Below are 70,224 nucleotides of genomic sequence, written 5' to 3' on the forward strand. Positions count from 1 at the left end.
AGGTTATGGTTGACCAGATGTTGGTTTAGGGGACTTTGGACTTGTTTTTGGGCAAAAACAAGAAGCTGGATCGATCAGCCGATCGATTGGCACATGCCCAATCGATCGGTCGATCGATTGTGTGAGCCCCCGCGACAAGCTTTCTCCCAATCGATCAGTGGATCGATTGGGGAGAAGTGTCGCGCAAACAGAAGAGCTCTGAATCGATCAGCCAATCGATCCAGAGCTCCCAATCGATCGGGCGATCGATTGGGAGGCGCGATTTCGCACGATGGGACCTGGATCGATTGGTCGATTGATCCAGGCAACTCTAGGAGCACAGAGGCGCTCTGGATCGATCAGCCGATCGATCCAAAGCCTCCCCGATCGATTGAGAGCAATCCAATCGATCGGGATCCGACCGTTGGCGCTCGATAAAGTCGTTGGCGTGTTATTCCTTCGACAGAACTTGCACTGTTCATCTCCGATCTTCACAGCAGCTTCTCCACAGCGTTTTCCACTCTCACCGCCAGTTCTTGAAGGATCTTGGAGAGACATCCAAGTCAAGAGGCGTGACTACAACAAGAGGAAGAAGCTAGAGTTAGGGTTTTCACTGCATATCTTGTAAGATATTTCTTGTATTTGTCTTCCCTTGCTTTCTTGTTGTATTGAGAGTATTGTAGGGCTTCTCCGCCTTTGGTAGTTACCGTAAAGGAGTGTTTTATTAGTGGAGGGTGCGTGAGTGTGTGGATCCTTGGACTAGTCACCTCTTCTTGAGGTGGATACCAAGTAAATCCTTTAGTTAGCGTTGTGTGGTTGTTTCTTTGTATTTTCCGCTGCATTTCATCACAAGAAGCAAGCAACGACGAACACGAGATCGCGCCGAGCTATTCACCCCCCTCTAGCTACATTTCGGTCTCAACAGTATGTGCAATAATATAAACTAACTAATTAGTCATAAAACTCCCAATATGAGACTAAAATTCCATGGAGTCTCTTCTTTCCATCTAGCTCTTTTCCATGTATTTCCAATGTGAGACTTTGATTGTATTTTTAACAATCCTCCCCTCAAATGAAGGACCATCATTACTCTCATGGTTTAGGTCTCCCCTCAAGTATCTAGTCACTCTTGACCTATTTTGAGTCTCTCTCAAGTATTTGATCATTCTTGACCTACTTCGGTCCTTCTCACAAGCATCTAGTCACTATTGATCTACTCCGAGTCTCCCCATAAACATCCGATTACTCTTGACTTACTCCAAACCTCCTCTCAAGCATCCAGTCTAGACCATGACTCTGATACTATTTGTTATATCAAAAGATAAGAGATAGAGAGGGGAAATATTATTGGAAATATAAACTCCCAATTATTGGAAATTTGAAAGGGAAATAGGTGGATAGAAGGGAGAGATTCCATAGGATTTTAGTCTTATATTAGGAGTTTTATGATTAGTTGATTGGTTTATATTGTTGCACATGCATGAATGATATAAACAAATGCATGGGGAGAGACTCTCTCTCAAGCATGAGTTCAAATCTAGGGCTTAGATTTACACTGAGGCAAGTTGACTCATGTGTGAGTATGACCTACAAGTGTCGAATGTCAGATAAGTTAGGGCAAAATTTGCCCAAGTGAATGAACCAATGTTTTATCACTCAAATCCAATTTTGTTTGCTGCTCAAGAGTGTAATGGAAGCATTAACTATTGTTAATGGTGATTTTGTAAACTCTCGAATAGTAATGGCCGACTATTGATGGTCGACGACTATCATTATGCCTTGAGCATTGAATGACCTTTGCTCGACATTCAATGCAGATGAGGGATGATGCTCCTATATAAGAAGACCATGGTCTTGAGCAAAATGGAGTGAGACACTCGAGCAAAGAAACTTCATCCATTTCGTTTCTTCATTCTTCCTCTGTCATGCACCCACTCAGTAGAATTACCCATGATAACAATCAGGTACATTCTTAGTTTACTGTAATCCACCAGTGCTTGATGGTGATCATTGTCTGCCACTGTATCCTAGGAAACAAACGATCCATATAATCTCGAAACACAACTAAAGGTGGGGCAAATTTATTTTAAGCAAATTGTTTGAAACTAGACTTCTACATCTTCTTTTCCCAACTCAACTTCCACTCAGGATCAGTTAGGGATGTTTCTTTTCCACTCGGGAGCACTCAGCTTCCACTTGGCTTTCACTCAGCATCCATTCGGGAGCACTTGGCTTCCACTCGACATCCACTCGGGAGCACTCGATTTCCACTCGTCTTTCACTCAGCATCCATTCGGAAGCACTCGGCTTCCACTCGAGAATACTCGGCATCTACTTGGGAGCACTCAGCTTCCAGTCGGGAGCACTTTGCATTCACTCTACCTCTCGGTGTACTCGGCAGGCTTGGCACTCCACAGACTCAGACTCGGTCGCACCAACCCATTGACAGTTTGAAATTATCCGCTTAGACTACTCAATAGATAAGATTGAATTTAATTTTGTAAATTTAGAATATTTCCCCTTTCTATCTCTAACAAGATTATGCTCACTACGTTGGATTTTATAGTAGTATCGAAAAATAACTTTCTATCTGAATTCTTATTGTCTTCTTTGATGCGAAGTCTAATAACGAGTTCTTCTACATTCATCTCCTTCTACTTGTGCTTCAAGTAGTTTTTAAAGTCCTTCTAGCCATGAGACAACATCTCAATGATTGTTGTCACTTGGAAGGTTTCACTCAGCATCATGCCTTCTGTGTAAATCTCGCGTAGAATCACCTGAAACTCCTGGAGTTGGCTGATCATTGTCTTAGAGCCAACCATCTTATAGTCAAGAAATTAACCATTGTGTATAGGAATATTCAACTATGATTGAAGAGTGTTTAGGATAACTCTCTGTTGCAGCATATATTTCTGGTGGCACCAGTATCGATCCACCATTATCGTAAGTGCCAAGGTCATTCATTTCTTATCCCTCATTCAGATTGGCCTCCTATTTCTTCTTCAACTTTCTACACTTTGAAGATTTGTGACTGACTAAGTCATAATTGAAGCACTTCACAAAGAATTTCTTTTTGCTTATGCCTTCTTTAGGTCCTATCTTAGAAGACTTGGGATTCTTCTATTTCAAGTTTTGACCGTGTTTGATCATGTTGACTTTCACAGTAGCCTAAGAGAACAATTTTCTGTCAGAACTCTTGTTGTCTTCCTCAATTTGAAGTTTAACAACGAGTTCTTCCACGTTCATATCCTTTTGCTTATGGTTCAAATAGTTCTTGAAATCCTTCAAACTAGAAGGCAACTTATCAATAATAGCAGTCACCTTGAAGATTTCACTCAGCATCATGTCTTCTAAGTGAATCTCATGCATAATCACCTGAAGCTCCTGAATTTGGCCTATCACTATCTTGAAGTCAGCTGTCTTGTAGTCCAAGAATTGATTCACAATGAATTTCTTGACCCCCACATTCTCCATCTTATACTTATTGTCTGAGAATTCTCATCGCTCCTTAGTTATTATCTTTATGTTGTACACAACATACAGCGAGTCGGTAAGACAATTAGGGATATTGTTTTGGCATAAGAACTTAGAATGAATCCATGTCTCTATTAGTACCCCAAGGTAGTTTTGATGCTATAAAATACCGAAAATAGGTGAATATTAATAAGGGAATTTTTTGAAATTTTTGGAAATTTTTCGGAGCTCGTACGGACGAGTTAACGAGGATAAAAATAGGTCCCGGGAAAGCCTGTTTAGGCTATCCCATTTAAGTGAGGAAATGTTTATATTTACATTTCCTTTTTCTTTTATTTTCTTTATTTTCTTTATTTGTTTTTTATTCTTCTCTACCTCGCCGAAACCCCCCGTGCCCGAGCCCCTCGCCGCGACCTTCTTCCTCCGAGCCCTAACCGCCGCACGCGACGGTTTCTCGCTGTTAAAGCCGAGTCTCGACGTTGGCCAAGCTCCTGTTTTTCCGTCTCCTTCTCTGAGCCGCCAGCGCAGTCAACGCCGCCGAGCCCTCTCCGATTCTCTGTGCCGATGAGCCAACGCCGACTTTTCTTCTCAGCCTTAGCACCGTCGGTCACCAGATCTGACTCAGCGCTGCCGCCACTGTGCTCGACCCGAGCCATCCTCTGCCGATTTTTCTCCCTGTGGTCACGACCGCCGCACCTCAGCACAGTGCCGACGTCGCTGGCCTAGTGCCCTCTGCCCTTGATCAAATCCACGGTGAGGTTTAGTTTGGTTGGAAATTCCGTAGGTTCAAGGATTTTGATTAATTGTTGATCTGGTTTGTTTGTGGTGTTGACCTTTTGATTTCCTTTCGATCCGATGATTGCAGTAGGTTGTGCTATTTTGGTGGATCTGGAAATTTGGGGTGTTGTGGGCTGCTCTTTGGTCCAGCAGCCACTCCTTTTGGCAATAGATCAGTGACCACGACTAGGAAATTGAGGTAAGGTTTAGGGTTTTGAGCTTCATGTAGATTGATTATGTTTATGTTGGGAATAGGTAGATTGGATTAGCTTTAGACTTTTAATCTAATGTTATGATTAGGGTTAAAGGAAATTAACCCTAGTTAATTGTTGGATTTAATTTAGGAAGGTCGAGATTATGGTTTAGGGTTTTTCCCTAAATTGTTCTTAAGGATTTTTATTTAGTTATTCGTTTAATTTGTAGCTAAATAAAAATGTATGATTGATATCACAGGACTTTGACGCGAGACGAGTATCTCGATGTCGGATTTGGACATTCCTATTGGAGGCGGGTACTTTTGACTTATGTCATTTGATATACATAGTAGTGAATTTAACAAGTTGCATTAATTATGTTCTTGTTTGTTTCGGTTAATCACTACCTAAAACTAGTTACATGCTTGATTGTTGCTTGGTTTGCATCTCATGTATACTTTACCTATTTATACATGCTTGTAGGGGTAGTGATATACCATGATTCACCATGTTCAGGACATAAATTGTATACCTTATCTGATCTGTGTACCGTTGTTTTGATTCGTTGACTTATGGTGCACTTTCTATATATATGTACATGGTTTAGCTCAGGATATTTTGTGGTTAGTGCCATGCACCATTTGCATGATTGCATGCTGTGCGATAGTCCGCTCCATTATTGTTGAGCACATCGCCAGTTACATGGATCTGCACACACCACCACTCATGGGTTAGTGGTCGATGTTGCAGCAGGGACTTTGTTTGGCTCCGTTGGTCCGCTCATGGGTAGTGTGATGCAACGTGTTAGCCGGCAGGGATTCCTCCCCGTCATCGTGTACCGGGAGTTGAGAGCATTGCGCTCCCCCATTTATGATTTGGGGTAGGAGGATAGGTGTACTCCAACAGCATTCCGTCCACTTGGTCACTCATCATGAGCAGTGACGAGTCACAGCTCTACCCACTCGGCCTCACTATTGTGTGTGAGATGGTTGGAGTCAGGGGTACCAGGGCGTATCATTAGCATCATATGCATGATGCATTTATTGCTGTGTTTGTGTCATTTATATCGTATTGTTCGGATATCTATGTTTGACATGGATTTCCATATCACTCTTTTGGCCTTATACTGTGTCTGGTTAGTATGCTCTCCTGCTTACTCAGGATGCATTTTATCTTTCTTATATCAGGAGATTGTACGCATGATTAGTGCTAGGTGTTATTTCCCTACTTTGTATATCAGTTGTACCTGCTGAGTGTTGGACTCACCCCGCCTCCATTGTTGTTATTTTCCAGGTTGATGCTGTCAGGAGAGAGTTCCAGTTGCTAGTCCCTGCAGACCTAGAGGATGTTATTGGTCTTTTGGTTTTTCTTATATAGACTATGCTGAATTTGTTTTGTTTGATGTTATGGATATGTATGTATTTTGTGATGTCGGTAGATTTGGTTTGGGTTTGTTTTTACTACATGCCTGCCTAGACGGCAGAAGAGGTAAATTGATCTTATCGTCGGATTTGTGTTTTATGGGTGTAGTGGAGTAGGGTTGATTTCGAGTCAGAGTATTATTCTTTCGTTTACTTGTTATATAAACTGCGTGGAATGTCTGTGTATTGTATTTTATTTCTGCTATTATTCCAGTCGCATGTGGCTGAGGTATGTAGATATGTAGAAAGTTTCAGATTGTCCGCCGTACAGGGGAGATGCTGCCGAAATTTCTTCGGACAGGGACTCCTCCAGGGCGTGACAGATGTGATCAACCAACTTAGGTTAAGTCCTATAGTGGTTTAACCTTTATGTCTAAGTATGCAGGAACTTAGGAGCATAGGAAGTTGAACGAAAGACACAAATAGCGAGATGGACGACATGGGAGAGAGCCGACGGGCTCGGTGCATTCGAGGGACGAGGTGCTGTGGAAGAGTACGCGAGCGGACAAGAAGGAGGCGTGCGACATTTCCGAGGGATGAGAAGTCGAAACGGAAGGTTGCTCGAGAAGGCCGAAAAATATGTTCGGATAAGCCCTATTCCGGATGATCAAAATCACCCAAGTGAGTGGAACTGGAGCGGAAGACCCGGACTCAAGCGAGCAGAACCAGAGCGGAAGACTCAGACCCAAGCAAGCGGAACCGGAGCGGAAGATCCAGACCAAAAAGTCAATTGAAAGTTGACTTTACTGGTCTGGGCGTCCGGATTAGCAATTTTATCCAAACACGATGTGGCGCGTTTCGTTGCGACGGGGATAAAAATTTATCCCCTCCAGGTGCTTGGAACACTTCTAAGCGCCCCAACTAGAGCTACAAATACAGCCTTGGTCATAGAAGGTCAGAATACCACTTGTAATTAATTCCTCTTTAGTTTTGTTCTGTAATTGAGTGCTTCAACTATTGTAAAATGCTTCTTCGCCTGAAGGAGATTGTTTAGAGAGCTTCAACTTCCTTGGATTAGCAATCTCCTGATTTCAAACCAAGTAACTCTTTTATGTCTTTTTTTTCTCAGTCTCTTTTTTTTTTTTAATGCAAGTGTTAGATAAATAAAGTTATAAAGTTCGAGAAAGGATTTTGTTTATTTTTATTATGCAGGCTATTCACCCCCTCTAGCTGGTTGCCAAGGGACCAATAAATGGTATCAGAGCCCAACAGCTTAAGGAGGACTAACCATTAAATGAAGCACAAGAGATGACTGGACCAAACATCAATCCATCGAAGTTCGAGGGAGAATTCGCAAGCTGGAAAAAAAAGATGGAGGTATTCTTTAAGATAGATTTTGATTACTTTTAATAATAAAATTTAGTTTTGTAGCACCTGAGGGCAAAGAAGAATACCAATGGACGAAGGAGCAAGCCGACTTCATGGCAAACGATAAAGTAGAGTTCTATTTGTTGAACGTCTTATCGTCACAAGAAATCAACCGGATTGGAGTCTATGAGTCTCCCAAGGAGCTTTGGGATAAATTGCTAGAACTACACGAAGGAAGCTCTGTAGCAAAACTCGTAAGACGAAATCTGCTCAGAAACCAGATTAGCAACATCAAATTAAAAGAAGGAGAAACCATTGCACACTTTCACTCAAGAATAAAGGAATTTATCATCGGACTCACGAATCTCTGAGAAAAGGTAAGCAACCGAGATTCGCTAAAGTACGCGCTTAATGCATTTCCTAAGACTACTGAATGAGCATCATTAGTAGATGCTTATTATATATCTAAGGATCTAAAATTAAGTACTTTAGAAGAATTATTTTCAACATTTGAAGTCTATAAAACAAAATGTGCAGATTTGAAGAAGAAACCAAAGCACAACATTGTCTTAAAAATAAAAATGAACGAACAAGATTCTGAATCTTCTCTTTATGACGACAAAATTACACTCATGATAGGAAAATTGAAAAAGTTATTCAAAACTAAAAAATTTAATCAAGTGCAATGTACAAGAAGAAAAAGAAAAGTAAGATGTTACCACTACAATGAAGAAGAGCATGTGAAAGATAACTGTTCAAAATTGAAGAGCAAGGACAAGGACAAGGAAAAGAACAAGAAGCCGGCTCAAACCTTTAGAAATATATCGTCTTGAAATTTAGTCTCATGGATTTAGGATACAAAAATTAAAAATTTTCGCCCAGTCCATGAGGTGGACCATATAAACCAGGTAGAAGAAACAGACGAATTGCTTGTATTGCTCCCTTGGAATTGATGATTTTCCTGTGGAATCGGCATCAGCTCCAGGAGCTGGACCAGCACCAGCCCGCACCTGGTTGGTTCTACCCTGAGTTACTTCGTTTGCAACTGATCTTTGAGATCCTCCAATTTGGCTTCAACCTTCTCCTTGACTGCAGCAGGAACCTTATCTCCAAGCTCCTGAGTTGCTTCTCTGTCTAGTAAATCACATACTCAGACCGGTTCTTTGGGCCAATGGCATTACTTTTCTCCATGTCCTCTTTGGCAAATTTCTCGGCTTCATTAACCATTCTTATTAACTGGAAATGCACAGTTAACTGGAAATGCACAGTTGAAACCAAGTACGCAAACATTAATAGAAAAATACGAGAGGGTTGAAAGCTCACTAACCTTCCGAGGAGAACACAGCATTGCCGACATCCGAAGCAGTAGTCGTCTCTACATCAGCAGACAAGTGTTGAGAAAAATAAGTGTTCTTCAGGGAGAAAGAGAGTTCGTGCTAGATAACAAATCGCTCGGCAGGATGCCAATGGAAACACTGGAAATAACCGAGATATCGGGCTAGTGACGAGGTGGGATAAGATTTTTTTCTTACATTTAACTTTTTCTTATCATGCTGCGTATATATTATGTAGATTCTTTCTCTGATCAAGAGGAATGATCTAAATCTTTGGACAAGAAGAGGAATGCCATCGACACATAGAGCCAGTCTGAGTCTGTGATTTAGCAGACAGAAAAGCAACTCAAGGAGCTTGGAGATAAGGTGCCTGATACGGTGAGGGAGAAGGCTGAAGCAAAGGTCAAAGATGCAAACGAATCGACTCAAGCTAGGAAGGAAGCAATGGCTGCGCTTAACCAGGAGGTGATGCAGCTCCTGGAGGCTGGAGCTGAAGCCGATTCCGCAGGAACATCTTCGAAGGGAGCTAATAGTGAACATCTTCGAAAGGAGGTAATAATGATTCTGCAGGAACATCTTCCAAGAAAAGTGACATTGATGATGTGATCAACTTCCAAGGAGCTGATAAAGATGATGACTTCACAGATTGTCTCCCAAGGGAACTGATGCTGATGCCGATGATGTGACGATAATTTGATCATCTTCTAAGGAAGCTGATAAATGTGATCGATGTTGACTTCACATATAGTCAAGGGAGCAGATGCTGACTTCACTGATAGTCTTACCATTGCCGCAGTAGCCATCTAATTTCATGGCAAGATATTGGAACAAGATTTTCTGAATATTTGTTCCTTTATAAGTCACTGACACTTATTAATCATAAAAAGCTGTGAACAGCAGGAAAGGAAAGCTGAAATTGATGTTCAATTTAAGGATGTTCCTGGGGATATCTTCAAATGTGTGCCATTTTAATTTTAGTTTTCCTCTGTATCCTCAATGATCTTTTTATAAGCTCCTGTTAATTAGTCTCTGGTTAAAGCACCTCAATTATTCGATGACACTTAGATTTAGACTGTATCTGTAGAAGTCTATATTGAGTAGTGTTGTATAGTTGATACTTTTACCATATCTCAGTTTCTTGCTCAATTGTTGTCTTAGTTAACTTTCATTATTTTATTTAGTTTCTACAAATTAACTTAGAATAGTATATTTTATCTGAATTTATCATTGTTAATGTGCAAGGTCAAAAGAAAGCGAGAAATGAATTCCTCATTTGCTTGCAACCATCAGAGGCCCTGTATATGAAACTAACAGTAATTTCAATATGATTCTTAGGCATATATAAAGTCATTTGCAGGGCCTTGCATTGCGATAACTATTTCATAGATTGTACCACTTATGTCACGTTCAAACTTTTGATTTCATGTTGAGGAATCATTATTTAAGAATAAATCTGTTATTTTAATATATATGTTTCTATTCAAACTCTTCCTTCTGTACGCCAAAAAATCAAAAGAATACCATATAATAGAGACTAATACCTCGTCTCTAGGCGGTGTTCCTATGAATAAACATCATCTAGAACTGCAAGATCAGTGTATTTGTAGGTGTGCCATATCTTGAAAGTAATTTCAGCAAACTGTTCTATGTAATACTTGGGAGTATTTTGCTTGCTCCTGCTTTTGGAGATTCTAGATTGTTTTGTATGATACATTTCTCGGCCTTTTAGCCCAGATTAAGTGTAGATTGTTTTGTATGGTGTCATGTTCTTCCTATCCCAATTTTCTTTGCTCTTTCTACTGCAGCTCAAGAAACCTGGATTGGAAATGTCAACCATACTAAGTGAATTGGATTTATCCTATGGGCTAAGGTATCTAGAGCTCAACTATACAGACGGTCTAATTTTACTTGCTGAAATGAGGAAACAAATATCTAAAAATAATTAACTATAAATTTATTACTATGTCAAAATATTTTTACATTCTTAAAGTTTGGTGGAGGCTTATGATTCCTAATCTATACAAGAGCCACGGATAGGGCTGTAAATGAACCAAGCATTCGTGAACAAGCTTGGTGTTCGGCTTGGTAAGAACTTGTTTATGTTCGTTCAATATACATAAGATTAATTAAACAAACAAGCTTGAACACATATGTGTTCAGCTCGTTAACGTTCGTGAATAACGTTCGTGAACATTGTTCACGAACTATATTTATTAATAAAACTCTTTTCAATATCCTAAATAAATAATTAAATAAAATAAAATAAATAAATAAATTTAAATTATCAATCTTAATAACCAATCAAACAATTAAAAGTTTCAAACAATCAAACAAGCTTGAATTGAGAGCTTGATAACATCTAAACGAACCAAACTCAAACCAAGCTCAAGCCAAGCTCGAATTGAGAGTTTGATAACATCTAAACGAACCAAGCTCAAGCCAAGCTTCAAACAAGCTCAAGCTTATAAAAAATAAACCAAGCCAAACTTGAACACTCATTTCAAAAGCTTGATTCATTTTAAGCTCGGCTCGGCTCGACTCGATTATCTTATCAAACAAGCTTGAACACCTCAAAGTTCGGCTCGGCTTGTTTACAGCCCTAGCCACAGAAATCATGCCTTGGAAACCGAAATGGCGAACACATATATTGATGGTTAATGAAGTCAGACGTAAATAAATACAAATGCATTGCCATTCACAATGCAGTTATATTTAACATTTTAGCCTCGTCTTTGCATTCTTATACTTGTGGATGCTAAAGAAGTTTGTAGTTTCTAGGCCAAGTTTAATTTATCCTATATGATCAGGATCAAATAGCTAATTCGAGTTTGAACTTTCGATTTCTCTTTATTGACAGCATCAAGGAAGAAACTATATTCTGACAACTGCCTAGTTCGATACCATGTTTGACAGAAAAGGTCGTTCGATCCATTAAAGAAAATTAAACCTCAATGCATTAGATGGTGAGAGAAATGAACACGCAAAAATGTGGTAAAATTTTCCTTACCTTATTTTGTTTCTTTCCTGCTATTCATCCATTAAAGAAAATTAAACCTCAACGGAAGGAATTTGATTTCGATACATTACTAAATATCAAATTTGAAACAAATTAAAAGTACGTCAAGAGTAGTATGCAACATTTCCTATCAAAAGAAGAATAATTTCAATCAATGCGATGTATCAAGTGCATATGATTTGCTCAACCCCCACAGATTCTGTTGCCAAATAACCCAAGTGTTTCCTAAAGATGCTCTTCCGAATTAAATAATTTGCAGGGAATGCACCAGCAGGAAATTTGCTGGAGCATAGTCAACCTTTTTAATGCACGTATATGTACCTCATGGACGGTAAAAATTTGAATTATAGTAACCAAAATCCATTGATCCATTGAGCTTCTGATATATCTGGATCAACCTTTACTTGCTATCTGTGAAGTCGGCATCGATCACATCATCATTATCAGCTCCATTGGACGATGTTCCTGCGGAATCAGCATCAGCTCCAGGAGCTGGACCAGCACCAGCCGCACCTGGTTGGTTGTATAGTGACTGACCAAGCTGCATCACCTCCTGGTTCAGAGCAGCCATTGCATCCTTCATACCCTGTGTTGATTCGTTTGCAACTGCATCTTTGAGATCCTTGAGCTTTGCATCAACCTTCTCCTTGACCGCAGCAGGCACCTTCTCTTCAAGATCCTTGAGTTGTTTCTCAGTCTGGTAAATAACAGACTCAGACTGGTTCTTTGTGTCAATGGCATCCCTCTTCTCCTTGTCTTCTTTGGCAAACTTCTCAGCTTCATTAACCATTCTTTCCACCTGTATACATTCACATAGTTGAGATTGAAGAATTAAGTTCGAGAATCAAGTCAACTGGAAATAAACACTAGAAAATAAGTATGGAAACAGATTTAGATCATTCCTCTTGATCAAAATAAATCTCCATAATATACAAAGCATGATAAGAAAAGGTTAAAACGTAAGAGAAAAGCTTATCCCACCTCGTCACTAGGTAAAGTACTAGCCCCAGTAATGGTGATATCTTGTTTCTTTCCAGTGCCCTTGTCCACAGCAGTGACAGACAGGATTCCATTGGCATCGATGTCAAACTTGACTTCGATTTGTGGAACCCCTCGTGGTGCTGGAGGAATCCCATCAAGACGGAAACTGCCGAGCGACTTGTTGTCTCGCACAAACTCTCTTTCTCCCTGAAGAACATTTATCTCAACGCTTGTCTGACCATCTGCTGCTGTAGAGAAGACTTCTGATTTGGATGTTGGCAATGTTGTGTTCCTAGGAATAATCTTTGTCATGACCCCACCCAATGTCTCCAAACCAATGGACAACGGTGTGACATCAAGAAGCACAATATCACTGACATCCCCAGACAATACTCCTGCCTGCAAAATACACGTGCAAAAAACAATGAGTGAAGTCTTATTTTATGCCACCAAGTCATCAATCTTCATTAGTATATATATTTATCGTTTCTGTTCATGAGATGTTAATCAATCTTTTATGTCCTCTTTTTATTTTCAAACAATCACGCTTAATTAAAAAAACAATTATTGCTAAAAGTAGATATGATACAAATTTGCATGGTCAAATATAATGGTTTTCTAATCCAGACCTGCACTGCAGCACCAAGAGCAACAACCTCATCAGGATTGACAGTGACATTAGGATCCTTCCCAGTCATCTTTTTCACAAGTTCCTGAACTGCTGGGATACGAGTTGACCCACCAACAAGGATTACCTCATCTAAATCCTTAAATGAGAGTTTTGCATCTTTCAATGCATTATTAACAGGGGTTCTTAGCCTATAAGACACGAATGCAAGTATAAGAGAAGATATTAAGTATCAAACTATCAATTGAAAACAGAAATGAAACATGCAAATATGTTACCAAACACAGAACTACCAGATATCTTAAGTATAATAATTTGTCCTCTTCTATCATAAGAATCTGAAAGAAGCTTTAGTGTATTTAAATTGCCTTGCTATATATTGACATCGAGTAATAAAGATTTGACAAACCTGTCAAGAAGATCTGAACAAAGTTCCTCAAATTTGGCTCTTGTAATTGTTGTCTCTATATGTTTGGGACCATCAGCAGTCGCCGTGATAAAAGGTAAACTAGCAAAAGATCAAGATCACATTCAGATTGGAAGGGTGTATCTAGACAGTAATAATAAAGTAGAAGCAACAGAAACTCACCTAATGTTTGTTTGAGTCAAGGAGGACAACTCCATCTTAGCCTTTTCAGCAGTTTCAGTTAATCTCTGAAGGGCTTGTTTGTCTTTCAAAAGATCAATTCCTTCATCTCTCTTGAAGTCAGCAGCAAGCCAGTCAACAATTCTCTGATCAACACAACTTTTACTTTAGTACTAAGAAACATTGAAAATGACCATCAAAATCAATGAATTGTCATGAATCATGCTTCAGAGAAACCTTCGAAATTAAAGGTTTGGAGATGTAATCTTAGCAACAGGAAAAGAATTAATGGAATAGTTAAAGATGAATTGACAAATCCTAAGAGCTTTAGATATCATGAATTTATTTTTCCACAAAAAGGAGATATCAATATGATAAACAATGAGAGATGAGGTCAGGCTTTTGGAGTCTTGTCATGCCCCCTCCCTCACTCACTCACTCACTCCAAATCACCACACCACATAAAAAAAGAAGGGAAAAAAAGGCTATAAGGACCATATCTCACGGACTAAAGTGTTTTGTTGTTAGAATGTAGAACATAATATATTAATGTAGTAGAAATGAGAAAGCTAAGATGAGTGTATACTTAATAGAATGGATTAAAAAAACTTACCAATAATCAAGAGCAATTAAATGTAGCTTCAATTAGACAATTAAAGGAGAGAAAATATGTTAGGATGGTATTAATATGTCCAAAAATTACTAAAAATTCTATAGTTATAAGAGTTGAATTTCTTAAAGTGAAAGTTTTAGGCAATAGAGAGAGGACAGAGAAATTATTAGTCAATATAAAGATATAATTTGATTAATTTACAAACTAGTAGAATAGTGATATGATCATGTATAGAACTCATTAGAGGAATAAAATTCTTATAGTCAATCTCAAATAATCAAGACAAATATGGTCAGTTAATGATAATTCATAAATCCCTATTGGCAAACATATTTATCTCAAGATGCATCTATGGTTCACAAATTCAAAATAAAAGTTGGCAAGTGCCAACTGCTATGTGGAAGATTCTGATCCAATGTTGCCTATGCCATTCTATAAAAATACATGACATCAAAACTTTATGCGCCAAAACACAAACGCATATTCCCAAAGCAGTACAGTGAACGACTAAAAAATAGTTAAATTAAATTTAACAAGAACAGGCTACTAGAATGTGCCAGTTCAGTACTAATAAAAGAAGAGCAGAGACGTATAATTACAAGAACCAGAAGAGTCTGAATATGCTTGACTGTGACTATAATAGAGCATTTGGTCATCAACGACGCCAACTTTTCCAAGGGATAACTAGTAGTGTTATACAAAGGAAGTAATAAAAGTTAAACAGTTTAAAGATTTGTGCAATTAGATGCAGACAAAGTTCCATAGGAAACAAGATATCCTTCCTCAAGGACTTGAAAGTCGAGACTAAAGGACAAAAGAGTCAATTGTGATATCCTATCCTAAAACATTGTACGATATACATGGCCTAATGTAGAAAAGCTGGTCACCTTCCATTTCTTGTTTATGATGTGGAGCATTATATACTTGTATAAAGTCATATGTGTAACAATAAAACAGGCATGCAACTAAATGGTCTCATTTGCCTAGATAGGATTGAGAATTATTGTTAATGTTTACATTATAAAATGAGCATGTCCACTGGCTTCCACAAGGATTAGAGGGTAAAGTTCCCACAAGAAGCATCCAGATGACCTAATGCCATCAACTAGACTAAGTTTCCTTTGCATTATGAAAAAAGAAAAGAAACGAGATTTGCTTACTTTTTAACTTCGCCAATTTCTCATTATCTCATTTTTGTCTGTTTTTCTAAATGATGTTTACCAAATTCAAATCCCTCCCAAGTGCATCCGCATGGGAAAAGGATATTATCATTAGTAGTAGTATTTGGAGTAAATAAAAACAAGTTTCAAATTTTTGCTCTTGGGATAATGCCATATTTTTTTATTATGTTCAAAACAAATATATACACTTTGATACATTTCATTATTAGGAACCATGTGGGTAGTACTAATGCAGTATAAACACTTTTGAAGATAGAATTTCTAAGCATCAAATAGGATAGCGATGTTCCTAGCATAGAAGGTAGCAAAAAACTACTGGATGAAATATTTATAACTGGGCACATCTCAAACGATGGTCTGAAAAAATATATATATTAGCAGATATCAAATGAATAGAGGTAAAGCAACCACATCATATTATAACTTTATAAGTAGGCAAATGGCAAGAAGTATGAGATTCGTTTTGAAATATATGTAAAAAAAACAAGGTCATTCATGAATGTGTGAAGAACAAATGCAAAGTTTTTCGTGTTGGAAAACCAACCTTGTCAAAATCGTCACCACCAAGATGTGTGTCCCCAGATGTTGAAAGCACCTCAAAAACACCATCTCCAACCTCTAGAACTGCAATGGATTGGGGTAAACTGATGTTAGGATAAACTGAGAAGTGGGAAAAGATGCATGAATCACATAGACAGCAAGAAACATGATCACCATTGGGGAAGAATGAAATGATAACCAAACTATTTTACATGAAAAGAACAATAATGTAAGCACAGTAGTGGATGTTGGTGATATTAGGTCCACAACCAATTTGCATGACTGCAGATACAATTTTGGTGATAAAAAAAAGCATCTCATTTTTCCAAAACTTGGAATGATTGGTTCATGAATTACACTGAATAGGAAATGTGTCAGAAAGGACCCTATCAATTTCACATTTTTGTCAATTTGATTGATATGAATCACATTCCTAGGATTTTTTTTTCTGTTTCCATTTGTGTCATAGGAAATTAATAACACAATCCACCCTACACAGGATTTTAAATATCATCAAATGTCTCAAATAGGCAACACATGTAGCATCAATGAAAATGTGTGGAGTTATTACAAAAACACAATAATAATGCTAATATACAAGAGCAGTTATTTATAGCTCTAAAAGGTGATAAAATGGCATAACATAAATTTCAATGCTTTGAACATGTTCAAGACAACCAAATGATTTTGTTGTAAAAAGACTTATCCAAATGGAGTGGAGATATCAGAGGTAAAGAAAAAACAAATAAAATGCAATCAGTCAATATACTAAAAATGAATTAACTGATTTGATATTTAGGATATAGCTTGGCATATAGCTCAATAAAGGGGTAAAATTCATCCAATCAGGTTGAGAGAAATGCAACTTGGTGATGATGATAATCCCTCAAATCACATGAACCACGAATGTCAAATCGTGGATTTGATATACCTCTTATCAAACTCCATAGTATGGAAAACAGAAACTCCAATACCAAATGAGACAAAGATTCAGTATCTTCTCACAACAAGCATGCTTGTAACACATTCAACCGCCATTGAACTCATGTATTCTTTCTTCAATACCTTTGTAATCACCCAACAGGTGCTATGCCTATGCTATTGTTTAGCCAAATTATCACATACACAACTTTAAAGAAGTTATCCTTTTCATTTGTAGGTTACCATAATCAACTTTCACAAAAAAAAAAAGTAACAGCGAAATCCTACACTTCCATACAATAGTTACTGAATAATACATTTCAGATTTGGACTAACTAAAATAAACTAGTATAGTAAGTTGAGGACAATGACATCGCACTGGCAAGGTGAAACTGGACGGATGAACAAGCTTCAATAACTTGTTAATTGATTCATATCATGAGAAATAATAAACATACAGATATTAATGAGTAGAGTCTGAAATTCTAATAGTTTTTTTTCATCTTTATCATGAAAAGTGAGGTTTTCAAGAGGTTCTCAGAATCGCTTTAAGTAGTCAAAATATGTGCACGCCACTAATAAGCCAATACTGAAGTACAAGACTAAAATGCCATGAGAAAAATATAAACGAATTCCTGAAGATGAAATTAGACAAACAACAGAGAATAAGATAGACTTGAATAAGCCAAGTTACCTGAAACATCGAAAGTGCCACCACCCAAATCAAATACCAGGATAGTTTCATTGTTCTTCTTTTCAAATCCATAAGCCAATGATGCAGCTGTTGGCTCATTAATGATACGAAGGACCTCTAAACCAGCAATACGCCCAGCATCCTTTGTAGCTGTCCTTTGAGAGTCATTGAAGTAAGCGGGAACAGTAACCACGGCTTTTGTAACCTTATCATTCAAAAACTTGGATGCATCATCCACGAGCTTTCTTAAAACCTGAGAAAGGGTAAAAAAAAAGGAGAGACTTCAATAATAAAGGCCAAAATAACAAATGAAAGCCTAATCTAAGCTAGCACCATCAGCAATTATGTAGCCATTATTTTAATCGCTAATACTTGCAAAGATGGTGAGATTCATTCAATGATCAACATTTTGATAATTTGACGTGTATGATCCTTTCAAAGGATCCCTACATTACAAACGAGTTACAACCTTTTTTTTTTTTAACTAATAGTTCACATGAAAGACAACATTCAAATAATTCTTCAAAACAGGGCATAATAAATCACCTGAGCTGAGATCTCTTCAGCAGCAAACTGTTTTCCGATGGCAGGGCAATCAAGCTTGACATTTCCATTCTCATCTCTCAAGACCCGATAAGAGACTTGCTTCGACTCTTCGTCCACTTCCGACATCTTCCGTCCAATGAACCTCTTCACTGAAAAAAATGTGTTTTCGGGGTTGACAACTGCCTGGCGCTTGGCAATCTGCCCCACCAACCTATCTCCGTTCCTCGAGTAGGCCACCACTGAGGGAGTCGTTCGCTGACCCTCAGAGTTGGTCACTATAGTCGGCTTACCTCCCTCCATGGCGGCGACGGCCGAGTTAGTGGTGCCGAGATCGATCCCAACCACCTTCTCGCATACCACCTGCAAAGGCCTATATCCAGTCCCATGAGCCGGACGCCCTGAAGCGAGTCGAACTCCAGTCGGTCGGCGGAGGCCGAAGAAGAGGGAATTGGAAGAAGCAGGAAAGCGGGAGAACGGCAACTTAGAAGAGGGGAAGGCGCCGGAGGAGGAGCCTAGTACATGGATCTGCACCGACGAGGTCGCCATGGATGGTGAGATAACTGATGAGCCCTATGTCGGCGAGGCGCAAACCCTAATCAAAAATACGAGAGGGTTGGCACGAGATCAGAAGAGATGAGGCGAGTTCTTATGGAAGCCGAGGCGAAGAGAGTTGACGTCGACGCGTGGAAGATTATGGAAGGAATTCGAAGACGCATAGCGTACGTAGGCGATTCAAGTGGACGATCGAAATTGGAGGAGCACCAGATCGAACGGTCATATTTATCCGATGTAACAGGGATCCGATTTCCATAGAAACATGTTTAGATTAGATCCCCTTTTATAAAAATAAACAACTCTACTTCATGAAGCTGACGGATCGTGTGGATCGGCATAAACCTTATCGCCGGCCTTCTTTCTCCGACGAGGCGCTGCCCCAATCTCTCTAGAACCCGACGCATTCGGATTTTCGATAAAACTTCGGCGATCTAGGATCTACAATCCACTCTGCAGTAAATCCATAGGCGACAACGGTGACGGCGGTGAGTCCCGAGACGGTGAGATCCAGTTTCAGCCATCACCGGACCACCATTGTCTCGAAGACTCCAAACGACCTCAACCTTCTCCATCACAATTCTCATTGTCCATCAACCGCTGTTGGCGACGGGGGACAGATGCACCCATTCTACCCATCTCCCTAAGTTCTAATCCTAGTCCTCAGGAAGGTACGCTTTCCTTTATTTTCTAGATGAATTCTGAATAGATGTCTCTGTTATGAACACGTAGCAGATCATTTTTATTTTATCTTATTTTTGTCCTGGTAGATAATCATTCAAAATATCGTCTTGAAATTCAATTTAATCCAGCTATCATTTCCATTTCTTGTATTGCGATTTAGCTTTTCCATGGCTACTTGATTTTCTCGTTGGAAGAATTTCACTAACAAAGATTGTATTTCCTTGCTTCCATAGTATTGCAAATTAGGAACAAATGTTTCCTCACGGGAACGTATGCTGATGGTAGATTATATAAATTGGATATGCCTTCCTAGATTTACCTGTATGGAGAATGATTTGCCTTTTCCCTAGATATGTTATCCTGTGGATTGTACGGGGAAGAGGATGATACATACTACAACACTCCCTTTAAATAACATGACTTGCCATCTGCCACAGCCCACAGCAATGCCAACTAGATTCTTGAGGTATCTAATTATTGAATTCATATTTTATTTCAATCACAAATTTCTGGCTGACATTTTTTGTATTCTTTTTATCCTCCCATGAGTTGAAGTTTACAACATTAACAATGGATATGTTTCATACATGTTGCTTGCAGGACTTGTGTTGGTCAAGGAAACCATATCTTTTACCTACCAATAGTATGAAATAGATACCATGTGACTTTACCTGGTTTAGAGTGAATTTTATCACGCCATTAAAATATTTGTCTATGGAGATGTGAACTTTTGTATATAGGTGATAGAAGGGTTCGAGTTCTTTCACATATTATACCATTTACATTCCATCATGTTCTCCTTATATGATGCATACCACTTTATAGATTCTAGAGCAATAATGATATGATCGGATGGTTATTTTCTTGTAGAACTTTCAAGTTGCAGGACATCTACAACGACTTGAGATCTTTTATTATTGTCCAATATTGAGTTCATTCAGGCAAATTAAGATGATTAGATGAAATAGTATAATTCAAGAGGTTCTCTCATTAAATAAAAAGAATTAGGTGGCAGTGGGAAAACTTCACAGGCTAATAGACTGGTCTCATACTTGAAACGCAATGGATTATTAATTGAATCATGGAGACTTCTTGATAGGAGTACTTCTATTGGAGTATTGGTCAACTGGTATCTGCCTATCTTGCAAATGTATGGGGGCAAATGTATGGGAACTGGATGACAGAGTAATACACTTGCTTTTTACTGCAAATTGCTGGAAGAAAAGATGTCACATGCTTATTTTATGAGCACTTGTCTTTGATTTTTACATGTATCACTTGTCTTTTGTAGCACAACTAGACACTCAATTGGCTTTGCTAGCAAGTTTGACGTATGTGTATATCTAAAACTAATTTGCCATTAAAAAAAGGCAGTCCGATGCATGAAGCTCCCTCTATGCGGGGTCCCAGGGAAGGATCCATTGTACGCAGCCTTACCCTGCTTTTTTGCAAGAGGTTGTTTCCAGGATTCGAACCCGTGATCTTTTTGGTCATAAAGTAACAACTTTATCTTTGCGCCAAGGCTCCCCTTCTAATTTGCCATTAATATTGACAATCTATGATTGACAGTCATTCCATTGATATTATGAGTAAGATTGATTTTTTGTATTACTTTGTGCGCCTCATTTTTCTCAATTGATTTCACATTTGTTGTTGTTTTGTAATATTATTTTATTTTTACATTATAACTTATAAATCAAGGTATTAATTGATGGGAAGATATTTTTGCTGCACCCAGATAATTTTGGCTTAAGGCATCTTCTCCATTGTTCTTTGAGGCAGTAACGTTTCTACAATTGGTGTTATATATCATAGCCCATTGGTGTGACAGGAAAATATTTCAGATGATAATGACAATAATAACCAAGTTTTATCCCACTAGCTTAATTTACGAGATAAATATTTTGCAGTAAAATGATATCATTTATTGCCTTGAGATTTTTATCCTTCACTGGTCTTTGAGGCAGCAAAATTAGATTAAGGATTTTTTTTTTTTGGATGCAATCTAAGTTAATTTTGTCAGCGAGAGCAATAATTCCTCTTGTTCTTTGCTTGGTTTTAGTTTATGGAAACTGCTATACAACCTTTGATGCCAGTTGAAGTGCTCTCCAAATGGAACCTCTTTTTATTAATTTTATTTTTACTTGAGTTATTTCAGATCCAATTCAAATAGAATTTATTCTTCTGGCTAGTAGACTGCATCTTTGTCTTTAAAATGAATTATGCATTCAACATTTCTTGTTCACAATTGTTTTTTGAGAATATGCTGAAGTTGCTTTGATATGTTCACTTTGCAGACAGTTGATGGCTGCCATCCAGTCTTCCCCTGAGAAAAGTAAATCAAATTTCAATTCCAAACATCATAATTCTGTTTAGCATTTCATCCATGTAGGCAGGGGTGAGAGCATACGAAACCGGATCCTCTATCTCCCAAATTGCCTATCCCCGTGTCCCACTCGTCATCCCAGCCCATCGCTGGTGGCTTCCGGTCACTGTCCCGATCAGCACTATAATCCTTGAGAAAGGTGAACCCGAGGGGGGTCGTCATTGGCACGATCGGCGTTGGAATCCGACCGGATCTGAGAGGGGCTCAGATCGACAGTGAAGGAAAATTTGCTCAAATCCGGTAGGATTCCGGCGCCGATTGTGACGATAATGATCCCCTTGGGTTCACCTTCCCTAAGGGTTATAGTGTTGATCGGAACGGAGGCCGGATGTCGGAGGCCGCTGACGATGGTCTATGGCGACGAGTGGGACACGGGGGACAGAGAGCATACATAATCCAAAACCTAAACTATATGGAACTAAATAGAAAAATATATAAATTGTATACATGAGTAAATTAGTATGTTCTCATGTTTTATTGATTCGTTGTGTTAATTATTTAGCAAATAAGCCAAACTAGGTCTGATCCCACTATTACATTTTTGCGATTGCATTGACATCCTGATTGTTCTCATAGATAACTGAAATTCGTCATCGAATATTTTTCTGTCCAATCTATACCCCATTCTTTATTCCCCGATTGTGCTCTTCTTGACCACCAGTGATTGAGTTGGTCTTTTTTATTTGTTTATTTCTATTTTCGATGACAAATCTATTGGATCGTTCGAATCGAGGATTATTATGGTGTATCCGTAACAATTTTATTGGGGTGCGTATGACCTTTTGCCAAATTATGATGTATCCGTGTTTTGCTGCAGCCATATTCTAGAATTTTATTTGATCCTTTTTGGGCATTTAAACTTTAGTTATTGTGAGAGTATACATATGATTGCAACGATAGTGTAGATAGTTACCATCGTTCTCATCTCTTCCAATTTGTACATTATGTTCGTATACGTTTTTTTGAAGTTTGTCCTTTCTAACAATATATCATTACAACCTTTGATTTTTTTTTTCATTGATTTAATCGTGCATCGATCATCGTTTGATTATTCGTATCAGTTCTATGTTGACTTGTGAAGCTCCAAGGGACTGCGTGGGCGTCCAAAGCACAAACGTCCATAATGTTGTGTGGGTCTGTAGATTAAACCATCCCAGAGACTCTTCATGATAGTATTATTTAGAAAGACGGAAAAGAATAAAGAAAGGGAATAAAGAAAAAGAATAAAGACTTGAGACCAAAGCAAAAAGGGAATTAGGACAAAGTCGGGAACAAAGGGGAAATTGTTTCTTTGAAAAAATGCCACATTCTTCTTCTTAGGTTTTAGAACTTAATGTTCTTATAATCGTCTAAATGAGAAGTGTCGAATTTGTGCCTGAGGATATTTTTTCCTGCTCTTTTATTTTTTTTTCAAAAAAAAGTAAGCAAAAACAGTATGGGAGCGGGATAATCTAAACAAGCACAAGAGAAAGCTTGGCAGCAATCTTCTACAGCACACATAAGAATAAGAAAGACAATCCGTGTATTTACTTGCACATTTTATATTTACAGGCCGACGGTGTGGCGCCTTCTTAATTCCTGCTTGCTAGAGGCTGAGGCTTAACGCCGCCTTCAAGTCCAGCCTCCAAGCGCTCCCGCCGTCGGCCAGCCTCCAGACGTCGCATGGCGCCGCCGGCGATGACGAACAGCTGGCCCCCTTCCCCCTCCCCGGGCGCCTCGAGTAGTGCACCCTTACCCTGCAAGTGAACGCCCGGGACGCCTCCGCCGGCACCGCACCCTTAGTCATCAGCCCGACCCACACGTCTTCCTCTGTCCCCCGGCCTTCCAGAGGCATGCCGGCCACCATCCTCCGGTATGCCTCGTTCGTCCAAGTGACTCTGTCCCACACGTCGGACACGAACCCAGGGCAGTCGTCCGCTGTCAGCGCTGCCCACACCGCCTCGTCGCTCCGCCACGAGACCTCCTCCTCCTTCCACATGTCCACCACGCACTCCACCGTCACCCAAGAGTAAGACCCCACTGCCGTCGCCGGCCAAGCGAACCCCGCCGTCTCGTCCGCCCGCACTCGGTCCATCCACGCCGGCGTCGATGCGGTGGCGAGCGGTTGTCCAGATCCAAGACACCGCCGTTCCGCCGCCCTGTCGTCCTTTCTCTCCGGTATCTCTGGCATCAGCGGCAGCGTCACGATCGTCGACGGCGAGGTCCTCGCCGCTGGCGAAGACAAGGCTGGATCATCCTTCGACGACGAGGATCGCAACGTCTCCACCTTCCTCGCCTTCCTCCCTCGGTAACCGCCAGAGCCCTTCCGCCTCGTCGTCTTCCTTCCGACGGAGGACGCCGCCGCGGTGGCGGCCGAGGCGGCCCAAGACGAATCAACGACCGGCTTGGGGGCGATCGGGCGGAACCTGAGCATGATCCGCCCCATCCTCCACGCCGCCGCGGCGTCTCCTCTGCCGTACACGTCGATGCAGCAACCGCCCCTTCGCTCCATCTCCGCCCTCCGATCGGCCGAATCGATTTCCGCTGCTCGTGAATAACTCCGCTGCAGCCTGTTCTGACTCGTTGTCGGAGTCGGTGAGCGAGGGGTTTAAATACTGCCCAGGGAATCGGACGCGCGTCCGCTTCCGCACGTATCGCGGAGTCCGTCTCGGGCTGCCATTGGCGAGGGCAGGTGGCGGTGGGAGGGGGCGACGGAGCACGTGGGAAAGCTGAGAACAATGGCAAACGTGGAGGAAGGAGACTGGCCGAGGGGGAGCGAACCGGAATCCTGGGGGGTGGGGGGTCCGTGGCACTGTGGATTATCTGTTGCTATTTGGGTCCGGGATAAGGATGGACGGGTAGCCTTTTATGGTAAAAGAATCGTGTGAGAGTAACAGACAGGGGACGCGTGGCCGGCAAAAGGCGACGTGGGCATCGGAGGACGCAAATGATAGACGTTTTACCAGAATCTTTAAGGGTGCTTCCTTGTTGAATGTCTAGGGAATGATCGTCTACCCACATTCTACTCGCCTGGCAGTTGGATGAACTGGCGGAAACGTGGAAGCTACCTCCTATATGATTGGTGAGTTGATGAGATTTGTCAGATAGTTTAGTGAGGCAAGTGAAAAAGTGATATATATATATATATCCTTATTTTATCATATTAATATTATTGAATCATAATAATTCCTTTACAAATCAATTAAAAAGAGAGATTTTTTTCGCTACTGAAGAGTGATCTAAAAACTATTGGTCATTTAGATGGGTGTTTTATGAGTTTTTTTAAATTTATCTTCGTACTAAAAAAATATAATCTATATAATATTATTTCATTTTAAAATTTAAAATTAGAATTGTTTTTAATAATCTTTTTAAAAGTTCAAACGACATTCTAAGGATTAATTTAAATACATTTAATTCCTTTAATAATATTTTTACAGTGAAATAAACAAGGTACAAATCATAAGCATCACCATCATCATTTTTAACTTCTTTAACATTACTTTTGAAAAACACAATAATTTTTTTAAAAAAATCAAAATAATAATAATAATAATAATATCAGGGCATCATTATACCCATAACCCTCACGTAAATCCACTCATGTCATTAATTTCCTAATTTTCACCATAAAATTCTTTTTAAAAAACCATTAGAATATTTCAGTGGTAAATAATGATTTTATGATTGGCTTTCACATTCACATGCTCTTATAAATTTATTCATCAAACTATTTTTAAAAACTTCAACAAACTATTCACCAATTTCACACTTTTAATAAAAGGTGATCAAGGTTTCTAATGGATAGTGATCAGAAAACTAATTTGGGTGGAAAGTTCGAGCTGGTGAATGGGGACTGGTTGAGTAGTTGATCATGCACGAAGAGTTGTCGTCAATTTGGGTTCAACCAAACCTATCAAATTAGGTGTAGGTGAAGCATTTAAAATGAAATTTAAGGTTTAGTGTTGCCGGCAAGTGGAGCCCAAACAAGATTGTGATGAGATATATCAAGAATGTCATTCCATACCAATTGATTCATCATTGCATAGATTTGATTTATGCAAAGGAAATATCCTTTAAAGTAGCGTATAGAAATATTTATTTAATAGTTCGATTCGCTCTAAATAAGTTATATTTTTTGAATTTGTGTATGCTTAGTCTATACAAATCTTAGAATGCCGTTTAAAGGGGGGAAATCAAATCAGCCGCGCGTCTACCAGTCGTTTTTATTCTTTTATATAAAATAAATATTTATAAATATACGAACTGTCAAAGATAAAAAGATAATAGCTATTTATAGCACGAAAGGTATCAACGCTCATGTCCAATCAATTAAACCTCGCGCCATCGAACACGTGGTCCCTGCTGACAAAGATTAGATCTGCTATCTCACTTCCGCCAATTGCAGCCCGACAGGTTGCTCCTGCCGATTGATTGGATTCTCATCTAACAGGAAGGTCAGTGGACCGTTCGAGCCCACTTTAACTCGCCTTTCTTCTTCCATGCGTGACGTGACCTATTTTCGTAACCGTTTTTTTCTTTCGTTTTCAAAAGGTTAAATAAATAAAAAAAAATTGTAGATATCAAACTCAAACCATCGCACTAATCAAGGTGACCGGTTCAATTCGTATAAATTTTCATTGGTAACACCCTACCATCAATAATTCGATTATCACGGAACTAAAGCTATTTGAATCGATCTTCATTAGCAATTTTTTTTTATTTAGGTTAGTGACCGATAAATTTTTTATATAATTAGATAGATAATTATCAAAATTAAAAGTAATCGATTTAAAAAGTTAGATTACTGCCTCATGCAATCTGAAAAAAATAAATCATGAAAAATTTCCCACATCCAAAAAATTTATTGGAGCAAAAAATAAAACCATCCATCTGACCCAAATAACTTATGAAAAGAGAGAGAATGATAATTGTTTAGTTGGAAGGGGAAAATGAGGAGAAAAATTGAAGAATTTTCTTAAATAAATAATTAAATAGTGATCCTATCCGAAAGTCGAGGAAGTGGATGCTGGGGACGTGACGCTCCTGCTGACCTCCGAGGGACTTTGTTTCGCCTGCAACACAAAAAGCGTCAGTGTCGAGCCATGGAAGGGATCCCGGCGATGACCCTCCGATGCTCAAGTCTACCTCCGACGAAGTAAGAAGAAACAACGAAAATTGTAGCGTAACTGTAGAGATCACGAGAAAAGCATACCTCCACGCGATGCCTGGACCCCCCCTTTATATAGGATTTCTGTAGCGTGTGTGCACGCTTCTTAAAGCGGGAGCATTGTCCCAAACCTTCCGTGAATAGTCATGTCAGTAAGTGTCCCTGACACAATACCTTAACGAGCCGAATATATCTCTAAAGTGAATTGGAAACTTCCGTCGTATGATCGTCTGCTTGACCATACCGTCCATCGGCGGCACTAACTCCCAAAAAGATGTTGAAGGATATCCCTTGGTGTCTGTTGCTCAGCCGAACGGGATGGTCGCTCAGCTGAGAGTTCCTTGTCACAGTGTCATTCGATGCGGGACCAAACAGGGTGCCCGCTCGACTGGAGTCTTCGTTGTCTAGCTGTTGAATCTATTATTTGACCGAGCAGAGTAGCCGCTTGGCCGATACTTCCACTGTCTGGTTCCTATACATGCACCTTGGCCGAGCGAGATGACCGCTCGATTGTATTACCGTTGTTCATGCATGGTCTACTCAGCTATACTTCTTCTCTGCTGATTCTGATCATTGATGTAGAGCCGAGTGAGATAGTCGCTCGACCTGCTTCTGCAAACACTTGACTTTCATCCCTGTCTTGAGCGTCTTAGATCAACTAGTGGTCAAACTAGTGATGAAGTTGGATAGAGTCTTTCATATCTCGATCGGACGAGCCACTCGCCCGCTCGGCCTGCGAAAGGGGGTGTTGACCGCCTTAATTTTGACCTTCATTATGATGAAGACCTCTCCCAAGATGAGCCCCCTTATCACCGCATCAAATAGCATTTTCATTCTACTTGAAGATGAAATATTTAGAATGCAAATCTATCTTAGCAGATATATATATTTTTGTGTATCATACACAAAGAACTTATATTTAATAAAAAAAAAACAATAACGTCTTATATAATTTCAGGCAGCCAGATTACAGTTCTTGTAAGGGCATGATCACTCCTTGGCAAGTAAAATAATACTAGCAAGCCTTTTGCACATTCAGTACATGGTAACGCAGCATACAGCATGAAGGTTTTATAGTAAGTGATCTTGAGATTGCAAAAGGATTTGTTTCGTCAAGCAGAAATAAAAGCCATACAGATTCGAATCGGTTGATCATTCAACGCTCTTCATTGGCTTCATTGATTTGTTTCTCCGCCGAATCTTTACCAAGGAATTCTCCAAATCCTGCAGAGAAATTAGCTTGAAAAAAAATTGATAATACAAAAAAACCATGAGGAATGAATGTCTAAAAAAAAAAAAATTGATGCAACAACAAGATCAAATCAAGCCTTATCCCATTAGGTGGGATCGGCTATATGGATTCCTTTACGTCATTAAACTCTATCTCCTACTATATCATCATCTATACTTAAATAAATTTTATCTTATTTTATTATTGCTAACAAAGTCTTTTTTGATCTTCCTCTTCCTCATTTGATACATGTGTTTGTCATAGTTTCACATTACCTAACTGTAGCATTTATTGATCGTTAATAAACTTTATCTTGTTTTATTGTTGCTAATTAAGTTTTTTTTTGGTCTTCCTCTTCCTAATTTGATACGTGTGTTTGTCATAGTTTAACATTGCCTAATTGGAGCATTTATTGGTCGTCTAAGTATATGCATGTACCATCCTAAACGCGTCTCTCTGAGTTTATCTCAATAGATGCAACTTCGACTTTTTCTCTCATGCTCTCATTTTTTATTCTATTAATTCTCGCATGTCCACACATCCACTTTAATATCCTTATCTCTGGAACTCTCATCTTCTGCTCATGTACTCGAGTCATAGCCTAACATTCAACTCCATATAACATAGTAAGATTTAACTGTGATTTTATAAAATTTTCCTTTAAGTTTTATAAGTAGTCACATAAAACATCCGATGTTCTCCTTCATTTCAACTATCTTGCTTGCATTCTATGTAAGACCTCTCTCAATCCCTCCATCATTTTACAAAAGTGATCCTAAATATCTAAAATTCTCGATTTCGAACAACTCGTCATCTCTTATCTTAACAATTGTCTTATTATAATATTGTTAAATTTAAATTCTATATATTCTATCTTTATTCTACTGAGCCTAAAATTTTCTAAAAATAATTTGATAATAAATAAAAAATTGAACTTGGTAAATTTAAAAGTAAATCATTGGATATATAATAACAAAAGGTCCTACAAGTCAAGGTAATATCAGATATAATTTGACTACAAACAAGCCTAAAAAACGAGCAGATATATTCTTAGAATCAAGAAATCAATATATGAATTCTCCTGCGCTGACAAACTTTATACCAAAACCAGTGACATGCTCTGTATCATGTCTATATTTACGAGACCTAATCTACACATGATGCCCATGGGCCATCTTCCTGGCATAGGGCAAATGCTCCAAGGTAGCCCAACCAATCATGTAGGACTCAGCAAGTGTACCTGATATTTTTTGCTTTTGAACAAGGGCTGCAATTAATGTTAATGAAAAGCCATACGTAGAGCGTTTCAAGTTGACACCAAAACACAATCAGATTTATTTCTTTGCAATCTACTATTTCAGGAGAAAGGACCATATCTGATCTTGCAAATCAGTTTATTTGTTTAGCATTCATACAATTTGATTGGTTAAGATTTTACTGTGGTCGATAGTGTAAAAGTGATGACCTTTTACGGCTGAATCTGCCATAATTCCAACAAACTAATTCGATGTTCTTGTATATGAAGCTATTTTTTACCATGGCACATGTACAAGCCCATGACAATCGTTGTTCTTCATAATTATGTCTACAGAAGATTTCCCGCAAAACAAAAAAAAAACCCCTTAATTTTTGTTTTCATAGGGCGCCTACAATTTTTGACTAAAAGGTGCCCTTCTCTCACCTTCTTTCTTTTTCTTCCCTAAATACCCCAATCAAATAGCATTGATTTATTATTTTTTTTTATGGACGAAGTGAATTCCAAATGAAAAAATAAGACCATACTTTTGTCCTTAGAAATTTGAGGAATTCAATTCAAATCTGGTTTTACTTTTTAAGATTAAAATGTATTTGGCCCATCTAGCAATTTATGAACCAAAATAGATCACAATAAAAACAAATAAGGCCATATTTGTGTTACTACAAGTGCAAGGAATTCAAATATGATTTTAATTTTTGATTTAAGAATATTTTGCTATATCCAACAACTTTGCCAAAAATTGCTAAATGAACCAAACATAGCGTTTTGAGACATGAAAAAAAACAAGAAAAACATTAAAATTGTAGAAATTTCTGAAAGAAACTGCGGCGCAGTCTAGTAATAAGCATGATAAAGAGAGACAACATCACCTGATTTGGTCCTCCTGGAATCATCTCAGTGGTCCAAAGATGCTCAATATTGTAGTAAGTTCTTGCCTTCTCCTCGAGGGCGTGAATTATAATGCTACCTGGACAATAAGAAATTATGGTGTGTGATAACTAAAACAGATGGGTTTAGAGACTTAGTTTATCTAGTAGTCACGAGCCTAATATAATGGATAATCTTCTACACTCGATTTAAGTGACAAAAATTAAGATAAGGAACTAAGGAAGCGAAATGTAGATTAAACTAATGAGTACAGCTTACCAGAATCAATCACAATCCACTTTCCTCCTCCATGTCCTTGTACACTTGGAAGCATTAATCGTTCAGCATTCTTTTGCTTTTGTTTTATCTGTAGAAAGTATGATGCAGAAAAGATAAGTTTGTCAGCAAACGGAGAAAGTTTAATATCATATCAACAATTAGATGTAAATAAACAATTCTAATGTTCAACTTTGTTAACTTTATTTACTTGTTAGAAGATATAGCAAACATGGCATGAATAAAAGATAATTATATTTTAAATATCTATCAACAACCAGTTTCCTTCAGGTTTCAGAATTACAAAATGTTAATGCCAGATATAAGCATTTCTCAAAGGAATATTAGGTACTCGATTTGCATTGTGAAATTGTGTTTGCTTCAAATTTGATGTAAAGTTTTATGAATGATCCAACACAATATACACCACAGGAGACATCCGTGAAAGAAAAAGGACAATTACATCTTCATTGGCAAATCAACTACACTGAAACTGGAAATGATTGTTTTAAAAGGTCTTTGCCTAAGCCGCTAAGCCAATCATATAAACTAATGCTGTGAAGGATGAAGTCCACCTTTGGCCATGAGAATCCAAAGTCCACTTATGGCCGCATCAGAATCACAAAGTTCACTTATGGTCACATATGGAACAAAGAGTCCACTTATGGCCACATAAGCAATGGATTTACTCCAATATTTGACCTGCACATTTGATTGCTTATGTGCCATTCAGAATCATTTAGGAAATGGAGCACTAATTTAATTTGTGTTGGATTGGGTGAACCAGCTAGAGGAGATGAATAGACAACCTGCAATCAAAATTTAATTTTTCTTGCTTTCTAACTTAGCAAGGACACACAAATTAAATCAAATAAAATATAAGCATAAAAAATAGAGTAAGAGACATAATTTAGTTGGTTACAACTTAAGTGGTTGTTAATCCAAGACAGTAAAAATGTTACTAAAAAGAACTCCTTCGATCAAGATCAGAGGCAAAATAGTCCCTTACAACAGTTGAACGTACAAGAAATGAATACTGAAGTTTAAGAACAAGTGTTTCTTTTACAACTGGCTTCAAGACTTTATTTATAGCTCAACAATCAAAATGACCGTTTCACTGATGTGACCGTTTGAGGTGCCTCAAACAGTTGGAAGCCCTCCAAGTGGATAAAATGTTATCCACTCAATGATCAAAAAACTAATTTGGCAGTATCGGAGTTGCCTCAGTTCACCGGAGATGCCTCGGTTGTTGTTGACGTGGATTCCCACTTCTTATTCGCGACACAACGTTATGCTTCATTGAAGGCGTCTCCAACTGAATTGACGCGCATATTCATCCGAGGTGCCTCTAGTCAACGCAGGCGCCTCAAGTCTCTTCTGCAGCAGATGCTCTGTTGGACATCTGAGGCGCCTCGTCCAATTTGAGACATCTTGAGCTCTATACATCTGAATGATCAATCTCAGCATTAATCATTATTTTCCTTGCACTCGCTTGGGTAATGCTTCGGCTATTAAGAGTTGAGCTCATCCAAACTCAATTTCGGCCTTCTCCTCGAACAGACTTCCTCCTAACTTCTCGTCCCTCGAATGCGCCATGCATGCCCTTCTTCCTCCACCGGTGTACTCTTCCACAGCTCCTCGTCCTTTGGATGCACCGAGCCTCTCGACTCGCTTCCCCATGTCATCCTTCTCACTCACTGCGTCTTCCGCTTGACTTCTTGTATGCCTAAGTCCCTGTACACTTAGACATAAGACATCAAATACCTAGAGTCTAACTTAACTCGATTGATCATATCAAAACTAACCCGGGGTACTTACAATTTGGTCAACTTCTAATCATTCAACTTGATGGAGCCTTTTTGCTAAGAAGGAAGGGCATGCAGGATTATGTCGATGTACAGTTATTTGGCTGCTAACTTGAAACAACAAATTCAAATTATCTCTTCTGGGACCACAAAGAAAGGCCTAATGAGTTTTATTTACGGTGTCTATTGTTGAATCAACTCCTCTTCTAAGTTGTTTATAAAAATGAATAAGCTTTTTCACCTAGGTTTTTCTATAAGGTCAAGCAATCTTCTTGCATAACTTTCTGTGAAATCGAACAAACTTAATCTTTGGACTATGCATCTCATTTTACAGGCATTAGAGAAAACAAGGATGATAATAAGTGGCCAGGCAAATGTCAGCTAGGTAAGCTTCTATAGTGCAGCCAAATTGCCAGGATAACTCAGCTAAAACCCTACTGGAGTTGACATGCATGAAAAGTTTTCGGAAAACAGCTGTCAGAGGGGAATGGGGCTGGACATTTATCGTGGCAAGAAGATAAACCTAAGGGCATATTTCTAGATACATCACAAAACCTTTGCAATGCTCTTATGTAGTGTTTCTCACTGTTAATCGTATGTCATGACCAGAACAATCAGTAAGATATTATATATACTTTTCCACGTTCTCCACTTCTCCTAGATGTCTCTTCAATGTTTGTACTGACTGTTTAGAAGTAATCTTTGCTCAATAAAAGAAACTATTATCGCCTAAAACAAACTGATTTCAACATAACAAAAGCCTTTAAATCTTGTTCTTCAAACTAATTCAACAGTCAATGATCAATTTCAAAATACGATAGACTCCGTTCTATATCAGCAAATGTAGGTAACTATGCGATAACATAAAATAAGCGAGAGAAAGGCCAAACCCGCCTTGTGAATTAGGGCTTGGGCAATGTTCCGAACGTGCCAGGTGGACCGGCCGGTGGCGACGACCATGAAGTCCGTCCAATCGCACTGGTTCCTTACGGGGATTACCCTCACGTCGTCCGCCTTCACCTCGCCAAGGATCTTCTCGATCTCCTCCAGCTCCAATAAGCTCGGCTTGCGGGAGTAGGACGACGACGACGACGACGACGAAGACATGGGACGAAGGAACTCTAGAAGCTTCCATGGTCCATGATGATGGAGAAGGGGATGACCAGAGCTCGAGGCAAGAGCTCTCGATCTCAAAGCCGCCAACATTTTTTTAGGTTTACAAAAGCTTACTCATTCGATCTTTAAATTGGGCCGCATATATTTTTCATTTATTTTTAATTATATTATTATTATTATTATTATTATTATTATTATTATTATCTTATATTCTTAAAATATTTTCTAGTACTATAACAACTTTCTAGTAGACCCCTACGTGGGTTTCATCCTCGCTTCACGGGGATCTCAATGGCGAGATCTAACAAGTAGGGGAGGTTCGTCTTGGTTCTCTCCTGTGTCGGCCAGGGGTCGTCCTCGTCGCGGATTCCCTCTGGGCTTACTCAAATTCCGCATCTTCCTCGCTCGTTTGGTCCAGAAACCTCGATCAACCTCTTGAGAGACTTCCCGGTGCGGGCGATCTGGCTTCCGAGTCGGCGGTGAGTCTGTGCTTTTAGTTAATGATGCGTCGACGTTAGGTTTTTGATGCGTTTTCTTCTATACGTCATCCTCTATCTGTTTGGCAACTGATTTTGCTGCTTTATGTATTGGAAAGGAGTAGCGTATCTGATGATTAATGCCCTCCTCTCGCTACATGATCAAAAGAGATCGTGAGAAAGAAATGGAACCGTAAGAATGCGACAATAACATACAGAAAATTTACATACTTTGACTATATGCTCATTTGAATTTGCATAGCGTAAGACACGGGCTTATTGGTTGTTAGTAGTAGTCTTTGTCAATTTTCTATTCCATTTAGAGTAGAAGTTTATGGATTGAAAATTTCATTTATCAGACATCAACCTATAGCAGCCTATTGCTGCATAATGATCAAGGTATATTGGTTAACGACTCACTATTTCCACTAATGAATCTTCCTTTTGCAGGATGAGGAAAAGGATAAAAGAGTATTAGATTCAAAAACGTTGAACGCAACTTTTGCTGACTTGCCAACACCAGAGTTAGCATGGGAAGAGATGGCAGAGGCACCTGTTCCACGTCTAGATGGTGCAGCTATACAAATTAAAAATCTTTTATATGTCTTTGCTGGATATGGTACAATCGACTATGTGAGAATCTTAAATATCTTACACTTTACATGCCCCTCATGTTCTGTTTTATAATGGACTTCGATATCAACATTTATTTTTACATGTTTCTATAGATTTAGTCTCTTACGTCTAGTTGAATTCTAAGTTTTAAAATATCATATGGCAAAAGATATATATGAACACCCTATCTGGAAAATGATCTTCTGGTTTTAATGACATTGACTGGTTATACTTTAAAAATATATATATGTTTTTTTCTTTTTTCTTTATTTGATTTTGATTCCCATACGTTTGTTGATCCCATAGGACTTATTTTCTCATCTATCGAAGGATACAAAATAAATCAGATTGATTTTTGTTCAAAAAATAAAAATAAAAATACTATGTGAACTTCAATGTCACAAACTAGTTCCATCGCCATGATCAAAACTGTGTATTATGAGTCATTGAATAAGGGATCATGTTGCTTCAGGAGTATTAATAACGATTCTGACCCCTATTCACATGTTGGATGCCCTTTCTCATTTGTTCTTGAGGCTTAGTCAAAATACATCACCCAAGCTTTTTTTATATGGGTCCTGATAGGACTTCAGTGCAGTATACTGCTTTGTCAGGCAATTCTTCTTGCAATTTGAAGTGTTCTAGTAGAAGATGTGCTCCCAAGAAATCTGCCAATGCCTGTCCTTTCACGGCCTTTTATGATATGAGTATTATGTTCAAGCAGTATTAACCATTAAGTGAATCAAGCATTTGGTAAACCAGCTCTGTTCACAAGGATCTTTAAAGGGTCGTCTCCTGACACCAGATGATTGGTGGGTAACACTGAGCAAGTAACGTCGCATCTTACTAAACGCTACTACAATGTTTCTGAAAGGAAATATGGGGTGGGGTTCCCTCTCCTTGATATAGCTTTCCAAATAAGGGAGGTTACATGCACCTCCTCATTCAGAATTCTCAATCTAGCCTGCAATTGGTAGGTACATCTTTCAGTTGCTTTTATCTTTTGTTTGGCTTGGATCTTTTGCCCTGCAATTTTGTGCCTTGCAATCACGGGCAGAGCAATTTGTATATTTAAGTTTGTAACTTCGAATATATTTTTTTTTTTTTTCACTTTGATGACAATTTATGCGTTGAATTTTCTTGATGGATCTTACGATCTTGATAATGAAATTACATAGGACTAGATTAGTTTAAAGGAATTTTTCTTAAGCAGTTTATTATTACTTGACTTCTAAGAATACTGTTTCAGAGAATTAACCATTTTCATAGAAGTAATAAGTAATAATTAAAATCAGTTACTGGATTTCAATAGAAAGGTGAGCATAATTCCGCACTTTACTTGCTTATCTGACATTTGTCTAAGAGTTGAAATAGACTTTAAATTGCAACTCACAAATAAAGTACATTGATTATTGTGTTTAGCGTAACCCAAGATTACTTTCATGTGATGGAGCCTGGGATTACATTTCAAGATTTGTTCCTTAATCACATGGTTCAGGACTTCAACTTTCTGTTCTGTGACCTGATTACATGAGTTTATGTCATAGAGAAGCAGTTGTTTTATACTTCTCCGTTGTTCAGTTATTTCCTAGGTTGGTTGCTGGTTTGTATTCTATGGCACTTTGCCTTTTAAAGTACTAGGCACATGAGAAATCCTACAAGTTTGTTTTCTGAAAGTGTAATATTGGTTAACTTGCTTGTCAGTGAAGGACATATAACTTAATTCATGAAATTGTTTCTTGTAAATAACAACAACAACAACAGGAAGCCACTAACTATTTGAGGTTGACTACTCAAATATATTTTTCCATTGAACTTGATGCAAGGCTATGTATCATTAATAATATTCAAATAAACTGTATATCCAACTATTTGGGTTGTTGCAACAAGAAAAAAAAAAGGCAAAACTAAACTAAATGATTTAAAGTCTGGCAGATAAATTTTAACAATTGTTTGTGCTCTCAAGTGTATAACTTCTGTTTTCTACATTTTTTGGAAGAGCTTTCATACTAGCAATTTATTGCAGGTCCATTCTCATGTAGATATATATAATTTTACTGATAATACATGGGGAGGAAGATTTGACATATCCAAAGAAATGGCTCATTCTCATCTAGGAATGGCAACGGATGGGAGATACATCTATGTTGTGACTGGACAATATGGTCCTCAATGTAGAGGTCCTACTGCTCGTAATTTTGTGCTGGATACAGAGAAAAAAGAGTGGCACGATCTGCCACACTTGCCAGTACCTAGGTGAGTCCTTTAGAGGTAGTTTCAAAGAGCGAAATATTTATATAAATTGCATGAGCATTTGGAATTCAGGTTGAGATGAGTCCTTTTCTAAGTCTACAATTTTTATTTTTCAAAAGTTTAAGGTTTTCCTAATATTATAATATCCCATTGATCTTCATGCATTCAGCTAAAATCTTGAGATGTTTTCGTATTTTCTCTTAAAATGTTCAATTTTTTCAGTATTGGTTAACATAAAAAATACTTCTAAGTCCCATGAATTAATATCATTTCAGGATGGACCATAATAACACCTTAAAATGTTCAATTTTTTCAGTATTGGTTAACATAAAAAATACTTCTAAGTCCCATGAATTAATATCATTTCAGGATGGACCATAATAACACCACCTTTGATGGTGTTTTCTTCTGTTCAAAACATGGTTTTATGTGCTTTATTATAAGAAAAGCTTTAACAGTAGCATCTGTAGGTATGCTCCAGCTACCCAACTCTGGAGATGCAGACTCCATGTCATGGGTGGAAGCAAGGAGGATCATCACGAACCTGGATTAGAACACTGGAGTCTTGCTGTGAAAGATGGGAGGGCCTTGGAGAAAGAATGGCGGGGTGAAATCCCTATACCTCGTGGTGGTCCCCACAGGTTTGTGGGCCATTTATCTAAAGTTAGTACCTAAATTTGTTTAAAAAATTTAGCTTTCTCCTATATAACATATCCTGTTTTGTCACTGTGGTGGAATTTGTACTTTAGAAGTTCCACTTGACTTTCAATGTCGTGATCACCATCCTGGTATAGCCATACAATATCTTTATTTTCATGTGCCTTTTATTTTCTACATAAGCAATTCATCCTTTACTGATATATTCACGTGTTGCAATCAGATTCGTATCTTCTTTCTACTAATTTGAGTTTTAGTGATGCTTTAGCTGAGAGGAAGATATGCATTTTTTACTTAGTTTATAAGATCAACATTGCAAGCAGCAACATAACTTGTAAGCATTGCCAATAAACACTGCAAGGATAATGCAACTTGTAAACATTAGAAAGGAGAACCATGCATTTAACCCTAAACACTGCTGTTTCTTCATGGTCCAAAGATTTGGAAGAAACTCTCACAGAAGAGAACTAATAAATTAGAAAAATGAAATTGATCATCATGTCAGACAAAATCCTCCTCTATGAGACCATCCTTTTGTATATAGTAAATCAGATACATATTGTGCAAGATAGAAGCATGAGGAATTGTTTTCTGTGTGTTTTTCAAGATTCACTTTGTATTTTAGTTGTTTATATTGTTCAAATCGAACTATTTCTTGTACTTGAAAATGCGGATCACATGAATCATATTCAACTGCAACTGTAGCTATCCAATTATCAGGTGATTGAATATGGTTTGTTTCCCCTTATGACAGTGACAACTAGTTCTTGTAGTAACATGACCATACTCCATGCAGTTCGAGCTACCTTCTTCAATTATTTGTTTTCTCAATTATCACATCATTGACCATTATTCTCAAATATATGCCTGAGACTTGTGGTTTCCAAGGATCTCAGATCAAGTCAAACTTTAAGACATTGATTAGAAATGTTGTTCTGCAGTTACGTTATTATCAATACAGTGAAGCAAACCTCCATCTAACCTAACCCTTTTTTTCTACCAGGGCTTGTGTTGTTTCCAATGATCAGCTTATTGTCATTGGTGGTCAAGAGGGTGATTTTATGGTCAAACCTGGATCACCAATTTTCAAGTGTGTCTGAAGAAATGAGGTTAGATATCATTCTTATGTCAATACCTCAAAAAATTCATCATAAACTGTTAGTTGGTTTCAATAGGAGATCCAACATGAGTGTGGATCTAAGTGTGTGACACGATTTATGGATATTTCTAAATAAATTTTACGCAACTGATAGGAACCAAGTTCCAAATGTGGACCAAGTGCTGGATCATGGGTGAAACATGTTGCATCATGAGGGAAATAAGCCCAAAACATGACTTGTATATTCCAGGAGGGATAAAATAAAAAAGGGGTATGAACAGAAGTAATATATAGGGGCAGTTTATGTTTTAGAGTCAGTTATATCTTTGTGACACTTATGTTAGCATGTTTTAGGGTATGTGTGGTTATAAATTTGTGGGAAGTTAGAGGGGAGGGGATCTAAGTATTATTGTGAGAAGAAAGCATTGGCTTTGGGCTGATGGAGAGAGTTTTCTTTACCAGATTTTTTGTGTTAACCTTAATACAATTCTATGTTTTATGTGTTCCTCCATTCTTAATTTTGGGTTCCTAATATTGGTCCGACCTGTCGGATGTAAGAGGGGTTGTATGCTTAGAAGGAATACCAAAGATGTCAGATAGGGTCAATATTTTGGAAGAGAGGATGGCGACGCAAGAAGGAAGTATGGAAGAAATCAAAGGCATTATGCAACAATTTCTGTCTGAAGTACAACAACATGGTTCTCTTTTAGGAATTAGGGTTGCAGCCGCACCATTGAAGGGGGCATCCATTTCTATTGATCAGTCATCTCAATCTGAGCTTCAAGAACATGTGATCAATTGGAGGAGTAGAGGATGTTTGTTAAGAAAGTGGAATTACCAATGTTTAATGGTTGGGATCCAGTAGTGTGGATTACTTGGGTTGAGATTTATTTTGAAGTCCATAATACTTCTGATGAAGTTATGGTCAAGTTGGATGTAAGTATGAAAGACACTACAGTTCATTGGTTTAATCTTCTTAAGGAGACCGAAGTTAATCTAACTTGGAAAAACTTAAACGCGCTCTCATAGCTCGTTATAGAAGACGTAGACATGAGAATCCTTTTGAAGAATTGGCAGCATTAAAATATAATGGAAATGTAGAAGAATTTATTGAAGCTTTTGAGTTGATTTCTTCAGTTCCGCATTTTTCAGAAGAGCAATATATTGGCTATTTCATGAGTGGATTACTACCTCATATCAGAAGAAGAGTTCGAATGTTGAATTCACTGTCTAGAGGGCAGTTAGTGCGTATGGCAAAGTATGTTGAAGTGGAATTTCTAGAGGAAGGGTTGATCCCACAAAAGACATTAGGGAAGGAGAGGTTATGGAGCAATTTCAGCCAAGGTAGCTCTGGTTTGGGCCGTTTTCAACCATATACAGGGCCTAATTCAATTTAGAAGAAATTGGGTCAGTCTTTCGAAATGGGCAGAACAAGTACAATAACAGGATGAGGTTCTAACAAAATTCGCGACTCTAAGAAAGCTATTACAGAGTACAGTGTACAAGCATATCTACCCAATGGATTGGAGGTAGCACTAGAAGATGATGTGGAATCATAATATGTGATTGCTAGTAGAGACATTGTTCATAATGGTGAAGTGATTCGTCAATGGCTAGTCAAATGGAAAGGCAAGAACATGATTGACACAATGTGGGTGGATGATTTCACTCTTAGAACTCAATTTTCTTATCTTAGTCTTGAGGACAAGGCCAGAGCTGCAGTAGGTGGTAATGATAGGAACCAAGTTCCAAATGTGGACTAAGTGTTGGATGATGGGTGAAACATGTTAGGATCACAAGGGAAACTAGCCCAAAACATGACTTGTATAATTCAGGGGAGATAAACAAAAAGGACCTGAACAGAATTAATATATAGTGGCAGTTTATGTTTTAAAGTAAGTTATATCTTTGTGGCAGTTATGTTAGCATGTTTTAGAGTATGTGTGGTTATTAGTTGGTGGGAAGTTAGAGGAGAGGGGATCTAAGTATTATTGTGAGAAGAAAGCATTGGCTTTGACGAAAGCATTGACTTTGGGCTGGTGGAGAGAGTTTTCTTTACCAGATTGTTTATGTTAACCTTAATACAATTCTGTGTCTTATGTGTTCCTCCATTCTGAATTTTGGGTTCCTACACAATCAATAGAAATGTAGAGTGCCCATTTAAAGGGTCAATGTATCAAAGCATTAAAGATTATAGAATCATGTAATATAATTCTTGGTTCTTTGATTTTATAAGTTTTGATGGACTGTGTTCAAAATCATACCTAAATGCTGGCCTTGAATTTACTGACATGATATTCGCATTGCAACACTTATATTATGGTGTTTTATATTTACTTCATAGTGGCTTCTTTCTTAACTCTGATTTAGTTTAGCATTCATATTTCCATAGTCCTCAAATTTCATTTGTGTTTATCCAGGTTGTTTGCAGCGATGTCTACACGCTTGATAATGTAATGAAATGGAAGGAACTTCTGACCATGCTGAAACCAGATTCTCATATAGAATTTGCATGGGTTAACGTTAACAATTCAATTATAATTGTTGGAGGCACAACAGAAAAGCATCCTATAACCAAAAAATGGTGCCAGTTGGAGAAGTGTTTCAGTTCAATTTGGATAAATTGGTAGAAATCCTTTTCCTTTACATAGAAATTAATTTTTTGGAGCATCATAGTATCTGCATTGTCAATGTTATCCTTTTTTTTAAGTTAGTGGTATCTATTTGATGAATACTGACTCTCTAGTCTCCTGATCATTTTTATTTGATTTCTGTATTCATTGCATGGGAAGAAATCCTTCTTTGAAAAGAATGCAAGAGAGTGTGTTGGACAACTTGATACACTTTTCTATTAATTGTTCATCCATCTAGTACTAACCTGAACCCCGAGATTCTAGGAAGACTTGATTTTACCAACCACTTCGTATACCACCTGATATTTATCCTACTTTCTCTTTATGTTGTTGGATCTATATTCATTTGGTATTTAAATTCATCTGTGGACTGATGTTGCTCTTTCTGACACAAATACATTATATTGGTTTTAGATTCATCTTTGAATGACTTGTCTCCTCTCACACAAACCTGGGAAGTGTGCATCCTAGCAGTAACACTCTTTAACACATGAAGAATCCTATGGCCAGTAAGATCAGCATGATTTGTTTTCTTAAACTCGGGCAATCTTTATCTAAGTTGAATCAGCATGCCTCACGCATGCTCGCATATATATAGATGCCTCAAGGTTTTTGACCCTTCACTCATTGTGTCCAGACCCAGAGCTAATCTTCCTATAATGAGTAGGGTGGGCAAAGCCATCCATCTTGACTGCATCTGGTTCGAGAGGGGAAGTACCAGTCCTACCAGTTTGAGAAGTCGAGGACTAAAAATTAAAAAGAGAACAATCTAAAGGAAGAAGATGCAGAGGAACTTGAGTAAAATATGAAAATGTTTGTAAATTTGGAAATCCAGAAAAGATGATTCATTTCAACACTTAGTTTGTTGGCAAGCTTGGTACATAGTAACTTATATTTGTTGGGATTAAGCATTTCTGATCATCAAGTTTCTCTTCTTAAATATGCAGGAATGGTCAGTGTTGGGAAGGATGCCTTTCCGCATCAAGACCACCTTGGTCGGCTACTGGAATGGCTGGTTTTATTTCACATCTGGCCAGCGAGACAAGGGTCCAAATGATCCTGCTCCCAAAAAGGTTGTTGGGTGCATGTGGAGAACTGAACTGCATCTATAGCTTCTCTCGGTTCTGATAGCAGATGAGATTTCCTTTTTGATGTTCAGGCCGTGTAGGTTAACCTTCTGATCATTCTTGGCTCAAATATAGGATCTATTTATGTGTTAGATCAACCTTCTGATTATTCTTAGGTTGGTTTCTTTTGTTTTGAGAAGCGATCAGAATGCTCGTCATTCGACTCTGATCAATTTCGGATGTGGTTTAGTGGATGTTTTCATTTGCAAGTCACAAAAGATTCAAACGTTTGGCTCATGGTTTAGTCCAGAATCAATGATTATGCTCATTGAGTCTAGCATTGCCAGGCCAATGATGGTTAAGTGGAAATCATTTAAATATGATTCCTCTTGAGTTTTAAGATTATGAAAATGTACTTCATATTTTTACAAACTTTTACCATTGTATCTCTTACACATTAGTTGTTTTAATTTATCTAACATTGTTATGAAAATGTATTATATGTTAACAATTAAGGGGTAAAACTGATGTTTGGAAAGTGTTGGGAGATAATTTGGTGGTTTTGACAATTATAGTGACTAAAGTTATTTTATATTTGATTTTTATAATTTTTATATATAAATTATATCTATTGACCAAATTTACTCATTTTATCTTTATATTCTTATAATTTTTATATTTATTTTAAAATTTTATTTTACTATTTCATGGGGATTTGATTTTTAAAATTTATAATTGGTTTATTATAATTTTTTAATTCATTCTTAAAAATTATTTTATTGGCATGCATCAATATCCTCTATTTTTTTTAAAAAAAAATTATAAATTCCTTTCGACATATTACACAAGACAACAGATCTTCTAATTCGCAAATTGCGGACGGGGATGGTTCATTACATGAGGATTTTTGATTTGGATGGATTCTATTTTTAAATAGGTGGGGTTTATCCAAATTAAGGGTCCACATCAATGGATTATTCCCTGATTCACAATTTACGGACCAGAGGATCCCTACATTACACAAGCACCTCATGTCACGAAAATATTTTATTTTACTCATTTATCCTTTGATTTTTAACTTTATTTGATATCCATTCTTAAGTCTAATTTTTAATTTGTCCTTAAATATTTCATTTTTTTAATTTTATTTTAGAAATTTCACACTACCCTCTTAATTTTAGAGTTTTCAAGTGTTATCCTAAGAAATTTTTTATCAAGATAAATTTACGAGTGCTGAGTGGTTAATTGTGAAAATGTTTTGACTATTGCACCATAGTTAGGGTTATATTTTTTTAGCTACATAGATATAGATATGATAAATTTAGAATTTATTAGTCTAATGTTCTTAGATTAATTATTTATTTATTGTCCTATGGCGTAGCACGGATGAGGGTATATAGTTTTGTGACCGAGAGGTTCAAGATTTGATCCTCAGAATATCATTACCTGGGAGTAGCATCCCGGCTATACGCTTTTAGTTGTATACCTGTATTTATCTTCCTCTATATTCGTAGGATCGACTCTAGAGGGATGTTGATGTGGCGATTTCATTTTTTTTTTTTCAGATTAATTATTTATTTAAAAAATTATCTATTAATTAGTCAAAATTAAAAATTAATTATTAAGTGAATGTAACGGATTTATATTTTTAAAAATTAATTATTAAATACTTTAAAAAAAGAACCATTATCATTACATCATTGGTTCGGGCTACATCTTTTGCTTAGACATTAGGCAAGTTGCTATTTATATATATATAACTTGTAGGACATGAGAGGTTGATGTCTCAACTGATTTTGGACCATTGTGGCTACTGGCTAGTGAGGTTGATCAAGTTTAATTAAATTAATGGCCAAAAAATATAATTGATATGAAACATCAAGATTTGAAGTTATTTTTTTTTAAATAATTATCGAATGAATTTAAAATATAAAATATACACATTAAAAAAATTAAATATTTATTTTTAGCAGATAGTAGAAATCTTATTCTAATTATTGAAGATGCAATTTATTCAAATTTGGTTGAATTATAAATAAAAGGCAGAACGAATGAAACTTTTAAACAAAAAAAAGCGATATTTTTATTTTTGCAAACATTTGTTATTTCGTAGCTGTACTGAGAATTGAGGACGCACCAACCACGATGGGACAGCACATCCGCCACGTTGACTTCTATCGGATCCGCATTTCGCTCTCCAGCCACCCGCTCGTCCCTTCCGGATCAGGGTGGGTCCCAGCAAAACCTATTAAAGCGTCGTCTAATCTAAGCGTGGGGACCACTAGGAGGAGCCACCTATCACAGGCGGGTAAAATCTCGGTCCTGCGCGAGAACCTGCCGCGGGAAAGCCCAACAACCGAGTGGGCCCTCCCTCCTATGCCACTCGCCCTGATAAGTAATCAAGGGCCAATAAAGGACCTCTGATCTCCATCGGACGGTATAGCTCTATTCGTGTACTTCTCTTTATGATTTTATGCCGACGCCCGTACGTACGTACAAAACCGTTACCCGCTTTCGTCTTCATCTGATGTCTTTTGTTCCATTATCATCAAAAATGCGCTACGTGTTAAAAATCATGAAAAGCACGTTTTTTTCTTAATTTTCCTTTCAAAATTATTTTTTTTTTAAATTTTAGTCAAAATCAATTTAACATTGATAAGATTGCTCAATTATTGTGATGAAACTTACTTAAATATTAATCAAAATTACTTCAGGTCTCTAGTTAAAATTACTCTAATATTTTTAAAACTTGTCTTGCCAAATTATTCCAATATTTATCAAAGTTGATTCAATATAATACAGACTTATCTTATTAAAGAATATTAATATTATAGTAACTATAAAACTATAACCATTATAACTATCATAGTAATGATAAAATTATAATTACTATAACATAAACTTTTGTATTCATATACTTGGTCGATAGATTTAGAATTTAATGTGTAACATAGAAGATAGGACAATTATATCCGTTTACAAACGAACATTCTTTTAATAAAAAATAAAAAAATGAGGCTATTTTGATTTTTACCCAAGTAATAAACAATAACAAGCAATTTTATTATTTTAAAAAACCTAGGGATATTTGGAAAAAGGTAATAAGAGGCAATTTTTTTATAAAAAAAATCCCCTAAAAATTATTGGCCGGTGACGGCTGCTGCTTTTATTAAAATTCTACTCTTTTAAACCTTAAATTGAATACTGATTCTTCTGGTGTCTTTCTTTACCCCTTGCAGGCGGTCTCTACTCACGCCGTCTTCGTCTGACCACCGCCGGAAGCGGAGGTGCTCAATCGGAGGGAATGCGGAGAGGCGGGGCCATTCGGAGGTCGGTTAGACGGCCCAGATCCTGGCTGGTGCCGCTAGGTGACATTTCCTCGCGTTTTATCTCTCGTATAGACTGTTTTTTGAGCTTGGGTTGCTGAAAATTTTGACCTTTGTTGGATTTCTCATTGGGCCTTTTGTTTCAGCAACAAGGCGGTTGAGTTGCTTGCTCGCCGATACCATTTCTAGGCGAGCTCTTGTGTCTGAGATGTTGGTGACATTTTGGGGTTTCTTTGAGATTTCAGATTCGTGGATTTCTTGTGGTTTTATTTTCGGATTGCTTGGACAGGGATTTGGTTATATTTTGTTGATTCTCGTGGTTTTCCTCAGAAGTGAATCTCGTCTATTAATTATTAAGCAGCCTATACATTGTAGTTAAATGAGGAAGCAGTAAGCTGGAGTTCTTTCCTTTTTGTTCTTCTTTTCTATGGGTTAATTACGACTATTTTGATGTAGAATAGTTTTAAAATCTCCCCTTTGATTTGGTTGGGTGAAATTTGACACATTGTGCCGCTCTTGTTGTTTCGTGTTTATGCGATCCATGTAGAGTTTCTGCATACCAGAGTATAAAAAAATTCATTTTTTAGTTTATTGTTAGTTGCTTATTTGTCTGTGTCTAGAACAATTCATTGAATCCACTAGATAGGGATTAGTATTTCTTCTCCCTTTTTCCTGTAATTGTGACAAGAATCCTAGCTTGAATTTTTTTTTTCCCCTTTTCTAATGGGATTTTACTTCTGCTATCAAGACTGAAATTTCAGAGTCTCTGATCTACGTCTGTGGCATTACTGAAAGATAGTATCCTGTGGCATTACTGAAAGATAGTATCCCACCTTGAAATCCAATCTTGGAGCCATGGTTCTCGGTCTGCGATCAAAGCAGAAGAAGTGTGCTGTTCATGTGGAGTACATAATCCACATCCATGAAATAAAGCCATGGCCACCATCCCAGTCCCTGAAATCGCTGCACTCCGTGGTCCTGCATTGGGAGAATGGGGACCATCAGTCTGGATCCACGTGCATTGTCATCCCTGACCTCGGGTCAGGTGCAGCAGAAGGGAAGCTTGAATTTAATGAGTCCTTCAAGCTTCAAGTCACATTATTAAAAGAAGGTTCAAGCAAAGGAAATGAAAAAGGTACATTTCAGAAGAATGCACTCGAGTTCAACTTGTATGAACCCAAGAGGGATAAGTTTAAGGGGCAGCATTTGGGCAGTGCAGTAATCAACTTGGCAGAATATGGCATAGTAAAAGAAGCTGTGACTGCTAACATCCCAGTGACCAGCAAGAGAAGCTTCAGAAATATAATGCAGCCAGTGTTGTACGTTAAAATCCAACCCATGGACGATGCAGACATGGGTTCTATTTCTGGAGAGAGTCTCTCAAAGGAGGTACCAGTGGATAAAGATGTGAAGGAATCAGTATCAAAGTTGATGAATGAGGAGAATGTTGAGGAAAATGAAATCACATCCTTCACTGATGACGGCATCTCTTCTCTTTCAGCTCTTGATCACTCATCTGCTCAAGAGGTCAAAGCAGATACATTGCTTCATAATGACGCAGAAGAGAACAAGGTAGTTATTAAATATCATTATATGAAAATATCAAAGTTATCAAATTATCCACAACTTTTGGATTGAGATGTGTATATATAATCTTGACTATTTTCCTCTTCTTTTTTTGGGTTAATATCTAACTATAGTGCTTGCTATAAAAATATAGTGAAATTTACACTTCGTATCAAATTTATATACAAAGTACAAACATACAAAAAATATTTCGGTTATGGCCTGCCTTATTGGATATTGATGGTTCATTTAAATAATTTATATATCAGTAAATTATTCAGTTATGGCCTGCCATCAATTTTATATTTACAATTTGTTGAAGGTAAATAACTGGGTCACTAATATTGATGGTTAATCTAAACATTTATATATCAGTAAATTGTTCATTTTGGATATGCAATTTGTTTTTTGAGGTAGTGATGGGCAATGACTTCTAGGTTTTGCAGAATGTACCTGAGATAATGAATCCAAATGGAGTGGTGGGTGATTCTGAATCTAAATTATGTTTGCCATCTGTGCCCACAAAACTGGGGTCAGAATTAAAAGAATCCCATCTAAAGGATGCTGCTCTTCATCAAAACAATGCCTTACCTGAGTCTGTGTCAGTAGGCTCTTTAAGCATTACTAAGGGCCAAGAAAATATGAATGAGACCCATGGTGAGTCAGAGACTAGTTTGTTGCTCATCATGGAATCAAATATCATAAGTACAGTTTCATCTTCAACCCAGAAAATTCCAGAGGAAGTGATTGGCTCTAGCAGCACAAAAGATGCTACAAATAGAAATTCTCTGAGTCAGGAAGTTGAAGAAATATCAATAGGTTGCAGTAGCAGAGAAAATGTTGTAGAAGTCCAGGTACATGTGGAAGATAATGGTCTGATGACAGAAATAGTTGAATCTTCTGATTTCACACTCCAGGCAGAAGTTTCTAACATATCTGAATCAGAGCCAAATATAAAGCAGAATGGAAAAACAGAAGAAAGTATAAATGATTCAGAGGAAAGCATAAATGAGCATGTTGCAGACAATATTTTCAAGGAAAAGCAGATGGGATTAATATTTGGTGCAGAAGTGGATGAGGATCATCTTACTATTAGTCAAACTATGAATGGTGCCCTTGAAAGTCCTGTTGGGACAACTGCAATTCTAGAACATATTTCTATCATTCAGCAGAGAGAAACTAAGCAAAGTAAGGGTACTTTATCAACTGATGCAACCTTATCTAGCTGGAGATCTCTACATGAGAGACACAATAGCTCTTTTAGTACTGAAAGGCTGAGGACCATGAAGCTTTCTGTAAGATCACCCCCGCACTCAATGGGAAGCATAACATATGGTGCTAATGAACAGGATAAGGAATATGTTAAAGAAGTTGATATCCAAGAAGATGCATCTAATACTAGCACAAATTCTGGCACTGATGATGGAAGGGATGACAATGGAAGTACAAGCTCAGGTTCAAGTAAAGCAAAACAATTTCCTAGAAGAAATGGAAGGATCCTTTCCAATGACAAAGTCCATGAATTGGAACTTAGAGTCAAGTCACTTGAAGCAGAGCTGAGAGAAGCTGCTGCTATAGAGATAGCCCTTTACTCTTCTTTGGCTGAGCATGGGATTTCGGCACATAAGGTCCACACTCCTGCTAGAAGGCTTTCAAGGATGTATAGGCATGCTTCAAGACAATGGCCAACAGAAAGGATGACAAGTGCTGCTAGGAGTATTGCATCAGGACTAGCTTTGGTTGCAAAAGCATGTGGACATGATGTGGCAAGGCATGTAGGATATTCCTTTTTTCTTTAACAGATTCAACTATTGTTAGCAGAAAAAGAATAGAATATGTAGACTATCTGATTACCATCCATAACTCCTATCTAAACTTTTGTCATGCAATTGCTAGTTCCTATCTCAATAATAATCTGATGGATAAACTACATAACTTCGATATTATTTGGAATTTGCAAGTTCACTATATTTTAGTTAATGCTTCACTACAATTAATAGTAAAATTTTTATTTCTACTTTGAACAGGTTGACTTTTTGGTTGTCAAACACTATTGTTTTAAGAGCCATTGTGACAGAAACAATCAAATACCCAGGCGCTAAGCAATCTGCTAGTACTCAGCTCCGATATAATGGATCTGTGAAGTTACCTGGGAGCAAGCATTCCCCTTTGAAATGGGAATCTGTCTCTCATAAGAACAAAGAGTTTTCTTTTTCTGAAAGTTTTGGAGACTGGGATGACCCAGCCACCTTCATTTCAGCACTGGAAAAGATTGAAAGCTGGATATTCTCTCGAACAATTGAATATGTGTGGTGGCAGGTCGATTCTTTATTTTTGTATGATCAATTTCAGGGATTTACCATGTAATTTATCCAGTGTTAGACTTGTGTTCTTGGATGGCTGACATCAGTGTCTATTACAGATTTTCACTCCATGTATGCAGTCTGGCCGTGTAGGCGGTGCACAGCAGTTAGGTTCATTCTCGAGCAAAAGCTTTGGTAAGCAGCCAAGCATGGTCTATCCACAACAAACAAATTTGTCCCTAGAAATTTGGAAGAAAGCTTTCATAGATACCTCTAAACTGCTTTGCCCTCTTAGGAGTGAAGGACTTGAGTGTGGATGCTTGCCTATGTTATCTAGAATGGTAAGTGTAAGCTGCTTCTTATTGCTGCCATCTATGTTTGTGTCAGTGAGTGTAGATTGTAGTGTATCTTATCATGGATCCTTTTGAACAATGTCATCTTTGTTTGTGTCAGGGAGATAATAATGTGGTAAACATGCTCAATAGTAGATTAGTAGTAGACATGTTAAAGAAAGCAAGGAAGTGAGCATGAGATGCTGAAATTTCACCTCTCAGTCCTACATCAGTATATCAGACTTAAGTATGCTTAAATACCAAAAGGTTCACCATCAGCTCCATTGATATTTTGGGTTAGATTGGACTTCCTATTGGGCTTTAACATGGTATCAACGTTGGTCCCTTACTTCTTGCAATGTTGGGCCTTGAGGGGTATATTTAACTAGACATGTTGAAGATATTAAGGAAGTGAGGAAAGGATGAAACGCCACCAATTAGTCCCACATTCTTAAGTGAAATTGCTTACATACCAAAAGGACCCCACCTAAGTTGCTTTGTCATTTTGGGTTGGTTGGGTTTCTGCTTGGGCTTTAAAATATGCCATGATTCTCATTAAATTGAAAACTTATTTTGAGGAAGTCATCAAATTGAAACCTTGAACTGAAGTGTCTGAGTTAATAGCAATTGTGATTCCCATTAAATTGAAAACTTATTTTGAGGAAGTCATCAAATTGAAACCTTGAACTTAAGTCTGACTTGGTAGCAATTATTTAAGTCTGAGTTGATAGCAATTATTTAAGCTACTAGATATGACGGAAAAGTATGCCTGCTAGGATTTGTTTATACTAGTATATAAATATATAGTTTCTCCTCACATGAGATACTGCATCTTCATGTGTCATCGATGATGAGTTTTGATTTACTAGTATTTGGGTAGCATCCACCAAATGAAGTAGCAACAGCATCATGTTTTCATCAGATGCATAAGAGATCCTTAACCTTTCTCAATGGAATTGGTAGCCATCTATTATAATATGAAAAAAAATGTTTTTAAAAAAAATAAATTAGATGCGCCATTTAATTATTTATATTCAAACCTTTGTAGGAAGTTCACATATATATCAAGGCTTTTAAGTATGTTGAGTGACTTTCACAAATATCAGAAAACATGTTTGAGTTTTACATCATCTGTACAGCCAAAATGGATTGATTTTAGTGGTCTTATATATAATTACAATTGCCCCTAAATTTTTACGCATTATTTAGTTTGCATCTCCAAAATGTTGGTGCTAAAAGTTCTTAGAAACTCATACAAAATTTTTTATGTTAAATAGAAGTTCCACTTACCTCATCAAACTTCTACATATAATTCATCTTAATTAGTTTGTCCCTCCAGAAGTGAAAGTCGTCCACCACTTGTTGGAACCCTCATTATATTTCTGTTTTCCCAATCTACTCCTGCCAATGCAAGCCATGTTTCTTTTTTCTTTCCATGAAAATTCTGCTTACAGTAATCAGGTATATACTTCTATAGTCATGAGAACTGTCGTGACTACAATTTGCAACATCTGTTATAGCAGTTAATAAAATTGAAATCCTAAGATACATTTCTTCCCAGGTCATGGAACAATGTGTGGCAAGACTTGATGTAGCTATGTTCAATGCTATTTTACGTGAATCAGATGATGAGATCCCTACAGACCCAATGTCTGACCCCATCGGTGATTCGAAGGTTCTGCCTATCCCTACTGGTTCATTAAGCTTTGGTTCTGGAGCTCAACTTAAAAATGCCGTAAGTGATATTAGCGCACGTCTGTAGATACACAATTTACATTCTTATAAATGTTCTGCAAAAGCATTTAAGATAATTAAATCATTGCATGTTCAAACTGTTCTGTTCTATGTATTTCTCATTTGTTATTGGTGACAATGTAGAGCACATATAAATATCTTTAGATACATCATTCTTATGTAGCCACATTTGATATATAGTCTTTGATCTCTGCTTTCATGATAGGTTGGAAATTGGTCTAGATGGCTGACAGACTTGTTTGGTATGGATGTGGATGAATCTCATGCTGATGGCAACAGTCAAGACGAAAAGATATCAGTTGCAAAATCATTTAAATCCTTCTATTCATTGAATGCACTTAGTGATCTTCTAATGCTTCCAAAGGATATGCTTTTAGAAAAGTCAATCCGAAAAGAGGTTTGCCCATACTCTGTTACCATCCTTTTAGCCGCAGAGATTTCGAACTTGTAAGGCACCCTATAAGTTATTATTGGAAAATGTGATCCTATTTCTTGTTTATCTTTGAAGGCATGCTCAACATTTAGTCCAAACGTGATCAACCATATTCTTAATAGATTCCTGCCAGATGAATTTTGTCCAGATCCAGTTCCAAATGATGTCCTTCAAGCACTGGAATCTGAGGTTAGTTATGAAAAGCTTCCTCATCCTCAGTTCTCCATTTATGTCGATCTGCAATTACATTGATCTTTTGTTTGTCATTGAATGTGTTTATATGAAATTTATCAGCGATAGACTAGTCCATCTCATTTAGTAAGTCAAATTCATCAACTATTCTGCTTTGCAATTCCTGAAGTTCGTTTAGCACCAATGAAGAAAAATATGTATACTTTCTCTTCAATGTCGTGCTTCAAGTGTCGATTTTGAAGTATTGTGTAATTGTATATCAATTATGTTTCTACGAGCACTTCTAGTCACTAAATGTAAATTAATCTAGTTATGAAGAAAACTTAAAAAAATTTATTGCAATCATCGCATACCATGTATATTAACATCCTAACTCAGATCAGTATATTTTACCTAGAAATCTATTATACTATACTTGATCTGCAATTTTTATCAGGAATATGCTGAGAGCAGCCAGGAAGAGATAAGAAGCATTCCAAACAATGCATCTCCTATAATTTACTCTCCCCCATCAACTACCTCAATTGAGAGCTTTATCGGAGAAATAAGAATCAACTCACTTACGAGGATTGGATCGTCTGTCATCCGAAAATGTCACCAGAGCGACGATGAGCTCGACGAATTCGATTCACCTCTATCCTCCATCATCAATGGCAAGTCCCCTAGTCCAAAATCTGGGAACAAAGAAAATGACAAATTCAGTTCTATCAGATACCAGTTGCTCCGTGAGGTTTGGAGAATTGATGAATAGTCACTTATTCTTCTCGCATTTGTTTTCTTTTTGTCGTTGTTTTTTTCTATGCATGATTGCAGCAAATAGAAGTCCTCATGTATATAATATGCCTTTTTTTATCAACTTGAGTTGCATAGGGATGCATGCTTCCGTTAAGCTGTGTAGACCTCTCGAAGTTTTCAGAGCTTGAAAATTTGAAATAAAAAACGTTGTATTGATTATTTACGGCCCTTGTATCGAAGTATTGTTTACAGAAATTAGAGTCAACCAGATAGAAGCATACGAGTATGATTAAATTATGCAAATCTCAAGAGTTTTAGGGTTGATGTGCCTCATGTGCTCCGTTCTAGCTAGTTGAATCGGTTAGATGGTTCTGGTTTATAAACATGATGTATCTCTTACGTAGAGGTGTTATGTTGACTAGGCCGTCTCGTCTCGTCTCGTCTAAGTGTGACATAATTCTCGATGTCTGGCTCGGGCAAAGCTATACTCATGTTGTGCCTCAAGTGAAGCTACTAAGAATGCTCGACACTACATATCTCAATCATAACTTGATCGACTTGGGCCCGCAACTCATTAGACACCCTCGCTTTCCATGTGAATATCATCGACTGCTCCTTCTAGGTCAGGGATGCAGCCAAAGTCGAGTCCTTTTGTCTTCTAAAGTGGAACCCTTCTGTCTCAGGCTTGTGATCAAAAGTGCTAGACCCTTTATAGTGCCTATTAGTGCTTGTACGTCAAAAAAAAAAAAAAAAAAAAAAAAACTGGTGTTTTATATTAAGGGAAAATTTGCAAATAAGTTCCCAATCACAATTTAAATTTTATATGTAGTCCTCATATCCAAGAAAATTTTATTTTCAATCCCTAACCAAATATAATAGACACCAATATATCTAATTGTCCTTTGTATTTTTTAAGTACAAAAAGTCTAAAAATAAATAAATTGTTGAATGTAAGAGAAATTATATTCATTTTTAAACTTTTTATACTTACAAAATATGAGGGGCAATTAGGTAATGATGTTTGCATAAAAGAGCAGAACTTTATATGCAGAAAGTGGAAATAAAATTTTTTGAACATAGGGACTACATGCAAGTTGAAGTTGTGAATGGTGATTTTAAGATAATTTAATCTAAATTTGCATACAGTCCCCAATCACAATTTAAACTTTGCATGTAGTCCTCATGTCTAAACAATTTTATTTCCACTCGTTAATCAAATATAATGGATACCAATTAACCTAATTATCCTTTCTATTTTTTAGGTAAAAAAGTTTAAAAATGAGCAAAGTGTTGAATTTAAGAAAAATTATATTCATTTTTGGACTTTTATTACCTAAAAATATGAGGGACAATTAAGTAATGATATTTGCATAAGGGAGCAAAACTTTGAATGCAGAGAGTGGAATTTAGAGCTGTAAACAAGTTGAGTTGAGATGAGCTTTCGGTGTTCAAGTTTGTTTGATAAGGCAACTAAGCCGAACCGAGTTTAAAATGAACCAAGCTTTTGAAATAATTGTTCAAGCTTGACTTAGTTTATTTTTTATCAGCTTGAGCTTGTTTGAACCTTGGCTTGAGCTTGATTCGTTTCGATGTTATGAATCTCTCAATTCAAGCTTAGCTTAAGCTTGGTTCAAACTTGACTTGAACTTGGTTCGAACTTAGTTTGTTTAAATGTTATTAAGCTCTCAAATTCAAACTTATTTGATTGTTTGAAACTTTTAGTTATTTGATTGGTTATTGAGTTTGATAATTTAAATTATTTATTTAACATATTGAAAAGAATTTTATTAATAAATATGATTTGTTCATGAACGCTGTTCACTCATATTGTTCACGAACGTTGTTTACGAACGTTAACTAGCTGAACACATATGTGTTCAACCTTGTTTGTTTAACTTAACGAGTTATTCAAGTTTGTTTATTTAATTAATCTGGTATATATCGAATGAACATAAATAAGTTCTTATCAAAAAGAACATCAAATTTGTTCATGAACACTTGGTTCATTTACAGCCTTAGTGAAATAAAGCTTTTTGGGCATGAGAAACTATATGCAAAGTTAAACTTGAGATTGGAAATTTTAAGACAATTTATTCTTATATTAAGGGTATGTTTGGTTAATGAGTTTGGGAATGAGGGAATGGAATGATAGTAAAAGATAGTGTTTGGATTGTGGGTTTGGGAATCACATTTTAGGAATGATTACTAGATTTATGGGAATCAACCAAACTCATATAATTTGATAAATTTCATTTCCATTCTCATTCACATTCCATCCTACTATCAAACTTACACTAAATAAATTAGAAAATGTTCAGAAAAAAATACAACTCAATAGGCTCAATTATAGCAACATGGACTCGTTTTTAAATTAACCAAAGAATTAATCTCCAACTTTTTTTAATAAACAAAGTTATCATGAAGAGATCACTCATATTGAAACATAAATCATGATCAAAGCCCTTCTACCATTATCATGAAAATTCTTAAGGAGAAGCTCTCTGTTTTTTCCATCAACACATTAATTACTTCAAAGATAAACTAATACCACAAAGAATATATATATAGTACAAATACTCAACCATCTATTTATATTCTACCCAGACACTTCAAAACTCCGATATTGACTTCTTTTTATCTATTTATAATTGCGATTTTTTTTTTGTGTAATTGGATTTTTTTTTTTCATTTTGCAAAAGATTTCAAATATGCGATTAATTTTCCTCGCCTGCCGCGTGCTCACTTCCTCCCTGAGCCGATCCGGTCGAGTTCCTCCGACACCGTCTTCATCCTCGGCCTCGCGTCCGGATCCATCTCCGTGCACGACAGCGCCACGTGGAACGCCGCCATCACTTCCTTCTTCGCGTGCGTGTCCCGGAGCAACACCGGATCCACCAACTCGGACAGCGGCCTCGCCTCTTCGAGTCCTCTCCTTACCCACTTCACCAGCGCCGGCGCCAGCTGCTCCCCCGACGTCGACGGCGCCGTCTCCGGCGGCTTCCCGGTCAGAATCTCCAGCAGCACCACGCCGAAGGAGTACACGTCCGACTTCTGCGAGGGGCGGGCCGCCGCGGCGGCGGAGGCGCGGATCTCGGGGGCGCGGTAGGGGTTGGGGCGGTCGAGGAGGCCGGATTTGGAAGAGCCGGAGAAGGAGGACGAGGTGAAGGGGAGCGCCCCGCCGATGAGGGCGGTGGCGGAGGAGGAGGACGAGGAAGGGACTTGGGAGGAGGAGGTGGTCAGGGAGAGGAGGACGAGGAGGCCGAAGTCGGCGATGTAGGGGTTGTAGTCACCGTCGAGGAGGATGTTGGAAGGCTTGAGGTCGCCGTGGACGAACTTTCGGAGGCCGCAGTCATGGAGGTGGGCCATGCCGCGGGCGGCGCCCTTCGCGATGCGGAGCCGCACCGGCCACGCCACCGTGCTCGGCTGCCCCGACCGCCCTGGATGGAGACGAAACAGAGTAAGACACCGGAGTAGTATTGTGCAATTATTGGATAAATACGAGGTCCAAAGTGAAAAGTTTTGAAAATATTGGGAGCAAAGTGTCATTTTCTCTACGAGGGTTGAAAGAGATGGGATGACCTCGAATAGCGGCGGCGAGGTTGCCGTTGGAGATGAAGTCGGTGATGAGGAGCTTCTCGTCAGGAGCCCAGTAGAAGGCGCGCAGCCGTACGATGTTGGGGTGTCTCACCCGCCCCATCGCCCTCACCTCCGCTGCGAACTCCTTATACTTTCCTCCTCCTCCGCCGCCGCCGCCCTCGCCCAGCCGCCTCACCGCCACAGCCGTGCCATCCCCCACCACTACCTTGTAGACGATCCCCTTCCCTCCTTTTCCCAGAACATATGCCGACGCCCGAAGAAGCTCCTCCAAGTCCACCTTGAACCCCTTGTCCATCGCCACCAGTTCCCCCTCCACGCCGCCGCCGCTCACCTCCTCTTCTTCGCCCCCCTCCTCCACTGACGATCTGCCTCCGCCTTTCTCGTTACCCGGTGGTGCCCACACCCACCCGCACCACCGCCGCTTGCTGACGTCTCCGTCGTCGCCCCCTCCTAGCTTCGCGGTGTCTTTCTCCTGGTCCTTCGCCTTCCAGTACGCGCACACCACCACCAGCCCAACCAGCGCTACCCCGGCCGCATCCGCCGCCGATATGAGGACGATCATACCCTTCCGCATTCCCTTCCTACCCTCCTCCCTCGTGGTGCCTAACTCCTCCCCCTGCGACCGTACCGGCACTTCCGCCTCCGGTGAGGCCGGCGCCTCGCAGGGGACCATGAGGGGGAACCCGCAGAGTCCTGGATTGTTGAGGAACGCCATCGGACCCTGATTGGCCAGCGATCCCGTCCCGGGGATCTCGCCGGAGAGGTTATTGTATTGCAGATCGAGATTCACCGTGGACGGCAGATTCCCCAGCGAGGTGGGGATCGGTCCGGAGAACCGATTGTGTGAGAGGTTCAGCGTGCCGCTGAGGGAGTCGAGCTCGCCGATGTCCGGCGGGATGGGCCCTTCGAACTCATTGGAGGACAGGTCGAGCTGCACGAGACTGACCATCTCCGCCCATATCCCGGCGGGGATCACGCCGGAAAGCCCGTTCCCATCCAGACGCAAGCGCTGGAGCTGGCGGCAGTTACGGAGATCCGGGGGGAGCGGTCCGGCCAGGGCGTTGCGGGATAGGTCGAGGTTTTGCAGACGGGGAAGGTTGCACGCAGCGGCGGGGAACTCCCCGGAAATGAGATTGTCGTAGAGAAAGATGGAGTGAAGCGAGGAGGCGTTGAACAGCTGGGGCGGAAGGGCCCTGGACAGGCGGTTGCCGTGAAGGTTGAGCCGGCGGAGGAACAGGAGGTCGCCGAACTCCGACGGGACATAGCCGGAGAGGTTCTTGCCGGAGATGGAGACCCCGACGACGCGGGGGTATGCGAAACCGGTCACGTTGGCGCAGGAGACGCCCAGCCACAGGCACGGGTGGTCATCGTCCTCGCTCCAACCGGCTAGCGCCGACGAGGGGTCGTCGGAGACCGCGGCCTTAAAAGCCAGCAGGATAAGCCCGTCCGGCGACAACGACGCGCATCTCCTGGCCATTTCAATCATGTGAATTATGCAACAAATGCTGGCAAAAAAGCACGAGCTGCCGATGCTGCCCTTCATCGAGCCAGCAGCGATCGCGTCGGCTGCAGCTAGCCGCTTGCAGTGCAGTGTGTGGCTTATAACAGGGGTTGGAGTATTTAACCGAGAGGAGGCATCAGTTGTGAGCGGGACACGGAATCAATGGGGGGCAGCTTAGGCGTCTTCGGAACGAGAGTAGAGGCGAAGCAAAGCTTTAACTTGGTTGTTACTTCATGAAAGCCAAGGCACTTTTTCTTTTTCTACGTAGCCACCATTACTAGATGTGTCTAAACAGAAGAAGAAGCAGCAGCTCGCACTACCAGTTCCATTGACACTCCTTAACTTTTGGTCTATTTGCCTGTAAATTTCATTGGCATCATGAGCTACCCGATGCCCAAATTTAATCGTTGGGACCCAGGTGTAGTGATGGAAGTTCACTAAAGTTCATGGATTAGTAGACAAGCATCCCTTATTGCTGGGTTTTTGCATAATCCTATAAAGTTACTTTCCAGCGATGAACCGGAACAGCCTCTAATTTGCAATGATATTGATATTTCATTAATAAGATTTGTATCTGTCATGATACGTACAGTTTGTATGTAACCAAATGGGTTGGACGACAGTTAGATGCTTGCAAATGTTGTAAAGGAAACCTGATGATGATACCAGCACCCACTTCTGTACCAGAAACATACTTGAAAGCTACACAACCACTGAATGATAAATTTCGATGGTTTTCAGAATTGTCTCCAGTGATGACTGATGATGACATTTATTTTTACTACCATCAGAATTCAGAATTGAACGCATATCGTAGGCATCAATCTAACGTTAATTATTTGGGTCTCAATATGATATGAAATTGATTTGGAATTTCTAAATGATGACAAGGACAGAAGATTTAATATTTTACATTGATATCGTCTTTAGTTTTATTGCGCAAAACATGCTTCAGGCTGAGAGAATTGAGAGAACATCAAGCTGCCGAAGTGTCAGCCATTTCTTGCTCAGTAGGGGTTAGTATCATGGGATAGTACTTGTAATGGAGCTCTCCGACATCGTCACCAGAGAGCTTCTTCCATCCTTGAGGCCCAACGTGATAAACTGAAAATGTAAGTGTTAACAAAATCGTATCGACAATTGAGATCCAAGTACAGAGTGATGAATGGACAGCAAGTATAGCAGAAAAATGAAAAACATTTTGTTCAATCAGGGAGGGTTTATTTTAATGGAAAGATGGGACTGCGTAATATTGTAAATCTATCCCCATCCTCCTAATTTTCCACACAAATTAACCTAATCTTAGAGCCAATAATTAGTAGCACCAGAGATAATAAAACAAAGCCAATTATTTGCAATTTCCATGTAAGGCAGATAAAATCAATCACAGCTATCTGGCTGGCTAAAGCTCATTTTTTGGACATGACAGAAAAGGAAGAAATGGCAGGGTTGAAAGACTTTCCAAAGAGCAACTTCATGCCTCGTCAGACGTAGAATAAATAGGTGAAGTTGAAAAACCAACATTGCATTGTTGCACACAAATTAATAATTATGCAATAGCACGAAAGGAATACCAACAAAGAAAACAAAAACGTGAGAGGCATACCACTGGCTACTCCACCACTAGCTCCATCATGGAAAGTTGCATGATAAATGGCTCTGCGTGCCAGTTCTGCAGCTTCCTCAACTGACATGTTAAATTGATATCTGAGTGACAAAATGAACAAAAAAATTAGTTAAAGGTTAAACCACCATGAGGGGAAGAAGAAACACCAAACCAAAGGCAAAACAGTTTCATACCCGCTATCAAGAACACCATAAGCGTACGGACTTCCTGAGCCCACTGAGAAGCGTGTTCCCTTCAACCTACCACCTTCGTTATCAACATAGTACAACCCAGGACCCTAAACTCAAGATAACAGGTGCAATTAAAAATATCAATATATCATAAACAGATTGCTCTCTTAGCATTAAGTATTTCCCCATTAATGTTTTCCTTTTTCTTCTATTAATTTTTGTTAGTTATTTGGTCCAATAGTATTAAATATTCCTCTATTAACTTTTTCCTTCTGTCATGTTGTTAATCTTTTTTAAATTCGTTGGGGTAGTAATGTGCATATTATATTAATTATCATACTTAAATTAGCGTAACTAATCTATAAAAAATTATAAAACCCTTGCATAGCAAGGGAATTAGATACTGAAAGGGCCTATTCCTACTTGTATACCTTTTCATCCCATCCAGCGATCATGGTTCCTACTGAAAGGCCCATTCCTTTGTATGAGTAAAGTATGTTCGCCAATAGCTTTGAGGCACCTGTGACTGAGATTCTTCTCTTGTTTGCCAGTTCGTGAAGGCGACACTACACAGGAACAAAATTAAAATAACAAAATTTCCTAGGAAAACAATCCCACAGTCAGTAGTTACGGTATTGCAGGCACTTTTTGTCACCTAGCTAAGATATAAAATTTACTCGTATAGAGTGTGCACACAGGCACATATAAAACTCGAAGAAAATAACTGCTATACCTTGATTCCCAAGTTTCTATGCCAAAATTGGCAGTCTGCAGCACCTCCAGCTATCGTACCGAGCATATGCGGGTTTATCTCAACGATCTTCTTGACACTTTGCGAAGCTGCAAGGTAAAGTACCAATTTCCTCTCAGAAAGTAATCAGAAAGAACAAAGGCTCAAGATGATCGATTCAGGTAAAAGGATTTTATCACACAGTAATTTGTTCTCTGTTTGAATTTCATGAACTTTTTATACGGCACGAGGTTGGGGAACGCTCTTCGTACTTCAGCCGATTAGGAAATGTTACAGATCAACCAGAGAACACAGACAAGAACAAAAAGCCCCATAGTATACTCGAAGCTAAAAAAATCACAATATGGCTTCGATTGTTCTGAATGAATGAGATAAAAACTTACAGATATATCCTCCCATGGTGGCTCGGGAATCGGCAGCGACAATAACCCCTTCCTTGAAGACGAAGGCGAGCGTAGTAGTCCCTTTCGCCGGTTTCGTCATCTGGATTGCGTCCTTTTGGAAACCATCAAACTGAAGCAAACGGGAAAGAAAGAAGACGTCAACACGATGGAAATATACCCGCAACCATTGCAAAAAAAAAAAAACGGACAAATTCATCAAGGACACACATCGGAACAGGCCGGGAGTTGGAACGAAGCGGCCGCCAAGGGGTTCTCGCCATGATCGGCGACGACGCCTCCGGGAAACAGAGGACACGATTCAAACCCACTCAAATCGAGCTCCATCATTCGCGAGTTAGGACGACGAGGAAGTAAGCTAGAAACCCTAGATCGACGAGGAGATGAGTGAAGTGAAATGCCGTTGAAGAGTTGCCGCCTTGTTCATGAAGAAAAGAAGAGCGCTGCCTTCTTGCTCAAGAAGAATGAAGACGAACACAACCTGTTCGCGAAGATCACCACATCAGACCCGACCCGACCCGCAAACCATGTTGTCGGACTTGCCGATCCGATAACCCATTACTCTACTTCGGCTCTAATAGATTTTTATGCAAATTATATATATATATATATTTTGCAGGATATCAATCGTTTTTTTTTAATTTTTTGATTTTTTTAATATTTTAAATTTAAAAAATAAAGATTTCTTTATATAAATTTCTAATACATTAATATATCTCCTCAATATATTACAATACTCAGCAAATACTTAAATTGATTTTATTTTAATTTTTTTTTTAAAACCAAATATTATAACCTAATTGAGAAGCCTGAACCCCATAGTTAAAATCTAAAAAAAAATAACAACTTTGATACTATAACCCAAAGTCTGAACCCTAGAGGTAAAATCTAAAAAAAATAACTTTAATACTATAACCCAAAGCCTGAACCCTAGAGGTAAAATCTAAAAAAAAATAGCTTTAATACTATAACCCAAAACTTGAACCCTAAATAGCTTTGATACTATAACCCAAAGTCTGAACCCTAGAGGTAAAATATTAAAAAAAATAACTTTGATACTATAACCCAAAATCTGAACCCCATAAATAAAATTTTAAAAAAATATTTTAATTATTTTTTTTAATTCAAAAATTAATTATTAAAAAAATAACAAAACACGAAATTTTGAATTAAAAAATAATATTTCTTTATATAACAGCTAAGATGTTAAGATATCCCCTTAACATATTACAATACTCCATAAATACTTAAATTTAATTCATTTTTAATTTTTTTTTAACTAAATATTATAATCTAATTGGAAAATCTAAACTCCAGAGGTAAAATCTTAAAAAAAAAAATTAACTGAAAAATTATATCCTAATTAGGATGCCTGGATCCTACTAATAAAATCTTAAAAAATATATTTTATTATTTTTTTAATCAAAATTAATATATTTTATTTATTTTTTTAATCAAAATTAAAAAAATAAAAAAATCATGATATACTGCACGACGCGGACAGTCGTGCACTGTGCATGTCGCGCAGTATAACAAAATCGTATATATATATAGAGAGAGAGAGAAATGTTATGCTACGGACTATTATTTATGGATTACTACGGACTAAATGTCATGTCATTGTTTTATTATTTTTTTATAAAATTTTTCTCTTTCTTCTTTGTTTTTTTTTTTTCTTTTGCTTCGTTCTTCTCGTTTCGCCGAGAAGCAGTTCATCGTGCCGGTGGCCTTCGGCCACCTGGACCCACCCACACTATAGCCCAGGGGAAAGGTGAACCCGTCGGGGATTGCGGCATGGATTCCGGCCACATCTCGATTCCAGCCACGATCCAATGCGGTCGCGGCCATGTTGGGAAGGCGACCGAATTCCAGCGCTTTCGCAGTCGGAGGCAGGCGATTCCGGCCACAACTCCATTCACTACAAGAAAACAGGGCTTCATAAACAGAGTTTTAAAACAGAATTAAAATTTGTTTCAGATTTTGTTAAATTAGAGACGAATTTGCTACAGAATTATTAATCTGTTTCACTTTAATAAAATATCATATTTGCAAAAAAAAATTGAGACGGAATTTGAAACAAATTTCAGATGAAACTACAAATAAATTTTTATAAACAAAAATAAATACAGATTACAAACAAAATTTGAAACGGTATAATTTCTGTTACAAAATTCGTTTAAAATTTAATGAAAAATTGAAACAGAAAATAATCCGTTTCAAATTTATATAAATATTGATAATTTTAAAAAAATGAAATTAAAATGTATTTCAGATTTAGATAAATTAAAGATGAAATTACTATAAAATTACTAATATGTTTCACTTTAATAAAATATAATATTAGAAAAAAATTGAAACCGAATTTGAAACGAAATTATAAATAAATTTTTACAAACAAAAATAAATACCGATTATAAAAAGAATTTGAAATTATATAATTTTTGTCACAAAATTTGTTTAAAATTTAATAAAAAATTGAGACAAAAAAATAACCAGTTTCAAATTTATATAAATATTGATAAAAAAATTTAAACATAATTAAAATACATATTACAAACATAATTAAAATTTTAGATAAATTAAAAACGATTTGAAATGAAGTTGTAACTAAATTTCTATAAACAAACATAAATACATATTACAAATAGAATTTGAAATCGTATAATTTTGGTCACAAAATTTGTTTAAAATTTAATAAAATTAAGAAAATAATTTTTTTCAAATTTATATAAATAATAATAAAAATTTTAAATAGAAAAGAAATCTATTTCATATTTATATAAATTAAGCAAACATTTGCTATGAAATTACTAATCCATTTAACTTTAATAAAATATAATATTAAAACAAATTGAGACTAAATTTAAAATAAATTAGAAACAAATTTACAAATAAAATTTTATAAAAAAAATACATATAAAAAATGAAATCTAAACAAATTATATTTGCCAAAAAAAATCTATTTATAAAAATGACAGGGAAAAATTCTATTTCAAATTTTTTAAATTTAAAAAATTCATTAATACAGTTATGAAGCAATTCAATCTATCCACTCAGATTCTGTCATCCTGACCATTCATCTAGATTTAGAGTGCTCGGATCTCTTCATCCAGATGGATCTTTATGATTCAAATCCAAATCCAAATCATCCAGATGGATCTTGCAAGATGTCGGATCGGCGGCCGGCGGCGGCGGTCAGCGGCGGTCAGCGGCCGGCGGCGGCGGTCGGCGGTGGGGGGCGGGGGCCGACGGTGGACTAAGGGCAGATTACGCCCTACCAAACGTTATCCCTTTCTTTTTCATCCCGACATTTCATTCCCTACCTCCCGATCGCACACCTCAAGCCCACACCCGAACCTCCCTTCTTCCTCCTCCAACCACAGTCCACCAAGGTCGGCGGCCGCTGCCCTCATCACAGTCGGCCTTCACAACACCCCATCTCACCTTACCCTCTCTCGATCGGGAGAAGCTCCTACCGCCGACAGCCCTTCTTCATCTCCTCTACCTCTCCCAATTGAAAAAGGAGGAGTCATCTCGTCCTCTCCAATACTCATCCCCGGCGCCACCACCACATCCTTCCTCACCGGCGGCCACCATTCTATCTTCTTCCTCACCCAATCGGGAGAGGAGGCACCGACCATCTCCACCTTCTTCCTCTCCCGATTGGGAGCGGAAGCGCCACCTTGGGAACTCTCGAATCCGAGGCTCTTCCATTCATCCATCCTCATCCACAGCTCTCTATTCAATTGGGAGAGATTTTGACAGCCCACCTTCATCCACCTACAAGTTCACATCAGTGAGCTTCAGGATTCCAAGCTCTTCTGCACTATACACCCTTCCGAATCCGTAGGTGGTAGCATGATTCATTTCCGCTGCTCATCACACGCCATCCATTCCGCTCGAGGTTGAAACTTCATCCACAACTGTCGTCTATCCGCAGCATTCTTTCGATGTGTTGGTTGATTTTTTTTTTTTGTGTGTGTTGGGTTGTCTAGTTTGATTGTTGAATGGTAATGACATTAGCTTCCCATGTTAAGATTGCATGCACTTTGGTTTAACTTGATTAATGCTCACATGGTGTTTGATGAAATGTTTCTTCCATTAGTTGGACTCTAGTTGATGCATTAAGTTGTTCAATTTCTTGCAATGGTTATTTCGTTTGAATATTTAAATTTGTGTTCTTTATTTGAATGCAATTATGTTAGATTAGATTAGGATTCATTGTATGTTAGTTTCGTTAGATGCTTACTTTATGTTGTCTCTAATTCTCCGCAATTGTACTTAATTAGATTAGTTTTCATTACTTGTATTGTCTTTCATTTATAGTCTTAGCAACTTAACTAAAAACCCCATCACATTTCATTTCTTAGTCTCCGCAATTAGTAACAAATCTGTGATGTTGGCTAGGAATTCTAAATTCTACAATGTTGATATTGAATTTTGAGTTGTTATAGATCTATGATATATAGTTTTAGTTATCTGTAATTACATGACTTTATAAATTTAAGATGCTGTTTCAGTTTGTTTCAGATTCTAATATAGTGATTTTAGTTTCAGTTACTTCTGACAAAGTAGAGGTATGCATTATACAGGGTGCATGATGAACCTGCCATGCATATATATTTTTACTTTAAATAAAAAATTTTGCAACATGATGAACCTGCCATATAGGTCGCATTAAGTATGATAAGGGGTGAATGCATTATTGGTTATTAAAATTTCTGTAAGTTGCATTTATTTTTTTGTATTTATGACAAGGGGTAAATATTTTTTATTTATTTATGTGATGCAGGATATAAGTAGAGGGAAAGATATTGGTTTCAGCAAAGAAAGATCAAGGGGGAGAGGATACGGAGATGATACTCTCTTATAATACAAGATAAGTATATATATTAATGGTATACAAATTGAAGAAATCATTGAGTTACATAATATTTACTTTGATTATGCATGTATGCAACATGATACAATGCATGAATTTGACAACATACCAAATGAAATACAAGTGTGTGAATTTATCTCAATATTGTATTTATTAAATGACATCCATTATAATAATGTATTTATTTGTTATAGGATGAGGAGGGGAAATCAATTTCAGAAATTATTTAAAGCTAAGAGAAATGGAACTCATCACATAAAATAGGCAAAAGGAAGAAAAGCTTATCGAGGAAGGTAGATAAAGAGAAGAAAATCTAAAGATGGTTCGTAAGATAATTCAAAAGGTGGGATATACAAATCATTTGTATGAGGATTGGTCCCGGGGGCTCGTGATAGACGAAATGAAGATTAAAGTATTTGTGATAAAATTTAAAATTTTATCAATTACTTGCTAAATTTAGTTGAATGATGTGAATATTCATTTATCTTTAATTGTATGATACTTTTAGATTAGAAATTGTTGTTTAATATTTATAATTTATTTGAAATTTATAATTTTTCTTATACAGTAAATATAGAAATAAAATATAATAAAATTTTAGTGATAAATTTTAATACAAATTTACATATGGATTTATAAATAGAATTGTAAACAAATTTATAAATAAATTAAAATTATATTTGAGATTTAAAATAAAACTAGATACGGAATTTATAAACAAAATTGTAAACGCATTTATAAATAGAATAACATTATATTTATTATGTAATTTGAAACGGATTAACGATGGATTCAAAACAAAATTAAAAACGAAATTTGTATTTAAAATTAATTTCATTGATTAAATTAAAATCAGATGTAGAAACAGTTTTTCGATTCGTTTATGAAATTAGAGATGGAAAATTTTAGTCTCAAAATTAACTACGGGGCTTTCACTAACGGAACTTTGAGGCGGAATATTCCGTCTCAAATATTCTTTAAAGACAGAAAAATGACTTTCAGAGACAGAATTTTTCGTCTTTAAAACCTTATTTTCTTGTAGTGATTCCCATGGCGATCAAGCTTGATTCCAGACGATTCCGGTAGTGTTGGGCAGGCGACCAGATTCCGGCGCAGTCGCATCCGGATTCCGGCTGAACTGCTTCACGGCGAAATGAGAACGAACGAAGCAGAAGAAAAAAAAACAAAGAAGAAAGAGAAAAATTTTTATAAAAAAATAATAAAACAATGACATGACATTTAGTCCATAGCAATCCGTAAATAATAGTAATATATATATATATATATATATATATATATATATAGATTATATTTGAAGTTTGATTCGAAGTTTAAAAATATAAATAATTTTGGCTCGAGCGCACATCGAAATAAAATTTGAGCTCAAGTTTGATTCGAATTGTTCGAACTTGATTCAAATATATTCAAATTGTAATTGGAAATGTCTCTAATTCAAATTCGGTTCGAATTATTCAAACCTTAATTCAAATATATTTAAGTTAAAATTTTATTAAAAAAATTAGAATTTGATATGAATTCAGTTTGCGAGCGGCTCATAAATAATCGAACAAAATACTAGAGGTGTGAATTGGGATTGAAAAAAAATATTCAAACATGTTCAACTTCAGTATGAATTAAATTTCTTTTCGATCCTACTTGAAAAACTTACAAACTGGCTTGATTCATTTTCACTCCTATCATTTAGCATTAAGTAAAGAAAAAGTAATGATCCGATGGTAAGGGGGGACCCGTCCGGTAGGAGGCCAAAGTGGTCAACACCCGGCAGCCGTTCGACCAAGCGGATTACCTTCTTGATCAGCAGAAGGAATGACCGCCCCGACATTTTGACAACTCGGCCAGACGCCGAGTTTCTGACGCTCACAAGGCAAAGCGGGAAGAAACGGAAGCCGAGTGGCCATCCCGCTCGGCTAACGATAGACGCGACATTCAGCCGACTGGCCCCCGCTCGACCCAGGAAAGGTACTAGCCGAGCGATTCCTCCGCTTGGCCCGAGAAAGGCGCTAGCCGAGCGGTTCCTCCGCTCAGCCCGGTAAAGGACAAAGGGAGCAGGTGGCGAGATCTTCCTGGGAACCAGTGTCGTCGACAAGAGGCATGGTCAGTGGCATGGTCGTACAGAGAATCGTACGGAGAAAGCTTCCACTGTCACGTCAGAGATATGCTCATGCTATTAAGGTAGAGTGTCGGACATGCTTTTCTGACACATCCATTCCATGTATGCTTTGAGAAGCGCGCATGCCTCGGGGAGCGTGCACGCGCATCTGGAGAGCCTTATATAAGAACCCCCAGACTTCGACGGAAGTATGCGCATTTCATTACTGTAGCTACAGTTTTCACTTCTTTGCTCTACATCTTTCTGTCGGAGATTTAACTTAAGCGTCGGAGGGTCGTCGCTGGGAACTCCTCCCCGGCTTGGCGTTGTGGTTGCAGGTTCACGGCGGCAAAGGAGCTACGTCTTGGGAGTCTTCGACCAGTCAACAGGAGCGCCACATCCCCAGTGTCCATTGACTCAGCACTTGGATAGGATCAAATTGGCGCCGTCTGTAGGAACGCACCTGAATCCGAGTCAAGGAGATGGAAAAAGTTGGACGCCCGCACACTGTGATGCTCTCTCAAGGGGAACTTGACGCACTCGTATAGGCACGAGCAGCAAAGCTAATAGAGCAGTAACAAAAGACACTAGTCGAGCGGCTGGCACATCAAGCAACTTCAGCATCCGACACACAGGCAGAGGCGCCGCCCCGCCTCAATCCCATTCTATCGGGCCTTGTTCCAGACGCCCTCTGAGATTGCGCAAGCGAATCGAGACCGGTCTTCCTCAGATGAAGCTCCCCTCGAGATGCGAGAAAGGGCAAAGCGCCCCAAGTTGACGCATCACCCAAGCGGATCAACCGGCAATTCTCTGAAGCAATTCTGCAGGATCCTTTGCCAAGGCACTACGCACCCTTGGCGATCGGCGAGTACAACGGGTCGACTGACCCAGACGACCACCTCGGCAAGTTCGACAACGCGGCAACCCTTCATCAGTACACAGATGGAGTTAAGTGCCGAGTCTTCCTCACCACTTTGTCCGGCTCGGCACAACGTTGGTTTCGAAGGTTGTCGGACGGGTCGATTCGAAGCTTCAAGGACTTTAGGACGACCTTCCTCCATCACTTCGCGAGAAGGCGCTATCAGAAGACCAGCGTCAGTCTGTTCTCTATAAAGCAAGGGTCGAGAGAGACTCTTCGGACCTACATTCAACGCTTTAACCAGGTGGTCATGGACATCCCCATGGTCTCGTCTGAAACAATAATGCACGCCTTCACCCAAGGGCTCGTAGATGGAGACTTCTTCCGCTCGCTCATCAGGAAGCCACCCTGCGATTATGATCATATGCTAAAGAAGGCCAACGAGTATATCAACGTGGAAGAAGGTCAAGCGGCCCGAAGGAAAGAAGCGCCATCGGAGGCGACTATGCACGCCAAACGGAGGCCGCTAACTAGCCACCAACCTCCAAGAGGGCCCCGAGCCGACCTGGCGCGACCACATCAGGAAGCGAGGCCAAACACCACCAACACGTGGCGGCCGAACGCCCAAGGCCCAAGGGAAAGGTATGGACTCCTATGTTCTGTGCCTTCCATCAGTCACCCAGCCGACTCCCAGGAGTTATTGCCGTCGATCGCCTTCCCCCGAATTGCGATATCAGTGGACGAGTGTTGGACGGCGAGAGGAGACCAGAAGGTCACTCGAGCGTCACCACCATCATCAGGCAAGGAGTGATGACCGCGCTCCGGCCCCGTGCAGGCGAGTCGGGCACTCCGCTCCGGAGGAGGGAAACCGAAGCAATGCCGCTCGAGGTGAAATCAACATCATCGTTGGTGGACCGACCAGCGGAGACTCCAACCGAGCCCGAAAGTCGTATGCCAGACGACTGGAAATCCATGCTGTAAGATGCAGCCAAGAGAGGGCGAACGGGCCCGAAATCAGCTTGGTCCTAGGGATCTTGAGGGGATCGAAGTACCGCACGACGACACCCTCATCATCCGTGCGGTAATCACCAACTACAATATTCATCACATATTTATTGACACAGGAAGCTCGGTCAACATCATCTTTAAGAAGGCCTTCGACCAGCTCCAGATAGACCGGGTCGAGTTGCTACCAATGACAACCCCTTTGTACGGGTTCACTGGCAACGAAGTCCAGCCGATTGGTCAGACAAATTTGGCTATATCACTTGGAGAGAGTGGCTCCGAAGGACCAGGACCACCACCTTCATCGTCGTGGACACCCCGTCAGCCTATAACATCATCTTGGGCAGGCCGACTCTCAACAA

General features: G+C 38.4%; 7 protein-coding genes and 2 long non-coding RNA genes across 12 annotated transcripts; 4 read left to right on the forward strand and 5 right to left on the reverse strand.

The window, feature by feature from the left end:
• Positions 1 to 8,480: 8,480 nt before the first annotated feature.
• On the forward strand, positions 8,481 to 9,546 carry LOC122036825. Its single transcript, XR_006127502.1, has 3 exons — positions 8,481 to 8,662; positions 8,726 to 9,039; positions 9,133 to 9,546. It is a non-coding gene; the product is annotated as an uncharacterized LOC122036825 (long non-coding RNA).
• A 2,080-nt stretch (positions 9,547 to 11,626) lies between these two features.
• Positions 11,627 to 18,827, reverse strand: LOC122048913 (stromal 70 kDa heat shock-related protein, chloroplastic-like). Its single transcript, XM_042610429.1, has 8 exons — positions 18,194 to 18,827; positions 17,648 to 17,900; positions 16,037 to 16,116; positions 13,702 to 13,844; positions 13,522 to 13,620; positions 13,114 to 13,303; positions 12,485 to 12,883; positions 11,627 to 12,302 (listed from the first exon to the last, which is right to left on the reverse strand). Exons 1-8 carry the CDS (start codon positions 18,737 to 18,739, stop codon positions 11,904 to 11,906), a joined length of 2,109 nt encoding a protein of 702 aa, XP_042466363.1. The 5' UTR covers positions 18,740 to 18,827; the 3' UTR covers positions 11,627 to 11,903.
• Positions 18,828 to 23,400: 4,573 nt separating this feature from the next.
• On the reverse strand, positions 23,401 to 24,306 carry LOC122024610. The gene has a single exon (XM_042583297.1). It carries the CDS (start codon positions 24,304 to 24,306, stop codon positions 23,401 to 23,403), a length of 906 nt encoding a protein of 301 aa, XP_042439231.1.
• Positions 24,307 to 27,848: 3,542 nt separating this feature from the next.
• On the reverse strand, positions 27,849 to 33,638 carry LOC122048924 (protein Iojap-related, mitochondrial-like). The gene is made up of 4 exons (XM_042610438.1): positions 33,296 to 33,638; positions 30,600 to 30,687; positions 30,323 to 30,420; positions 27,849 to 28,188 (listed from the first exon to the last, which is right to left on the reverse strand). The coding sequence occupies exons 1-4, from the start codon at positions 33,605 to 33,607 to the stop codon at positions 28,117 to 28,119; spliced, it is 570 nt and encodes a 189-aa protein (XP_042466372.1). The 5' UTR covers positions 33,608 to 33,638; the 3' UTR covers positions 27,849 to 28,116.
• Positions 33,639 to 33,767: 129 nt separating this feature from the next.
• Positions 33,768 to 42,810, forward strand: LOC122048933 (kelch repeat-containing protein At3g27220-like). Of its 3 annotated transcripts, XR_006130750.1 has the most exons (7): positions 33,768 to 33,996; positions 34,444 to 34,626; positions 36,635 to 36,864; positions 37,332 to 37,524; positions 41,038 to 41,243; positions 41,665 to 41,759; positions 41,888 to 42,191. XR_006130750.1 is itself a non-coding variant. In XM_042610451.1 (6 exons), coding segments are annotated over exons 2-6 (723 nt in total). In that variant the 5' UTR covers positions 33,768 to 33,996; positions 34,444 to 34,533; the 3' UTR covers positions 41,666 to 42,191. The 3 variants fall into 3 exon arrangements, 2 of the variants coding, with proteins under 2 accessions (XP_042466385.1, XP_042466379.1); XM_042610451.1 differs by having other exon boundaries at positions 41,665 to 42,191; XM_042610445.1 differs by lacking the exons at positions 41,665 to 41,759; positions 41,888 to 42,191 and adding an exon at positions 42,198 to 42,810 and having other exon boundaries at positions 33,769 to 33,996.
• A 2,704-nt stretch (positions 42,811 to 45,514) lies between these two features.
• LOC122048955 lies at positions 45,515 to 53,214 on the forward strand. 2 transcript variants are annotated; one of them, XM_042610462.1, is made up of 9 exons: positions 45,515 to 45,685; positions 46,392 to 47,215; positions 47,647 to 48,980; positions 49,237 to 49,528; positions 49,632 to 49,853; positions 51,406 to 51,579; positions 51,805 to 51,996; positions 52,108 to 52,221; positions 52,661 to 53,214. In XM_042610462.1, exons 2-9 carry the CDS (start codon positions 46,499 to 46,501, stop codon positions 52,973 to 52,975), a joined length of 3,360 nt encoding a protein of 1,119 aa, XP_042466396.1. In that variant the 5' UTR covers positions 45,515 to 45,685; positions 46,392 to 46,498; the 3' UTR covers positions 52,976 to 53,214. The 2 variants fall into 2 exon arrangements, with proteins under 2 accessions (XP_042466396.1, XP_042466402.1); XM_042610468.1 differs by having other exon boundaries at positions 47,656 to 48,980.
• Positions 53,215 to 55,410: 2,196 nt separating this feature from the next.
• Positions 55,411 to 58,402, reverse strand: LOC122048973 (receptor protein kinase-like protein ZAR1). The gene is made up of 2 exons (XM_042610479.1): positions 56,539 to 58,402; positions 55,411 to 56,396 (listed from the first exon to the last, which is right to left on the reverse strand). Exons 1-2 carry the CDS (start codon positions 58,097 to 58,099, stop codon positions 55,699 to 55,701), a joined length of 2,259 nt encoding a protein of 752 aa, XP_042466413.1. The 5' UTR covers positions 58,100 to 58,402; the 3' UTR covers positions 55,411 to 55,698.
• A 481-nt stretch (positions 58,403 to 58,883) lies between these two features.
• Positions 58,884 to 61,537, reverse strand: LOC122037419 (proteasome subunit beta type-5-B-like). The gene is made up of 7 exons (XM_042597177.1): positions 61,217 to 61,537; positions 60,989 to 61,118; positions 60,588 to 60,694; positions 60,286 to 60,420; positions 59,858 to 59,961; positions 59,664 to 59,764; positions 58,884 to 59,161 (listed from the first exon to the last, which is right to left on the reverse strand). Exons 1-7 carry the CDS (start codon positions 61,334 to 61,336, stop codon positions 59,034 to 59,036), a joined length of 825 nt encoding a protein of 274 aa, XP_042453111.1. The 5' UTR covers positions 61,337 to 61,537; the 3' UTR covers positions 58,884 to 59,033.
• A 2,450-nt stretch (positions 61,538 to 63,987) lies between these two features.
• On the forward strand, positions 63,988 to 66,404 carry LOC122048981. Its single transcript, XR_006130762.1, has 2 exons — positions 63,988 to 64,910; positions 65,799 to 66,404. It is a non-coding gene; the product is annotated as an uncharacterized LOC122048981 (long non-coding RNA).
• The last annotated feature ends 3,820 nt before the right edge of the window (positions 66,405 to 70,224 follow it).

The sequence above is a fragment of the Zingiber officinale genome, chromosome 1B (assembly GCF_018446385.1).
Source record: "Zingiber officinale cultivar Zhangliang chromosome 1B, Zo_v1.1, whole genome shotgun sequence".
In the NCBI taxonomy this organism is placed as follows: Eukaryota; Viridiplantae; Streptophyta; class Magnoliopsida; order Zingiberales; family Zingiberaceae; genus Zingiber; species Zingiber officinale.

Coding starts and splice junctions, on each gene's coding strand:
- LOC122048913 (XM_042610429.1), bottom strand. CDS start 18,739: ATGGCGACCTCGTCGGTGCAGATCCATGTACTAGGCTCCTCCTCCGGC. Junction 16,117..17,647: donor TGGCACTTTCGATGTTTCAG/GTAACTTGGCTT, acceptor AATCCATTGCAG/TTCTAGAGGTTGGAGATGGT. Junction 13,304..13,521: donor TGTTCAGATCTTCTTGACAG/GTTTGTCAAATC, acceptor CGTGTCTTATAG/GCTAAGAACCCCTGTTAATA.
- LOC122024610 (XM_042583297.1), bottom strand. CDS start 24,306: ATGGAGCGAAGGGGCGGTTGCTGCATCGACGTGTACGGCAGAGGAGAC.
- LOC122048924 (XM_042610438.1), bottom strand. CDS start 33,607: ATGTTGGCGGCTTTGAGATCGAGAGCTCTTGCCTCGAGCTCTGGTCAT. Junction 30,421..30,599: donor GTGGATTGTGATTGATTCTG/GTAAGCTGTACT, acceptor CTTATTGTCCAG/GTAGCATTATAATTCACGCC. Junction 28,189..30,322: donor TTCCAGGAGGACCAAATCAG/GTGATGTTGTCT, acceptor ATTTCTCTGCAG/GATTTGGAGAATTCCTTGGT.
- LOC122048933 (XM_042610445.1), top strand. CDS start 34,534: ATGGCAGAGGCACCTGTTCCACGTCTAGATGGTGCAGCTATACAAATT. Junction 36,865..37,331: donor CCACACTTGCCAGTACCTAG/GTGAGTCCTTTA, acceptor TAGCATCTGTAG/GTATGCTCCAGCTACCCAAC. Junction 41,244..42,197: donor AGTTCAATTTGGATAAATTG/GTAGAAATCCTT, acceptor TTAAATATGCAG/GAATGGTCAGTGTTGGGAAG.
- LOC122048955 (XM_042610462.1), top strand. CDS start 46,499: ATGGTTCTCGGTCTGCGATCAAAGCAGAAGAAGTGTGCTGTTCATGTG. Junction 48,981..49,236: donor TGTGGACATGATGTGGCAAG/GCATGTAGGATA, acceptor TACTTTGAACAG/GTTGACTTTTTGGTTGTCAA. Junction 49,854..51,405: donor TGCCTATGTTATCTAGAATG/GTAAGTGTAAGC, acceptor ATTTCTTCCCAG/GTCATGGAACAATGTGTGGC.
- LOC122048973 (XM_042610479.1), bottom strand. CDS start 58,099: ATGAAGGGCAGCATCGGCAGCTCGTGCTTTTTTGCCAGCATTTGTTGC. Junction 56,397..56,538: donor CCTCGCCGCCGCTATTCGAG/GTCATCCCATCT, acceptor GTCTCCATCCAG/GGCGGTCGGGGCAGCCGAGC.
- LOC122037419 (XM_042597177.1), bottom strand. CDS start 61,336: ATGATGGAGCTCGATTTGAGTGGGTTTGAATCGTGTCCTCTGTTTCCC. Junction 59,962..60,285: donor TCGCTGGATGGGATGAAAAG/GTATACAAGTAG, acceptor TCTTGAGTTTAG/GGTCCTGGGTTGTACTATGT. Junction 59,162..59,663: donor TAGTGGTGGAGTAGCCAGTG/GTATGCCTCTCA, acceptor TTACATTTTCAG/TTTATCACGTTGGGCCTCAA.